The following is a 72,089-nucleotide window of genomic DNA, read 5'->3' on the forward strand; positions in this document are numbered from 1 at the left end:
AGACAGCCGAACAGTTTCTGCAGCAGGTGGACAGCGCCTGTGTATTCTGGAACTCTAGCTCTCGCTTTGCCGATGGCTACCGCTTTGGCCTAGGTATGTACAGTAGCAGTCATGGTTTTATTTCTTAATGCCTTCTGAGAATATACATCATTTTGTCAATGGATCTAACCTACCACTGGTTTGCAATCGGGCAGAAGAGTTAATTTTGCTTTACTTATTTTGCAGGAGCTGAGGTTGGTATCAGTACGGCACGGATACATGCCAGAGGTCCAGTGGGTTTGGAGGGGCTTCTGACCACCAAGTGGGTCCTTCGAGGGGCAGGGCACACTGTGGCTGACTTCTCTGAGCAAGGGAGTATGAAATACCTTCACGAAAACATCCCTGTCCCCCAGAAGGGCTTTAGTTAGGTCGCCTAACCAACGAGCCATCAACAGGAAGCCAGATAACTGATGTCTACCCAGAGTTTATTAAGAGGTTTTGGTCTTCAACTGTTCAGCTGCTGCTTCTTCACCTGTATACATCCACTATTTCGGTGCAGAAAACCTGCTTGCAGAACAGAGGCTACTTTTACTTGACAGCCTGTGCATAAACCTGTGAACCAGTTTTTTAGATAAACACAACTTTCCAGAGACGATGACTTATTGTTACATGACTGGTGACAGGGAAAGGAATTCTGGTAAGAAAATAAAAAATGATCTGTGTCAGGTCAAACATAAAGTAAATACAGACAAAGCTCTCCTCCGTACGGTCATTTTTATAGTAGAAAGAAAAGAGATAATTGACTTTCTAACTTATTTTTCTACGTGCAAACCCCTCTGTGTTTTTGCTGTCAAACTTAATACTGAAAAATATGCATCATAATGTCCCTGGTTTACAAATGCATTTAGTGTAAAGACATTTTTTTTTTTTATATCATGTTTTTAAATAATTCGTAAGGTTTTTTGCACCCGTCACATATTACTCATTTTGGCCTCATTTTTCAGTACAGTATAAAAGTCTTGCACCTCTGGAAATGGCACAATCATAGCTATAAGAAGGCTACGTTTGTTTTGCAGTATAAAAATGGAAAAACAACGGAATCTATACATGAAACATTTCCGCAAGTATTGTACAGAATCTCTAGAAATGAAGATATGCTGTTTCCTTTTAATGCAAAAACAATTACTTTAGACTTTCTCTCCATACATATCTATTAAAACTTTAGGTTCATGTGCATCCCCAATGTAGTGTCTTATTGTTCTGGACAGCCACATTCTAAGCAAATCATATCTACCGCCTGACTGCATCCTTAATGTCTCCCAGATCTGGGAATAAAAGCGTATCTCTTTGGGACAACCTCTGCTCAAAGGCACTTTTAAAGAACTTGAAAGGGGGACACAAACCCACCACTGCATGGGGGCCTCCTGGTGGTTAGGGGAACCATTGCTGTCGCTTGATCCTACAGGGAGAAGCTGATCTTTAGCTTATACGACAGGCCCCCCAGGAACAGAGCCATTCAAAGGAGGAAATACATGTACGCCAAAACACATTCATAAAACCTTGTGTACGCTGCCAGGACAAAGAGTCGCTTATGAACCTTGAGATGCAGAGAAGAAGAAGCTGCGACGCCACCAGCTCCCAAACTGGAACTAAAGTGAAACAGGAAGGGAGGGGCCGTCACAGAGAAACCGGAACCAGTGCGTCATCTTGCTTTGTATTGCAGTTTATATCCAACAATATATTCAACTCAATGAAACAGTTACAGTCGGGGTCGGGTGCTATGCAGACCGGGCGGCGGGCCAGGCGGGAGACCTGGGCGGGCCGATCGCCGGCGGCATAGACTAGCTCTAGGGACGTGGAACGTCACCTCACTAGCGGGGAAAGAGCCGGAGCTGGTGCAGGAGGTGGAGCGGTACCAGCTAGATATAGTTGGGCTCACCTCCACGCACAGCATGGGCTCTGGAACCAAGCTCCTGGAGAAGGGTTGGACTTTGTCCTTTTCTGGAGTTGCCCAGGGTGAGAGGCGCCGGGCGGGAGTGGGGATACTCACGAGCCCCCGGCTGAGCGCCGCTGTGTTGGAGTTTTCCCCGGGGAACGAGAGGGTCGCCTCCCTGCGCCTACGGGTTGCGGGGAGTAAGGCTCTGACTGTTGTTTGTGCTTATGCACCGAACAGCATTTCGGAGTATCCGGCCTTCTTGGAGTCGGTGGGAGGGGTCCTGGAAAGGGCGCCGCCTGCCGACTCCATAGTTCTCCTGGGAGACTTCAACGCTCACGTGGGCAATGACAGAGAAACCTGGCGGGGCGTGATTGGGAGGAACGGCTTGCCCGATCTGAACCCGAATGGTGTTTTGTTGTTGGACTTCTGTGCTAGCCACAGTTTGTCCATAACGAACACCATGTTCGAACATAAGGTGGCTCATAAGTGTACCTGGTACCAGAACACCTTAGGCCGGAGATCAATGATCGACTTTGTAATCGTATCATCTGATCTGCGGCCGTATGTCTTGGACACTCGGGTGAAGAGAGGAGCAGAGCTGTCAACTGATCACCACCTGGTGGTGAGTTGGATCAGATGGCGGGGGACTCGGCTAGAGAGACCTGGCAAGCCCAAACGTGTAGTGAGGGTGAACTGGGAACGTCTGGCAGAGGATCCTGTCCGGGAGGTCTTCAACTCCCACCTCCGGAAGAACTTCTCACAAATCCCGAGGGAGGCTGGGGACATGGAATCCGAGTGGACCTTGTTCAAAGCCTCTATTGTGGACGCGGCTGCTCGGGGCTGTGGCCGGAAGTTCATCGGTGCCTGTCGTGGCGGCAACCCTAGAACCCGGTGGTGGACACCGGGGGTGAGGGAAGCCGTCAAACTGAAGAAGGAGGCCTTTCGGGCCTGGCTGGCCCAGGGGTCTCCTGAAGCAGCTGACGGGTACCGGCGGGCCAAAAGGGCTGCAGCGACGATGGTCGCGGAGGCTAAAACTCGGGCATGGGAGGAGTTCGGGGAGGCCATGGAGAAGGACTTTCGGTTGGCCTCAAGGAAGTTCTGGCAAACCATCCGACGGCTCAGGAAGGGAAAGCAGGGTCTACCCCAGGCTGTTCTCAGCAGGGGGGGGGAACTGCTGACCCGGACTGGGGACATCGTCGGGCGGTGGAAAGAGCACTTTGAGGAACTCCTAAACCCGGCCAACATGTCCCCCGGAGAGGGGGCAGCGCCGGAAGACTTTGGGGTGGATTCACCCATATCCCTGGCAGAGGTCGCTAAGGTAGTCAAAAAGCTCCTTGGTGGCAAGGCGCCAGGGGTGGATGAGATCCGCCCTGAGATGCTGAAAGCGCTGGACATTGTTGGGCTGTCTTGGTTGACACGCCTTTTCAGTGTCGCATGGGGGTCGGGAACAGTGCCCATGGACTGGCAGACCGGGGTGGTGGTTCCCATCTTCAAGAAGGGGGACCGGAGAGTGTGCTCGAACTATCGTGGTATCACACTGCTCAGCCTCCCGGGAAAAGCTTATGCCAGGGTGCTGGAGAGGAGGCTCCGACCGCTTGTCGAACCTCAGATTCAGGACGAACAGTGCGGATTCCGTCCCGGTCGTGGAACAGTGGACCAGCTCTTTACCCTCGCAAGATTACTGGAGGGGTCCTGGGAGTTTGCCCAACCAGTTTACATGTGCTTTGTGGACCTGGAGAAGGCTTTCGACCGGGTCCCTCGGGGGTTTTTGTGGGGGGTGCTGCGGGAGTATGGGGTGCCGGACCCGTTGGCACGGGCCATCCGGTCTCTGTATGCCTGCAGTAGGAGCTGTGTTCGTCTCCTCGGTAGTAAGTCAGACACGTTCCCGGTGGGTGTTGGCCTCCGCCAGGGCTGCCCTTTATCACCGGTCCTGTTCGTGACCTTCATGGACAGGATATCTAGGCGCAGCCAGGGGGCGGAGAGGATCCGGTTCGGGAGTCTCGGGATCGCCTCTCTGCTGTTTGCGGATGATGTGGTCCTGTTTGCCTCCTCGGACCGTGACCTCCAGCATTCACTGGGGCGTTTTGCAGCCGAGTGCGAAGCGGCAGGGATGAGAGTTAGCACCTCCAAATCTGAGGCCATGGTGCTCTGTCGGAAACCGGCGGATTGCTCCCTCCAGGTGGGGGCAAACTGCCTACCCCAAGCGAAGGAGTTCAAGTATCTCGGGGTCTTGTTCACGAGTGAGGGTAAGGTGGAGCGGGAGATCGATAGGCGGATCGGTGCGGCTGCAGCAGTAAAACAGGCGCTGTACCGGTCCGTCTTAGTGAAGAGGGAGCTGAGCCGGAAGGCAAAGCTCTCCATTTACTGGTCGGTCTACGTTCCAACCCTCACCTATGGTCACGAACTCTGGGTCGTGACCGAAAGAACGAGATCTCGGATACAAGCGGCCGAAATGAGCTTCCTCCGTAGGGTGGCCGGGCTCAGCCTTAGAGATAGGGTAAGGAGCTCGGACATCAGGGGGGAGCTTGGAGTCGAGTCGCTGCTCCTTCGTGTCGAAAGGAGTCAGCTGAGGTGGTTCGGGCATCTAGTTAGGATGCCTCCTGGACGCCTCCCATTAGAGGTTTTCCGGGCACGTCCAACTGGTAGGAGGCCCCGGGGAAGACCGAGGACACGCTGGAGGGATTATATCTCCCGGCTGGCCTTGGAACGCCTCGGGATCCCCCAGAATGAGCTGGAAAGTGCTGCGGGTGAGAGGGAAGCCTGGGTCGGCCTGCTGAACCTGCTGCCACCGCGACCCGACCCCGGATAAGCGGGTGATAATGGATGGATGGATGAAACAGTTACAGTGGCTAATGCAAGCAGTCCTAAATTCTCAGGACTATGTGACAGCAGGAACCTGTTACAGTAACATTAGCTGGTTGAGTATACTTTTATGCTTTCATATTTTTCTATGATCTTCTAACAGTGTGAATGATGACAAGTGGTGTTAAAGTGCTGTGAGTGGTTGGAAGACTATGAAAGCATTATACAAGTACAGTCCATGTACTGCATTTACAACCACAGAGATCAGGTTGGTACTAGCTAACATCAGCTGTGTGATTCTTTACAGACTGAACTATCTGGTCAGCAGAGATAAAGTTTATCTACCAGGAGGAGACTCTCCCTCCTCCAGAGAACACAGACATTGGGGAACCGGTCAAGGACCTGAACCAGAAGCCAAACGCAGGATAAAGAGGTTCAGTGAATGTGGTGTTGAAGGTGGGGAGGTGGATCAGTGTGTCAGAGGAGACTCTGTAGAAGGACAGAAAGCCAGCAGGACAGTCTACAACACTGCTACTCTACCAGAGGAGGATGAGGGAATGGATGTTGCTGTCTTATAATGCCAAACACATCATCAGAGCAGAACAGACTCCATGACCGATCATTTCTGCCAAACAGACAGTCTTTACTGTTTCTGTTTCTTCTGATTCTTCTGTAACTCACTGATATAGAAACTCTTCCTCTCCACTTGACCTCCCAGTAACAGCGACCAGTCAGACCAGTTCTACATAGCAGCTGAGGCCAGAAGTTAAATCTGTCTGGATAATGAGGATATGACTGATCCTCCTCCACACATATCACCTTCCTGTTGTCAGACAGTTTTGAGGTTTACTGTTTTTGGGTCAAGTGAGTTCACAGGAATCTGATAGAGAGAACATGACACAATACAGCTACAGTTATTAATCTGTCATCTGCTCATCTATTCACACGTTGATGTTGACAGAGATGTGAATGAGTGATGTCATAGTCTGAAGATGGTGAAATGTGTGCTGCTTTGTTTTCATAAATCAAATTCAAACCACACTTACACTTCCTCAGACCTGGTCTGAACCATCGGACTTCAGCAGGCTCCACCCTGATAGGAGGATGGGGGGGTCAGAGCAGCATGGAAACATGGACATGACATCGCTCTCATACACAGAGCTTTGTTATTCATGTTCAAATGGAGCACCTCTTATCAGCTCATATTATTTTACTTCATGTTTACTGTTCAGTGAAAGTGGCTTAATTCCTTGCTGTTTAAAACAAGATACAAAATTCAGTGCTGTAGTATTAAAATCAGGCATTGACGTTGACGCATGTCAACCCCCCATGATGCCCACCAACGTGTCAGGATACACCACTGTCCTATTTGCATACAGCAGGTCATTGTTACTCAGGTCCAGCTCTCAGACTAGAGGTCTGGGAGCTGAGGACACAGATTCACAGCTTCTCTCTGAGAGGTTACAGCCACTCAGTCTAAAGAGATAACAATCAACAAGAAGAAAAATAACATCTTGTTAAAATTAAATTGTCTTTGATAATGAGTCTAAACTCAAGTAGAAGGAACAAAGATAATTTTTTCAGTGAAAGTGGCTTAATTTCTTGCTGTTTAATTCTAAACAAGATACAAAATTCAGTTCAGTGTTCTCTAATGTTTACAGGAAGTGCTGTAGTATTAAAATCAGGATGAGGGATGGATAATTAAGGTGGTTTATTAATGTTAAAACACAGCTAGGGTTTTCTGTCCATATCCCAACGAGAGAGAACGAAGTGAGAGAAAAATTCAACTTCATATTCTGATTTTTGTTATGTTCTAAATCAGAAATAAACCATCATCTGGTTCAGAAGTTGGGTGTCCTGCTTTAGCGATCCCCTCAAACACACACCGTGGACCGTCTCAGGGTCAGACTGGTTGTACTGGGTAGCTCCCAGTGTGAATGTGTTACAATGGAGAAGAGTGTTTGTGCTCAGAGAATGTCAGTAAAGGTTTAAAAAATGGAGATCTCACAACAGAGTCTGATAAATCCTCACCTTTTATCAACAGAGGGGTGTTCATGTTTAAGGTTTATAGGACGATACATAGAACAGTCACTCTTCGCGGACAAACAGCTGGGTTCAGGTCCAGGTCCAGGTCCAGGTCCAGGTTGTTCCAGCTTAGAAACACGATAAATTCTGGGATTAAATAAACCTGCTGTATTCAGTGTATTCGTATCCTGGTAGTTTTAGACATATTGTATGAAATCAATGTTTAGACTAGAAATGTTTCAATGTTGATGTTGAATCTGTATTCAGTGCAGCAAAGCCAGTAAATGATGCAGAGAGGTGATCATTATGGTTGAAAAGTAATGCTGTCCAATCAGGAGGAAGATAGGAACCATGTGGTGTCAAAGCAGAAGACAAGATGAAGAGAGTTTTACCCGAGTGTCTTTCAGATCTCATCATCATCATCATAATTATCTTCTTCATCATCATCTCTTTGTTTTCATCATCAGTTGGAAATCCTCACCTTTTATCAACAGAGGGGCGTTCATGTTTAAAGTTTATAGGTCACTGCAGGCGGACACACAGCTGGTTCCAGGTCCAGGTCCAGATCCAGGTCCAGGACAGTCATGTCTCTGATGGATCCTGGTCACATGTAGAAACAGAGTCAGTGAATCAAAGACTTTGTGAAACAGAGAAGAGTCATGGACAGTTCGAGACGGTGAGCTTTGGTCTGGCCGTCATGTTCCTCACACAGAGTGGTTTTAGAGGAGGGACTCCCTCCTTTCTGTCCTCACACTGATTCAAATCAGAGTCCACACCTTCACACAAACACAACAACTTGCTGGGAGAGCTCACACATTGTGTATCTTCATTGTGACAAACACAGTGCTCATTCATTTGTCTTCTCAGTCTGATTAATTCCCTCGGGGGAGTTTGTTAAAGTTAAAAGCAATGTACAAAAAAATTACTTGAAAATGGACGACTTCCGGTTGGGTAGAGTACACAATGAGCTCCCCAAAGAGCAGGACCGCAGAAAGTCTACATATTCCGCTGCAAACTAAAAACACATATCTTCTGTCTATACCTTGAATTAAAAAATAAATACAAAATAGCACTTTATAGTACTTTGTAGTTTGACTTTCTTAATTCTTGATGTTCTGAGTTTGTGCTCTCTGGTTAAATGCACTTATTGTAATTCGCCTCAGATAAATTAAAGGTAATGTAAAGTTTGTACAGTATTGCGTGATCATCTGCTGTATCACTCACGCACGTTCTTCATAGAAAGACTTTGCCTGTTAAAGGGTTTTTTCTAATATTTGGGAGTTTATCCTGATCTGATGTGAGGTCCTGGGACAGGGATGTCGTATGTGTACAGATTGTAAAGCCCTCTGAGGCCAATTTGTAATTTGTGATTTTGGGCTATACAAAATAAACTGAATTGAATTGAATTGAATTGAATTGGAGAAGAAGCTGAGACATCACAAGCTCCCAAAGTGAAACCAAAGTGGAAAAGGAAAAGAAGGGCCAGGGATCAGAGGGCAAAATTCCGTTTGACAAATAAACCGTATCCGATCTGACCTGGTTCTAAAATATAGAACACATTGTTAAGATGGACATTTATCACAAAATGTGTTTCAGTGCAACATTTTCAGATTTAAATTACAGACTGGAATTCTAAAGCTTCAAATATCTGTAAATATATATAATGTATATGTAATATAATCAAAATTAAATGTTTGAAATATAAAAATATTGTTGTTTTCATTTATTTGGAGCCATTGATATACAGTATTTATTTTTATCATGTCAGAATCTGGGTGAAGCTCAGATACACTCTGTATTTCCAACCCCCACCACCAATGAGGGAATACATCTTCTTAATACAAAATCTGCTTTATAAAACCACATAATCATATCACATCATAACCACACATATTCTAGGTTGGTAAAGAGTCAATTAGTAAGGTTTCACAGAATCTATACCCAGAAGAAGCTTTGCAGACGGGCCACTAAACAATATTCTCAGCTTTGATCACCTGAGGGCAGCAGAGGTATTTCCTTAGAAAATTCTTCAGAATATTTCAACAAACTCTGTCCTCATTAGTCAGCCATTGTGCTATTCATCACTACATATTCTCCATCAGCTGTGAAATCAGTCAGAGTGAACAAAACAAACCTTGAACATAATAAAAAGGAGTTTTCTCATTGTGAACCTGGCCTATATTATGATTAGGACTCATCGTAAGGATATGAGGCTGATGGCTTTATGTCCAGATTGTGTTAAGTAACAGAAGTGATAGTTGCATTAGATAGCTGTATTTTGTCTTTATCTGTCCCTATGGAATAAACTATGAATTAATTAAGGATATCTGACCTAGATAATAATTGTATCAGCTGTTCCACAGAGGACCACGAGTGTTGGTAGTTCGGTCTCTCTGAGCAGAGCAGAGAGCGCTGATGAAAGATTGAGTTTGAGATGCTTTGTATATTTTACTATTGAAATGTGATTATTGTTATGGCTGACTAGTGCAAAGAACACTATTTGCTGCATCCAACCATAGTTTGGAAAGTTACTTTTAATAACTTCACTTTCAAACTCGTACCGAGATTGTGACGATTTTAAAGATAATTCATACTTCATATTTTGTCCATAACTAAATGAACCAACGTGAGCTCAGGTAGCCAGGTTGTGAACCTGAAATCTCACTTATTACTCCAGTAACGGTAAAAACGAGGAGGTTAACTACACTGCTAAACTGAACTTGGTTATTTTGATGCTTCGGTTTTGTGGTGAGAAGAAAGAAAGTTTCTCTTTTCATCAATTCCTCAATGTGATTAGGACAATTTGAGAAAATGTGCCTTATTGGAAAAAATGCAAAGTATGTGAATTTGTGTTACAAGTTAATAAATACATTTGTTTTGCTGCTGTTGTTTTTGTCTTGATTTGTCTCTGCCTTAGGGTCGCAAGAAGACCAGGCGTGTTGAGTGTGGTACCTTTTCATGTTGGTGATAACCTGATGAAGAGAGACAGATAGGTTCATCATTAGTCTTCAGTCTCATTTCATTTGTGTCTCATCAGGAAATGGGATCTGTTTCTGCATATACTTTAAAGACATGCAGCTGTAGTTTCAAGTATCTGTTGTCAGATAAACGTTGTGCTGTGGACTCATTCTCAAAGACACAAGGTCAACACATGCACCAACAAAGAGCAGCTTGTTTGTCATGAAACACACTGGAAGAAATTCAAGTTCCACTGACTCACATGTTTTGAACTCTCATGAACTTCAACACTGTCTGGTTCAGCTCTGTGTGGAAAAATAGTTTTCTGTTGATTTAAGTGGGACGATGAGCTCCACGAGGATTACATCCTCTTCTTCTTCATCAGTCCTCAGTGTCTTCAGGCTGCTGTCACACTCCAACACAATAATAAACCAGTGTGAACCTGCAGCACACAGTTCAAAGATCAGCTTCTTCTACAAAGCCCCTTGAGTTGAGAACTTCATAATCAATTAGTTTAAGCTCAGTTTGGTGCCAGACCCATTACACCCGGACAGTGTTATTACCAGGGTGTCTTGACAATCAGATACAATTGAGGTTTCTGTGTAATTGTCTTATTGAACTATAGATTGTTGGCTGTTAGTCTCATGTCGTGCAATGAAGATTCAATCTGTTCAATAATATATGTTTATTTATATGTCGTTTATTAAAAGGAGCAGCAACGCGTTTATTGTTTATTACAGCGGTTCATGTCGCTCTCGAAGATTCATAAATTTCAATTAAACTAACATCTCTTTAACACAAGTGTCCCAGAAACACAATGACAGTTTAGGTTTAAACGGTTTCTCCCATTTCCCCTCAACGCAGCTCTGTGACGTATTTGGTATGGGCGGGGTTTGATGGCCACAGCGCCACAGTGTTGCCTGCTGCTGGCAAATTTAGCTGTCATCTGAGCCGATGTTAAAGATGGCTGGAAACAAGTCTTATACTATAGTTGAATATTTCGGTGGGGATTGCGGTTACCGGTGTGGTTACTGCAAAAATGATGAAGGCAACTTTTCTCACGGTAAGCCTCTTACCAGGTTGCGTTGGCGAAGAGACACAGCTCACTGGTAGTTGTTATAGCTGAACTGGTTTGTGCTAACGACCTAGCCCCCCCCCCCATATACTTGCTGGGTTTGAGAGAGACCGTTAAACTGTAATCCTATTGTCAGTTAATTTGAGGAAGTTATGTTATATCTGCTGTAGTTAACCTACACTGCGAGGCCATTTAACTGAACGCACACATATGTTCACCTGACGGTACTTGGTCAGTCGTGTCAGAATCAACTCAGTTTTGAGCTTTTAGCATACAGCCCAACTCAACTAGACTGTCGGTGAGTAAAATGAGTTAAGATAATTAAGTACGGTTGGGCTGGCGTTTGTTGAAGTCTTATTTAGTCGGACAACAACGTTTATTCAAAGTTTAACCCTGTATTAGTAGCAGCTTAGCTCAGCAGCTTGCTAACATCTAAACCAGCATCAAGCTAGCTGACCAGCAGAGCTGGAGACCATCGGAGTCTCTCACTAGCCAAAGTGCAGCTCTCTCGCCCTCATTTGCTCTGTCGCATCCGAGACACCGGAACAAGAGGCATTCAGGCGACTTGCGGAAATGCTATCTTTCATTTAACGTACAGTTCTTTTTGGTGTGGAGAGCTCATATTTGATGGTCGGTTGAGAGCACAGGGGTTCAACTTAAAGTTACACAGATGGTTAACATGAGACTGGTGAACTTCACAACAAGCCCAAACAGATGGCAGCGTGTTTACTGTGTGTACTGTATGCCATCTCAACAGGCTGGGCTGCTTTGTTCCTGTTATTGTTCCTGTGGCTGTACCATCTGAGATAAAAGCACAGTCAATTACTCATTCATTTATTTTGAAGGTTAAGTGCTGGAGTGTTTTTTATTCTATGTTCAGTTTCAGGAGATGTCTTCTCTGGTGCCACCACCTTTCACTTGGCGTTGCATTTCAACTGCACAATCACAAATGAAGAGACTAGACAACAAAAGTGTTTGTTTACTCATTTAATCATCGGACAGCCACAAACCAGTTGTTTCTAAACATTCAACTGAAAGGGTGCTAAAAAAAGCCATGTTGTGTTGTTGAGATGCTTACATTTTGAAGGCAACAAAGATCTATGTAACTCTGCATTGTTAGAAGTTCTGAGTTATACTAAAGTCATACTAAATTGTAAAATAAAAATACAAAGTCTATAAAACGATAGGAAGGGCCTTTCTGTGTGAGACTGAATGGTGCCGTTCAGAGTAGGTGAACGGGGGCGAGACAGGTTGACTATAATTAGGGTTCAAGCAGTTCCTAATGCAGTCAATGAGCGATTGGGCTCAGAGCCTGCAGACAAGACTTGTTGTCTAATCTAAGATAAGAGTGGTAATCTGGATATGTTGCATCATGTGTCAATGGCAGGATGTCGGGAGGAAGGGAGACTGTAGTTCCTGTGTGTTTCTTGGCAGTGGTCAGTAACGCCGTTAAAAGACTGTAGGTTTCTTATGACGACTGAACTGAGCCCATTATTTCAAGCCACTAAGGTCCAGTTAAATATTTTCAGGCTGCAGCAAAAACAAAACAAGATTGCTCTTCCACTATAATTTGTCATGTTATATTCTCACTGTAGTGCTTACATTTTCCTAAGAAGACATGCAAAATTAGACCAACATAAAGACTATCAGTCACATGATCAGTGTTTCTGTTGGACTGTCAACCTTTTCCAAGCAGGTGCTCGTTGCGATAATGTTTTCCAAAGCAAATGGGACGCCACACTGAAGAGACGCCCCTCTGTGATACTGTGTCTGTCATGCCTCAGGGGAGGCTGAACAATGGATCAGGTGTGAACAATGGAAAGGCACTCCTGTGCTGTGATAACAGCTGTTGCACATGCATGCAGCTCTCATGGCAGGATTAATTTGTACTTTGGCAACTTTCTTAACGTCTGACTTCCTGCCTGACTAGTTATCAGGCCTTTTTCTTGGACAAGTTTGTGGGCATCTGTTTGGCCGTGCCCTGTCCTTCCCTCCCTATTTGCTAACTCTTAAGATGATGATCACTTGATATACACAGTTTTACATGTAGCAGCATACTTACTTTATACTCCATTTGGAGCATACTCAATGCTTCCTGCAACGGAATACAAAAAAACGCGTTAATTAATCAAATTCATATGACAAATTGACTGTCTGTAACTTGCTGACATTATGAAAACATGGAGCACTGTGAGTAGCATCAGCACTGACGATTTTTTTGAAAAACACACTGTCTGGAAGATTGACACACTCTGATTATCGTATATGTTCTTTATTATGGTGAGTGTGTCCGATCTTTAACATACATTATTTTTAAAACGAGTGCAATTCAAGAAAAAAAAAAAAAAAAAAGTAATCTTGCTGCTATATCTGCAGGCCTTATAAGAACCAGCTCATTGACGGCTTCATTGTTGTTGTGTCACACTGTGTCATCTGTGGCTGAACACCATTCTCCTGGGACATTATTCTCAGTTGCAAACGTGTGTGTGTGTGTGTGTGTGTGTGTGTGTGTGTGTGTGTGTGTGTGTGTGTGTGTGTGTGTGTGTGTGTGTGTGTGTGTGTGTGTGTGTGTGTGTGTGTGTGTGTGTGTGTGTGTGTGTGTGTGTGTGTGTGTGTGTGTGTGTGTGTGTGTGTGTGTGTGTGTGTGTGTGTGTGTGTGTGTGTGTGTGTGTGTGTGTGTGTGTGTGTGTGTGTGTGTGTGTGTGTGCTGTGTATATGGTTGCGGAGCAGGAGGTCATGAGTTAAAACGAAGAGCTAAGACCTCAGTTCTGGGAAGCAAAATCCAAGCTGCTGTGGACATAAATAATATTTTTTTGAATGTTACCATTGGGGACTGTGGGAATCTTTGGAGATCACTGTGATTTAAGCTGCAACACAAATGTGGTCACCAACAGACTGTAAGCAGCTTATTGACAAACCACTCCCTACTTGCTTCCTATTTCAGGCTAAGAAAAATGTGTATTTATAACCATCTCTTTTATCCATTAATGAGATTCATTTCATTAGCCTAGCAAATTTAAGGTCCTTTTCTGCCTGTTTTGAAATGTATAGTGTAAAATCAATTAAATGTTTTAAGTTCCTTTTTGTTTTCCGCAGGGATGTGGTCTCACACCATGACTGTGCAAGACTACCAAGACCTCATAGATAGAGGGTGGAGAAGGTGAGTAGTTGTCTCTTGTCATTGAATGGCTCTTGAGTTGTCATTGAACCTTGCTCGCTGTTGTCGTGGACCTTTTTGAATTTTGGATATTTCAAATAATCACTAAATTTGTATTTAGTGAAGGCAATCCGTTCTTTCCTTTTTCAGAAGTGGGAAATACGTCTATAAGCCTAAATTGGACAAGACATGCTGTCCACAGTATACCATCAGGTAATTTCACCCATCAGACTTGTTTGATTCAGTTAACTTCAATGCGGACAAGGCAATAATAACATGGAACCCATGAGGGTGACCCATGAAAGTTTGATAGATATATTTAATCACCTACTGGATATTTGTATAACAACATAAATATATACAAATATATGTCCCTAATACACTTGTTATGCTCTTTGTCAAGATGTCATGCACTGAAATTCCAGCCTTCCAAGTCCCACAAGAAAGTCCTGAAAAAGATTAGCAAATTCATTTCCAAAGGGGAATTACCAAAAGGACAGGATGATGGTGAGAGTGTATTTATTTCTGTCCAGTTTGCATGTGTATTGTCTGATACATTTCTCTGTATTGGTTTCCAGAACATGCATGAAAAAGACAGCAGTCAGCAGCCAACACTATTGGACTGCATGTGCCTCAGAGTGCAATGCTCGGCAAAAACTCCAAACAGTTTTGGCAACTGTGGCGAAGTAGTACACGTTTTCTGGTGTAAGCAGTTTTGTGCCTTGCAGGGGAGCCAATGGACTCGGTGTGTGACGAAGCAGGTCCACGGGAACCAAGTACTGTCTGCCACTCTGAATTGAAGTGTGCTGCAATCGCAGACATTCAGAAGGAGCTACCGGAGTGTCCCGCTATCACGGAAGTTCAGAAAGAAGTAGTGGACGGCGCTCCAGTCGACTCAGAGAAGTCAAGGAAGGATCCAGAGTCTGTCGCGGATGAGAGAACAACAGCCGCAGCTCCTAAACCAGGTAAGAAAAATCTGTCTCAATCTCAAATAGCTGGTAATACTCATCAACTATCAGTATTGTTCTTGATGCGACTGGAATTAGGAATTAGGAACACACTAGTTAATTAATGGTAACAAAGTTACAGCTACTATGATTTCCCTTCTTCGGGATAGTTCTTCAGGTGTTTTTACTTATTTACCACACTTTTCTTTCATAAAGGACATGTATCTTGATGTCATTGATTGCAAAAGTAAGAATCAGCAACTATTTAAAAAAATCGCTTATCAGCCATTTTGCAGCCAGAAATGCAAAATATTTTCTGGTTTCAGCTTCTGAAATGTCTGAATTTTGCTTTTGTTCCTCACATCTCATAGTAGGTGGAACTATTTGTGTTTTTTCGACAAATAAAACAAGCACACGTAACACATTTGTTCATACATTTTTCATAATTTTCTTAAACAGTTGATTGGAACAATAATCAGCAGATTATTAACTCATGATTATCGTTGCAGTAACACCATATGAATCTTGAACTTGGATAACTAATGCTAAATGTACGCTGGTTAAATGTACGCATGCAGCCTTCATGTGAAATTGATTGACATTCCAGCAGCTACATTTAACACAGAATGATGATTGGTTATCTGCTTTTACTGCTGCACACACCAGAAAGTTGTTTGCTGCTATTTACTGTTGTAAATATGATTTATTATATTTGCAGTAGGGGCAACTTTAAAGTGGTCACAGTGACAATGACAATTTACCACAATCATAAGCAAAACTGCCACTGAGGTATTCGACTGTAGCTGTAGCACCCTTGCTCGCCAGAGTGTGTCACTGTTCACCTTGTAATATAGTCCACTATATTCTTCTGTGTTTTGAGGAGTGTGTCTGGTTCTGGCTTATCCGTCACGCTCTCCTCCTTACTTTCCAGTACAGGATATCCTCATAGCCAACACACAGTAATGAATAAATAACACTCGTAGTGAGGAGAAAATAAACTCCTATTAGACACAGTAAGTAGAACTTCTAACAACTGCTCATGTGTCATGTGTCAACCCATCTAATGGGTCTAATGAGAACTTGCTCATTAATCAAAAGGCAGGAAAAGCTCAGTGTTGGCACAGGTAGATCCAGACGCAGACATAAACACACAGAGAAAACTTTCAGTGTCCTTCTGTTCTCACACCTGTCAGCACCACAGTCCTCTTCCTCAGACTGTCAGAAATAACGCGCCTTTTCAGAAGGCAAGCGAAGAGGAAGCAGGTAGGATTTACTATGTTGGATCAGTGGTCCTCCACTCCCCCCTTATTCACCTCCAACAGAAAACACCTGGACATATCTTTCCTCTAGTTTTATGACCGGAGCGCTTTACAGCTTTGGGCAGGTTCCAGTTCTAATTTGAGAAAACATGGCTCTCCATTTCCATAAAGTGTGCGTGAAGCCAGAGGTAAACAGACACAGAAGTACATATGGAATGCAAAGCTGTCCTAGGATCTGCTTTTAATGGATAGTAGTGAGACTCGCATATATACATTTGACATACAACGAGGGGCGTAAGGACCTGGGAATGGGAACGGGCTGCACACCCTGTGTGTAGCTATTGGCGTGGAGCCCTAAAGGCTCTTCGCTGACGCCCAGAAGCGCCCACAAAGCAGAAAAAGTAATAAGGGAGGATAAAAGAGAAAATTCAGGCAAAGGGCAGGGTCTGTGTAGATAAAGACACTTATAGTAGGTTATAGGGGGATTCTTTTTTTTAACTAGTCTTTACATTGTTAAAAAAAAAAAAAAAAGCCATCTTTTTAATCAGGCGAAATGTGTGTGTGCGTTTGAGGGAGAGTGTCACAGCTTTTATGAAGCGCTAACTGCTGTAGCGGGAGTACGCATCCTCCACAGGAACTGATCTGTCAGACTTTATCTTCAACACGGCTGCATACGCTGTCCTCAGGAGTACCTGTGTCTGTTTGTGCGAGACGGAGAGAAATTGGAGAAAGAAGAATAGGAGGAAGAGAGGCACAGTGCGATCGTGGATCTGATCTGATGTGTTTGTGGTTGAGACGATGTGTGTGTGGGTGACAAACACAGTCGTGTGTGTTCTGAGAGAGGGAAAACCCTCCGCCCACACCATAAGTCCCAGGGTTACAGTTTTATATCTCAGGGCTTGCTCAGAAATACTTACCTTTAGTTACCATTAAATACCAATACAGCAAACGGGGATGTTGAGATGATACCAGAACCAGGTCATCTTCCATTATGTGAAACACATTGTTCACACAAACACAGCAGTTAGGGATACAAAACTTCACAGTGGGATTGAAATATAATTTAGTTACGTTATACGAGAATATTTAGCTGTTGCTGTAGTGCTCACATTTTTAGTTCACCCTATGCATTCAAAATCATGATTTGAAGTCTGCGATATAATTCTTGTTTTACAGTAGAACAAAGTAGTGTAGTCAGCTGAAGCTGAACACTGCCAGTGATGCGTGGCCAGTGCCAGAGTTTCCCCTCTCCCCTTGTCAGGACCAGGCGTCTCTTCCTCGTTACGTCGACACAAGGGGAAAGTTAGTAAGCGAGCTGATGGCGGCGGCTGGCAATAGGACAAGCAGGAAATGGCTCTTGTTTCCTTATTGCTCCAAACAGGATGTGGGCGTGTAAACTGTTGACATGGGATGCCCGGAGAGCTGCAGGGCTTGGCAAGAGCCCAGAAGGTAGTTGGGGGAAAGACAGAGCGAGGGAAACCGGGAGAGATTCAGTTGCTTCAGAGAGTGTTCATGTTACTCTTGTTCTTGTTTGCCCGTAGGGGCAGGCCGAAAACCACACTCTTTTGAGAGCCCTCAATACCAGCCGCTTGAAGCGACCACCTCTCTTACTTCTGTGTTTAGTCTTTGTCCTAAAGATTAGTTTATACTCGTGCAAGGTTTCCACGCAAGGAACGTGCGTTATTATTATATTACTACGGCCTGTGCATCGTGCGCTCCGGCACCTCCAATATTTGTAAATATGCGTGCGTGGTGCGCGCAATCAGAGCTCTTCAGACACAACGGTCACAAATATTCACTGATAAAAGCTCTATTAAAATTCCTGAGGATTTCACAAAGACGGACAACTGGTTTTTGACTGCTTTCGAAACTGGAGGTCTTACAAATATTTTCATTTGAGTAAATATTTTGCCATTGTCTACAGGATATTCAGCCAAGATAGTGTTTCTTTATAATGTATTTAATACTTACTTGTCTTAACAGGATTAACTTAACTTAATGGACTATGCAATTACGTAGACCATTAATATTTGATATGAGTTTATGGTTAATTACAATTCCTCCTCTGCATTGTGAAGGTTGGTTTATGGTTTTTAAACCTGTAACACTCGTTCTTGCTTCTTCGCAGTACATTTTAAATTCACGCCCTCTTGTCATTTTGGAGAATAATGCATGAACACCTTAGTGTGTGCTTGGAGGGTGAACAAAGCTTCAGCCATATTCTCACCTGGCAATGCATTTGAAAATGTATTTTGCATGACAATAGTTAAAATATTAACCCCACCTAACGAATACCTTTTTTAACAACATTTGACAAATCTCCCCCTCTCCTCTCTTGTCTGTGATGCAGGAATGGGTGCTGATCCTGGCCGGCCGCAATGTCGGAAGGCCAAAGACTTGAGAAAGGAGCGCCGTCTTCAGAAGGAGCAGATTAGACAACATGCTGATGGTGACTCTTCTATTGTCTCTCCAATGCCACCCACTGCGGCACAGACCAAGCAACCCAAACCCCTGGAAGATTTCATCAATGAGTCACTGCCTGACAACTCTTCTCATTGCCTTGAGGTGAGCAGAAATATAGAGTAGGTACTTTCTTTTCTCCTTTTTTGTGTGACTTGGAATAGACATTAGCCTTTTTGGGATGACTCCAGCTATCATTAGGAAATTGTGCCTTTTGTTGAGCTCTCTGTCTCCATAATATTTGGATTCACTTAGCCTGAAAATATGATTTCATAGAGTCCTCTTCTCCAGCTCCAGTGACTTCATCATGTGTTTATGTGTGCAGTGAGGATAGCTGGCTGGAGCAGAGTGGAAAAACCACCTCTTCCCAGTTTAAAATTCAACCAAATGACAGGCACACCACACAAACTGGGTCGCGTTACACTGCTGATGACATTAAGACCACAGCTCCCAGCTCAGTCGATAGGAGAGGACCTGGAAATGAACTTTTGGCAGGGGACAGAACGATGCAGAAAGATCCCTGGCGAAAGGCCTCAAGCTGAGGTTTGAGCAACGTCATTCTTGGTCTTGACCAAGATTTGAGCCAGATGCAGTGAGGAACCAGGCAGTGTCTGTCTCTTGTCTTTGTACCCCCTGAGACTAGACCGGCAGGACCTCCTCCCAGTCAGGCTGTTTGTTTGCCTACAATTATGGTTCCATTTTACTAAGTGGGCATGAACACAAGGTCATCCCGTGCAAAGGAAGGTTAAGTATATGTCTTACAAGTGAAACGTTTGAGAGACTGTTTGACCCGTTTAGCTGTTTATTACATGAGGCTAGGCTGCATCAGATTTATTGCCGAAGGACAATTTGGATGATGAGCAGTTGAGTGAATCTACTGCAGAGTGTTGGGCTTCTTTACGGTTGACCGAGCTGCAGGCTTTACGAGTTTTTCACATTTGTCTTCACAAGAGCATTTAAATGTAGTGGCAGCTCAATTTCATCAAACACATCTGTTAAAGATATTGTGACTGATGAGAATACTTTACAGGGTAGATGGAACATTTCTACAGGAAATATTAAGGAGAAATTTGAGAAATCATCTTTGCTTACTGCTCAGTCGTCATATCTCTCTTCCCATTATTGGTGTAGAGTCTGGCATCTGTGACCTTGGAGGAGCATTATTACAATTGAAGTAATAGCAAAGAGACAAGTCACAGCCACAATAAAGACAAGTTTAGATGAACTGTATGTGCAGCCCAGTAGTTACCTCAGTCCTGGCCTTAAAGGGGAGTGCCACCTAAATATATAATCCTAAATATGTTATTTCCATGGCCTTGGAATATCAATATTTGTGAGCATGAGCTCTTTAAAAACTGTCCGTAGTTCCCCTTTAAACACATCTGTGGTTCCAGTGACCACCACCAGGGGTCAGTGTGACTACGTGATTTGGCACCTCAGGAAAGTGTGGAACTATTCCCCTTTTTAAAGAGTCTTTTCTACTGCTTTCTTCTAAAGCTCCTATTGCTAACAGGCATTGGTTCTCCAATCAATGGGCGCCTCTGTTGTATTACTTTATAAAGGTATTCTTCAAGTTCTTGAAGATCCATGTTCAGAGCAACATATCTTTCATTAAAGCTTTGATAAACCCTGATCTTTCATTTTAATTAAAGTTAAACAAAAGCCACTGATATGATGTTGCTTCAGCTGAACGTTCATAAAGCGGTGTCAGACTGCGAGTGTTAAATTTCAAGACTGTTATGAGAATTGCTCAAATTTAATTTCCATGCTGTCCACTATGGGCCACAGTGTTTTTTTCACCCCAAAATTATTTCGGCCTATCAAAATATATTTCCTAGTTTTAGAACGAAATTAAAAAGGTCAGATCTTCAGCAATGTCCTTTTATGTAGGGCCAACGTCTCTGTTTGACTAAAGCCCACTTGGGGCCAACTCAAACAAACCCCAGGTTAGATTCCTCTAGTTCCACAGCTTCCAAACGAAGAGACGGTTCATTAAATGGGGCCGGAGGATGTAGAAGTTGAATTTGTCTTTTATTTTTGGGTGACATTAGCAGCACAACAGTTTTCCTTTCCACACGTCGTCTTTATATCACTCAGGCTTCTCGTTATTCTCCTTGCTAACGTCGATTTATAGCACTGCAAACATTTCCTTATTTTGTCTGCAGATTTCACGTGTATGGATTAATTAAATGCATTTGCTAACTTTTTGCATGCGGTTTTACTTACTTGGTCAGCTGAATTTGGATTAATTTCCTTCTCGTCTAACTATTTAAAGAGTAAACTGTAGCTCAATACTCAATTTCTGAGGCCAATACTGATTTTTTTACTTTTTTTTAAAAACATTTTTTTTTTTACACAAAAACATTGTGACCAAGATACATAACTTGGATATTTTACAGTTGAAAAATCGACTTATTAATGCTCACGTGGTGAAACTGTCCAAATGACTTGAAACCTAGTTCTTTTGTTACTAATCGGCCCACATATACATCGATACAATATGTCTGCAATAAGCTGATACCTGCCGATGTATCGCCCATAATCTAAAACTGTCCTGTATGATCAGGATCAAGAATAAAGTCTCAGATGACATGGTGAAGCACTGGAAAGGGGCAAGTAAAGATGGAAAGTAATGAGGCTAATGATTATTTCTTCATTTTGAGGACCTCCATGGGTCTTTGAGTTTTCTATCACAGCAAATGCTTGTTACAATCTGTTGTTTTTGTGTGGGGATGGACATAACGCACCCTCTTTGTATTGTTCTTGTTATCCAACAAGCTACAGCTATGGTTACCAATGGCTGGGATTGGTGAAAACAAGGACATTTACTAAAGAAGAGTACCAACACTTTCAAAACTGGAAATGTGAACAACAAAAAATGCTTATTTGTAAAATGGCTTAAATATCTACATGGGCGTGTCACCTGGCCTGAAGAGGGTGTGTTTGTGTCTGTCTCTCTCTCCCTTCACGCTCTCCTCACACTATTTTTCTTTGATTTGTGACGATATCTTCCACTTATGTGATTCTCAGTACTTTTTCCATTTTGATGTTAACCTTTGTCTGCCCGTATTCTTTTTGAAGGTGAGGCTAGTGCGCTGCAATCCCCCTAGCCCGCAGTTCAAAGCCTCTTTCGACGCCTCTTACCAGGTGTACAAACTCTACCAGATGGCCATTCACAAGGACCCTCCTGACAAACCCTCCGAGAGCCAGGTCAGAGGGTGGGGGGCATAGGTCGACCTGCTCAAGGGTACCCAGGGAGGGAGGGAGCGGGTCAACAAGTTTGGATACCTACAGAGGCATCAAAAGCCTTTTTATCTTGCTCAAATTTATATTATTTTATATTGGTTCTTTTCTAGTTTTATATATAGCCTTATGGACTAAAATGTATCATTGCCTCAACAATTTATTTATTGTGAATGCTGGATTTCTTATGTTTTGAAGAAATGCTGCACAGGTAGTTTTTGTTGAAAAAATATTTAACAATTGAGTAATCTTTTTTTAATTAATTTATCCCTTGTGCATCCGTTTTTAATTTTTGCTCTTAAACTTTGCTACATCTAACTGTGTGTGTGTGTGTGTGTGTGTGTGTGTGTGTGTGTGTGTGTGTGTGTGTGTGTGTGTGTGTGTGTGTGTGTGTGTGTGTGTGTGTGTGTGTGTGTGTGTGTGTGTGTGTGTGTGTGTGTGTGTGTGTGTGTGTGTGTGTGTGTGTGTGTGTGTGTGTGTGTGTGTGTGTGTGTGTGTGTGTGTGTGTGTGTGTGTGTAGGGGAAAATGCTTCCATACGCCGTGGTTGAGAGCAGTGTTTCTCCAGGTGTCTTCAGTTGGCCCTCGGTCGACCAGCCGGGTCGTTAGTCTGTCTTGAGCGGTTTCAGTTTTTTACCACCGCGGTAATGACATGTTAATTGTCTTTGTGTGTGGTGTCTTCTTTACCTTCTTGAGGAGACTAGTGTCGGAAGAGTCTCTATGTGTCGAGCTGGGATGATTCACGGAGACACAATTTGGGATTTTCTGCTTCTCTGGATGTCACACACTCCGATGCTGTGTTGAATCTTGAATTATCTGCAGTAGAAGCTGGGCGGTGCACTAGCCTCATCCTCAAGTCATTTTATGATTTTTAAAAACACACTCTGTCTCCTAGAATCCCATTATTTTCTTTCATTCATGTGTCATTTTTGCACAGCAGTCTGATACAAATCACTGAATCAAGTCTCAAACTCAAATGAGGACTAGGAGACTGATGTCGTAAGATGCTAAAACACTTGTATAACACTGTTTAAACTCTGTTGAATCCTCCAAAAGCATCTATATATCCTCTTCTTGTTCTTCGTTTTTTATTTTGTATTAATTTTCTAACAACTCATCGTCCTTTTTATTTATTGTCAACCCTTATAAAACTTCCCTCCTTTTTTATTGCTCCTTTCCCTCTACACCTTGTGCTTGAAGGTGAGGCTAGTGCCGGTCAACTTTGAGGACCCTCAATTCACAGCGTCCTATCAGCGGTCGGTGGCGCTGTACGCCCGCTACCAGATGGCCATTCATGGTGATGACCCCAGCGAATGTAGTGAGAGCGAGGTACTGCATGATTATTATTCTACACCTACTGTAGGCCACTACTGCACATTGCTTGTTCCAGCAACTTGCTGCTTTTTCCAATTCCTGTCGTTTTAATCTCAAGTAGCAGTGTATAGTAGTTAGTGGCACCTAGTGGTGAGGCTGTGAATTGCAACCAACTGAATACCCCTTCACTCACTCCTCCCCCCTTTCCAAGCGTGTTAGAGAACCTACCGTGGTCTTCTCTCTATGTAGAGCCAGTGTTTGGTTTGTCTTCTCCGGGCTACTGTAGAAACATGGCGGTGCAACATGGCAGACATCGTGAAGAATTCCCTGCTCCGTATGAAGATACAAAAGGCTCATTCTAAGCATAACCAATTTTGTTTTCGGGTGCAGGAGTGAATACACTGATCGAAACAGAGTGATGAATACTATGTTCCAGTTTTGCCAATAAAATTATTGACATATAAATTGATCATGAAAGTAATCCCTAGTTGTGGCTCAATTTTATACTAATCTCTTTGTTAACTTGTTGTCGTCGCAGTATTTGCACCTGCATCAACAATAGTTTATCCCACTGTCCATCACACGAGTAGTGTGCATCCTATTGGGAGAATTGTAGCATTCATTGGGCCTTGATAAATACTTTATGAATAACGTTTTTCTGCACGCAATTCTTTGAATGTGTAAGCTATGACTTTATACTCTATAAAAGACAGAGAGAAGAAGTTCACGAGTTCATGCAGTGAATGAGACGTATTGTCTGGTAATGAATGGGAATGGGCATAACAAATTCTAGATTCATAAAGTTTGAACATTATTTTATAGTTCTCAGTAAATTGGACTATAACATTTTTTTTGAATATATATATATATATATATATATATATATATATATATATATATATATATATATATATATATATATATATATATATCTCTACACACACACACACACACACCTACAATTCTCCACCTTACATATGAATAAAAGAGGAGAAAAGTCTAGTCAGAATGCAGAACTGCTGGACATGCTCACTAACCTGAGAGGGCCTTTTGTCCCTCAGGGCTGGAAAAACAACCTCCTCCTCCTCCCTCCTGCTAGCAGGCCTCAGTAAATTACTTGAATTCTCCAGCTTGTAAAAGTAAGGTAATTAATAAATAATAAAAGCTGCCAGATTGGGCAGACTGTGGCAGATTCTTTCCTAGTGCCATAACACTAGCTCTATTAAAGGGAGTGTGTGTTTTTTTTGCGTGTGTTTGTGTGCACACTTTACCTTCAGGTTTATAACTGTACTGGGATGGGATAGGTTCAAGAACTATAAGAATAATTTTAAGAAGAAGAAAAAAGAAAAGAAAAAAGGTGTGGAGCAAACAACTCCGCTGTCTGTTTGGGTGCCAAACACTAAAGTTATTATTTTTATTGATGGACTTTCCAAGTTGTATACTGACTGCATGGTGTATAGTGTCAAAGCGCAGAGTGAATTAAGACTGGGTGTATTACTCCTGAAGAACATTCATCGTAATTCACCTTGTCATCTCCACAAGGAATGGTATACGCAGGACTCTAGATTGCAACCAGGGCTAAGCGATAATTGAATATGATAATTTATTGTCGTTCAATGGGATCACACCGTGAGGAAATGATGTATCAAGGTATATTCACGGCTTCCATCCTCCTGGAATCAGCCTCTGTAAAGGGCCTCTTCTGTTGTCTCCTTAATGCTAGAACTGAAGTTGCCATTCTGTCCCTTCTCCTTGGTTCATCTGCAGTTAACTTGCACAATCTAAAACAAACCTATCTTTACTATATTCCCCTTTGTTGGACTCACTGCTGTGGCAGCCAGTCCTGAGCCCACAGCAGTGAACACTGCTGATTATTTATTTTCTTGCCCGTCAAGCTCCAGGTTAACTCGCCTATTGTCTTCCCAGAAGCCCAGAGCCCCCCCATGGTCCTTAAAGACATTTGTAATTTATGAAGAGATGGAAAACACATTGTTGATGCGGTGATGGCAAATCTTGGTGCCATGCCGTTCTATGTCTGCTGCTGCTACCTAGGAAGTTGGGCCATTTAGTATTTGTTGAGGTATTTATTAATCCATTAAAGTATTATCTTGGGAAAGAATGTGGAATGCCGTCAGCCTGGCTCAGAACCGTGTGCGTGTGCGTGTGCGTGTGTGTGTGTGTGTCCGTGTCCTCTAGACGGTATGATGTCCTAGAGGGGACTGGCTTTGTTTGTTTAAGGATGTATGCATTTCCTGTCATACCATGACTGGAAGGGAGCCATGCAGACATTATTTCTTCCACAACCAATCAGGTTTCCTGACAGAGTTGAAGCACAAACGTGCAACTATTTAGACGCACAATACACACACTCGCACTCGCACTTAGTGGTCTTAACTGTTTTGCTGAGCCGTGACTGAGTTCCTGCACATGTGGCATTCATTTTGAAGAAAACAAATCCTGTTAAATCTGTATTTACTCTTCTTGATGGCCGGGACCTTAACCAAGACGCATGAAAAAAAAAAAACGAGAAGTATGGAATATGGAAAAAGCTGCGAAATGGCAATACAATTTGTCAGTAAAAATGGAAGAAATGATTGAGGAAAATAACTTTTGGCTTGGCTCAACGCTATTTGCAATATGGTTATGCACAGTGACGAGATATCCAATGAAACTTTATAAGCAACATACCTCTTATGGCTGAGTTTAAAGTATTTTGTTAGTATTTACTCATTGGTCTGTGTACTGCAGCTCCTCTGCAGCACACTGAAGTAAACAAAGAAAAGGGTTGTTTTTTTAAATTGTTTTTTTAATGTGATGGAGGTAATTCAGGCACATTGTCGCTGAAATAAGTACTGCTATTTGAGCGAAAGAGCGTAATGATGAGAGGTCTAAGTAGCAATTTGGTTTAAGCAGATGCATGTGTTTATATGTACTGTTTGTGTGTGAGTGAGTGAAGACACGACAGTGTGTGTGTGTGTGTGTACTTTTGGAAAGGGAGAGTTGGACAGGAAGTGATGGACTCCGTTCACAGGCATATGTGTCGAGAGAGAGAGGAAGATGAGGTTGTATTTACATGTGAGTTCCCCTGCCGTCTCAATGCCCCGGTGACAGTACCGACACGTGTGTGTGTGTTTGTTAATGAGTTATCTCTCTTTGATTGTTTGAGTGTCTGTGTCAGCCTGTTAGGGCTGTGTGGTCTGTTGCTTGTCTGTGGCTATAGAGGGGTCTGCCAGGCTCCAGGAGAGAGCGCGGCCCTGCCCAGCCAAGCAGTGGAAAGTTGCTCTGCTCTTTCCTCTTGGTATGATTACCCATTAACCCTCACAGTGAGTTCCTGGTAAAGGCGGAGGAGGAACAGAGGACTGCAACAAGCTATTTAGAACTTAACATGAGACACACATCCAAGTATTCATTTGCATACATTGACGGGCTGTGTAAACGCTCACACACACTTACTTGTCTAATGAAATAATGCGGTGTTTCACTACAAAGTAAATTGGAGATTTACCGTTCCACACACGCACAGCAGCCGGGGTCTTTCATTGCCTTTCAGAAATGATGTCATCTATTAACTGCAGCTGTTCTGTTGGTAAACCATTTTGTTTGCGAGGTTTAAACAAAAGTTTAATCTGTGCCCGACGGCAGTATTGCACATCGGGAGGTGCTGCTCTTGGTAATTTGTTAACTGGCAGAGTGCAGTAGTCACAAGTAGTTGAAGTTAGGAAAGGAAAATTATACTTTACTGGCATGGTTTACACAGGTGGGGAACTTGATAAGCATGTTTTTGCATGAGCAGAGATCATTATCAACTAAACAGATGGAGTCATGGCAAGCGTAAAATGTGCACATAATACTCCTGTTTATGTTTATACAATTTTAAATCCTTTTAAATGAAAGAATATGTATGTGTATAATTGCATTCAGTGAGTTACCAATATTTCACTGCATGTAAAGATTAGTACACATCTCCTCTGCTTCTCTGCATCCTGGGTTGAGGTTGAGGGTAAAGATGGCGTTCTGGCATCTTGTCAAAGTCTTCGGCACTGCGGGCTGCACCGTTTACGAGTCTTTTAACGCTCCCGACATCACCTTTACGCCAAAAAAGGTCATGCATTGTTTTTATTTGAGTTCTGTTGCTTTTAGGTTTGGCAAACTAGCTGCCTCTTCGCGTAATTCTGCGTAAGCCTGACATATTTTATAGAGTTGCTTATTTTCCTGACTGGAACTTCACTAATATGTTTGGATTTAGTCATTTTTATGACTGGAATCCAACTCAAGTGGGCGACTTTGAAAGGTAGTGAAAACTGTTTGCTTTGGGCCAAGGTGAAATAGAAATGACAGATGACAGTGCATCATTCTCGCACGCGCACACACACACACACACGCACACGCACACACAAAGACAAACGGAGGAACACACAGCCTTTTGGATGAGCTTGGGATTTTGAGTTGCACCTGAGCACGGAGCGAACCATGCCGTCAACAGGTTACTAGCTGCACTGCTGTAGAGCATGTTAGTTTTAATAAGGGAAAGACCGATATCCGTCCCAGTAAGGGGTTTTACAGAGCTGCAGCGTGTGCAGGATGAACTTGGATTCATCCATTTATTGACTGATGCTCCTTTTCCAAACACCAGCCGTCCTGATGGAAATGAAATCACGAGTAGCAGAGCCTAGAGTCTGGGTTTGAATGAGGAGAAACAAGACAAAAAACCCACAGTATTACCAGCAGCCAAACACAAGAGTGTGATTATTGTAATAACATAATTAATATGCCCTCCCTGCTTATTCATTCGCATCTCTAACACCTCTCTATCTTGTGTTTTATGATGCGTCGTTGCTATTTTAGACTGCTGTCCTGACAGTGGAGCCCAAGTTGAACATTTCTGCAAATGAAAAACGCAGCTGGAATTGTAGCATTTCTTCGTGAAATATGAACTTGAAGTTGTCGTGCGGCGCATGCGGGTGCGATAGATGGGGAAAACCAAAAAGCTGTCCATCACTGCTCCGCTGTGGCTGTGCTGGTTCTTGTTATAGATCGGATTTCGGGCCCGAGACATGGCAGCGTGCTCCGTTTGGTCTTCCAGTCCTGCAGGTCAGCTCGTCTGTAAACACACTGCTCTCAACCCCCGGCGCAAAAAAATAAATGAAAGAAGGAAGCGTAGGAAAAAAGTGTAGAGAATGGACAAAATATTTAATTGTTCCAAGGACATAAAGTCACCCAGGAATTAATGTCACGTGCATTTTTCAGCGTGTTTCGAGAGAGGCTGTTTTGACTGCAGCGCTGATAATTTAAGTTGTCACAATGTCTTCCCTGGATTGTGAGCCTCAATTCATGGGCTAAATGTTTTCATTTGTTTAAATACAGTGGAGTGAGGGGAAAAAAAGTGAAGGATAAACTATATAGGAAAGCAATGGCGATGTGTATGGTTTTCATTTAAGCTCTTTCAAAAGCGCTGGTGACCTAGAGTATTAACTGTTTTTCTCTCTGCCTCCTCCGCCCCCCCAAATCCCCCTTCTTCCTCCCTCCACAGTTCCGGAGGTTTCTCTGTGATTCACCACTAGAGGTATGTATTTCCTTTGGCCTGTTGACAGTTTAATAAAAAAAAACATTTACATTTTCTTTTTTAAATGGCTCTATTCATCCGTATGTGTTACCTATAATGATTTAACGGCAAAGAAGTTCGTCATCAAACACTCATAAGAAGGCTTACATGTACACTGGTCCCCCTCGTCCAGCACATACCTACCCAAACACCTTTGCGCTCTCTCTCTCTCTCTCTCTCTCTTTCTCTCTCTTTTTAATCTCCCTCCTTAAGGGATTCAGGAAGGTTTTTTTGTTTAATATCAGAGGGGTTTTAATTCAGGGGGTGCTGAGGGAGGAAAACGGTAAAATATGGTGTCCAGATTGTGTTGCAACAGTTTTGCACAAGGTCTTCGGATCAGTCCTTTCCTGTGGCCTCCACAGAAAGGGACTTCCCTCTGCTCTGCACTTCATGTGGTGTGGTACAGATTAAAGCATGCTTTGCAGTGTAGGCAGTTGTTGCCAATGCTGGAATAGCGGCTTGTCCTGCAGGATATTCCACCATTGAATTAGGCTATCACTGAAGTAATGTGCAAGGGCATCTGCATGTGTAAAGCCACTACTAGGATTTACTGGTGGCTTTACTAAGAATGAATAAAGAGCCAAGAGAAGGTGCAGAAGCCTAGTTTTCTCTGATGACCTCTTTAATTAAAATATTCTAAAGGCTTATTCTAGTTTTTTGCCTAATGATGGCAAAATGATACTGCCTATCCCAGCTTAAAATTAATACAACATTGCTTTAAGTCCATTGACTAATTCGATTTTTCAATGGTTATAATATGAAGGATATTGATGTCGTCTGGAAGAGGATTCACCGTTAAGCTGTGGTATTCTCTGTGGTCACTGAGGGAGATGTGCAGCCAGGCAGCACTGAGCACTTAGCAGGCCTGGTGAGCTGCAGCCTTCAGAAATACCAGTGGACCTGTTGGGTCACGACAATTACATTAGCAATTAGACCCAATATGGGCACTTATTACAGCCACTTTAATAGGATTGAGGTCCAGGAGCGCACACAAACCGACTGACACGCAGACACACAAACACAGTCACTTTGTGTTGCCCCGTGGGTTCTTCACTAATGAACATCATTAGTGTTTATAGGAAACAAGCGTTTATCACCTCGTCAAGGCTAGTGGCCAGTCACACTGAATTACACACACACACATGCACGCACGCACACACACATGCGCACCGTGGCATACTGTCTCACATAGGAGGCCGTCTCCGATCTTTTGGCCTGCTCTCGCCCAACATGTTATTTCTTTCTCTGACCCCTCCCCCCCTGTCTCTCTCCAAATGCTCTCCATTTCAGAGTGATTATGCGCTACCTCTGTGTGTCGGCCTACATCTGTCTCCAATCAGAGTGCTATTAAAATACACACACACACACACAGACACTCACCACATGGACCTGCATACTCTGTGGTTCATCAGCTCACATGTAAGCCGGTATTTATACAAATGTCTGCAAACGGAATACTTACATATCCAACTGCAGCTAACTAGGAGCCAGGTTGCCTTACTTGTGGCCGTCTGACTGAACGTCTGATTTGTGCGTTTTTGTTTCACTTAACCAAAATGTAAGCGGATTCGGGTTGAAACTCTGAGGTAATTAACATCAGCTGTCCCTGATTCCTTTGTTTAAAAAAATAAAATGAATTTACGCACACAAACAGACACGTAAACACATCTGTGCAGCCTGATAAACAGTTGCACATCATCAGTACCTGCAGACATGGTGAGCAGCAGGCCTGCAGGTTTCTATGTCTCTGCACTTGACCTTGGTGAGGTCTAAGTGGCATGTGTAGGAACTCTAGCTTTTATGGGCTGTGCGGAGTTCGTGCACTCATTCTGTTTCTATTTATTTTTCACAGCTTCCTAATGTGTCTAACCAAGGGGCAAACACTCATTAAAATGGGTGGTGACCAATTAGTCACCAAGTTTTCTTTTATGGCCACAGCTCTCAACCTCTGTCTCTCTCTCTCTTCTCTCTCTGTCTCTCTGTCTTTCTGCCTGTTTTGGTCTATTTCACTTTCCCTGAGAGATAAGTAAAGGAGAATTTTCATTATGTAAAGAAACAGATATACACATCAGCAGGGAATGCACCAGCTGACATACCATAGTAGTGAAGACACAGACCCCCCTCCCCCCTGTGCATGTTTCAGCTGTACAGTAAGCCAAAAGCAGAGGAGTCGACCAGCTGTATCTCCTGTAAAACAGAAGAACGGTTCTGCAAGTGACTTAAAGTAAATTTCCCTTTTCAATTAAATTATGTTTATTTTGTATAGCCCAATATCACAAATTACAAATTGGCCTCAGAGGGCTTTACAATCTGTACACATACGACATCCCTGTCCCAGGACCTCACATCGGATCAGGACAAACTCCCCAGAAATAACCTTTCACAAGGAAAAAAGGGAAGAAATCTTCAGGAGAGCAACAGAGGAGGATCCCTCTCCCCGGACAATGTATGAATGGAACTCCAATCCATGAAACAGAAGGAGGTAGAGAGGAGGAGGGGGGGGCGCATCAGCAGGGGCCATGGCAGGAGGTCGGCTCACCAGGCATCAGACACAGCCAGGTCCAATGGACCCTATGAGATGTGAAGTCACAAAAACTCCGGGGAGGAAGCAGAGTTAATAAGGTGCGATGGAGAGATGTAAATTCATCCATAAGTAGAGAGAGAAGATGAGATAGGTGCTCAGTGTATCCTAAAACATCCCCCAGCACCCTATAAGCCTATAGCAGCATATCTAGGGGCTGCTTTTGTCCTTTACAGCATGGAAGAAATGCATATGTTTGCACAAAATAGTTGACATGGTAAACCCTCATCCCCCACTGATTAGAGTCCAACCTAAACTGAATAGACACAATGTGTTATATATCCACAGCAATGACCCTCGCCACTTGAATTAAGAAACTACACTTGTTTTAGTGCGTCTTCAAAATAATACGTTTATTAACCACATTATATGATGAATGAATGCTAAATATAATAAACCAAGAAAAAAAAGAAAACTACAAATTAATAGGCAAGAAACTAAAGGAAACCATGCTCATACCAAATAGATTTGGTAATTCGCTATAGTTGTGAGGAAATGGAATAAACACAAAGCTATTTCCAAAATCTGTTCTTCGACTAATATATGTCACATTATCTTAGCAGAAGCCAAATCTTTGTTTGTTCTGTTAATGGGAAAACAATTATCCCAAAAAACTGCTTTGATCAGATGCTTTGTGGAGTTTCATCACATTGACTGAAACTCTGCATTCTCTGTCCAAATTGTGGGTTTCCATCAATGTGTTGCTCATAAAACACATACATGAATGTTTAAATGGCATCGGTGCACTGCAGAATCTAGCGAGGCCACACATTGTTCCACTGACTTTCAACCACATACAATAAATAATGTCCTTTTGAAGTGTAAAAAACATCATCAGTAGCAAGGAAGGGCATTTTCATTTCACCCACGAGACAATTAAAACCGGCATAGTCATTTAAAAAAATGGGATTGAAATTTGCCCTGTTTAATGTTTGGAGATGTTATCAATATTATGACATAATGTGGAAATGTTGCACTCAATTTGATTAAATAATCATACAAACGCGATACAATGTTTTTGTCAGCATTCAGTCAGTCAGTTATTATTTATACTACACATTATCCACAGTACAAATTGTCCACCATGTCGGACCGTCATTAGAGCCAGATCAGGGTTATATTTGGCTGGGATTTGCTAGAATAAGCAACTATACAGAAAGTGTCTGAAAGTCGGCGTCGTATACACTTGGTTCCCGTTTCTGACATTTCTCCACGGTTGAAAGAAACATGCTGCACACGGCTCACCGGGCTCTGCATTTAGGCCATGTGAGAGCGATTTGGGGCTGCAGGGGAAACTGGGTGGTTTGAAGTGTTCCAGAGCATGTTTAGATTGTTGTCACAGTGGCAAGGACACGACCATTAAGCTGTCGTCTGAGGTGACGCGCAGGTTAGTCAGACAAGATCGGCCTTGACCACGGTATGAACTCACAAACCAACATGCAAACTCAGATGGACATTGCTTCTTTTTGCACGCACATTCACAGCTATAATTGTGCTTAAGCATTTATACCTGAGGTGGAGTAAGAAGAACAAAACCTACCCTTGCTTACACATGCTGATCACCTCTCGCTCTTTCCCTTTTACTTACAACTTCTCAACTGACACAGAAGGGCCTCTGACAAAGCCTCCAGTGTTTCTGGTGGAACTGGTGCCAAGAAATAACAGGCGGCCTGCTTTCACAGACGGACAGTTCCCCCAACCTTCGGCACACACTCACAGCCACATAGAGTGCTTGCTCCAGATGTGGTGCCTGTCACCCTTCAATACCCCCACCTACCCCCCAAGTAACTGTTTAACTTAATTCTTCCCTCCTTTTTTATCTCATATATTGCCTCTGATGTGGAGAAGCATTTAGACAATTTAATCATCCCTTCCCACCCAACTACCCCCACAGAAACGCAAAGATAAATAGACTCTGGTCTATACTGTGTCAGACAGGCAATCAGACCTGAGTGTTCAAGAGGTCTGAGCTAGAGGGATATCATTTATTTTTTATTTTTACTACGAGCTCTACTGAAGAAAACCTTTTATGGTGGTGAGGAGGAATGTGGCACAGTCACCTCATTGGTGATGTTCAGCCCTGTGGTGTCACATAGCTGCAGTGTGTGTTTTTGTTTGGTCAAGTTTAATTTGATCAGAGTGTGGGCCCGGTGGCACGATGGATTAGCGAGCTAGCTCTCTGTGTTGTGATAACTAGCAGCGTCTGCGCTATTTAACTGAGTCCAGATGAATGTTGGTGAAGGAGAAGGATCCAGTTACTAGCACATTGAAGAAAGACACACACACACACACACCAATACCCCAGCTTGCTATGACTTTTAACCCTAACCCCGAGCCTCTAGTCTTAAGCCTCCGTGATAAAAGCTGTGAAGTGACTTGATTAAAAAAAACAGCATGTGGATCCCTGAGAAACACACTTAACTGTTTTATTAATGGGGTGAACTCAGGCACACGGGTGGACACCTCCACCCACATTCTTTCATGCCCATGGAGAGAGAGCAGACACAAACGTAGAGGAGAAAGCTTGGCAACACTCCACCACCGCCCGGTGAAATGGATTTTGCTCATGCAGGGTCTTTTATTAAAAAGGCCTCTCCTGGAGTGTTTCTGTGGCCAGCTCCACTCCCCAACTCCACCCAGCTCTCGCTCCACATTTGGGAGCCATTAGCGGGCTGAATGTGAGGCTACTGTACACCTCCACACATTATGTGTGAGGCCTGGTGGGGGAAAGCCTGGATTATGATACACCATCATACAGGTGTGTGTGTGTGTGTATAAGACAGTATACAAACAGACCTATTAAATCCCATATTCTCACTCCCCTGTGATTTATATATGTGATCATACAAACTATGAGACACCCAATATGACAGTTCTGACCCATGAGCGCCTTCTCTCAACGTTGTTTTGCTCCCCGTAGCTGTGTCTATGGTGTATGGTTGTAAGTCGCTTTGGATAAAACCGTCCACTAAATTAAATATAATGTGATGATGTTCTCTCTGTGCCCCTCTGCAGGCGGAACATTCTCCTGATGGGCCCGAGGTGGGCTATGGCTCCTTCCACCAGCAGTACTGGCTGGACGGACGCATCGTGGCGGTGGGGGTGATCGATATCCTGCCGACATGCGTGTCCTCTGTCTACTTTTACTACCACCCGGACTTCGCCTCGCTGTCTCTGGGCTCCTACTCTGCTCTCAGGTTGGTTGCCAGGTCTAAGCCCATCCGCATCATCCCCCTTTCTGTTATTTTGAAAGACCCTCTCATTGTTGTCGGAAAACATATTAGATGGTGGAGAGTATTGGTAGCGCCCATGGCATGTCAAGGATGCGTCCTCATGCTTCATAATATCCATATTTGTGTTGCTTCATGTCGCAGAGAGGATGCTGCAGTTTTTTTTCCTGATGGATATTAAACAAGAATTTGCTGCAGATTTCCTGTCAAATGTAACCCAGTTGTGCTCAATGCAGATTATGATGTAGAGGGCATTAAAGCTTTAGGAGTATCAGGATTATTTAAAGTCACTAAACTGTGTCTTAAAACGAATAGTGTAGTGATTCGATGTTGCTTTGCCTCTCGTTGGTGATCATTCTTTTGTTCTCGCTTTTATTCTCCCTCCCTTTTCAGCCCTCATTATTTGCCCTCCTTGCGACCTGCTCTCTCCCCGACTCTTGATCTTTTCGTCTCCTCCCAAATTTTTGTCTTCCCTTAGAACTGTATACTATAAGTGCCATAATACTGTAGGTTGGGAAATGTACCGCTTTCTTCACACTTGATTGGCCGGGGCAGTGCACCGTTTGTGGTTCAGCTGACGACAGCTCTCTCTGCCAAGATGAAACAAGAGATCACACACATACGCTACAGGCGCACATATCTGGCGTTTCCTGTAAAATGTAACCCAATAATGTGAGAATGGCTTTTTAAAATATTTCCGCACAGATGTGGGGGAACTGCGGGATCTCGTCTTCAAAAGTTGCCGCGTGCAGGTGTTCGTATGTGAGTTGCGAGCGGTCATTGGTGTGCGTGTAAACGCACACTAAGTCAAGCCTAGCAGTTCGGACAGACAGGCTCTGCTCGTATGGAGGGAACACCCTGGTCATCACTTACTAAGAGTAACACAGAGTGCTTGGTGTGTGTGGAGGAGGCCTCAGAGGAGGGAGCCAGCGGGACTAAAATCCCCCCGTTTGTTTACAGACACCAGAGCCCAAGCCTTTGATCAGGTCTGGACACTCCCTAGTCTGCTCGGCCTGGCTGACTCTGTCCAAAACGTACTGTTCAGAATGCATGTGCGCACACCCCACATACAACGAGTGCAAACATTTATAACATCGGACTATGTCTCTTCTCCACTGGATTGGAGCCTGGGCTGTTCTGCCATGTACAAGTGCACAATAGCAGTGGACCAGAATGTTCCTTTCAAATATGTTGGGCATATTAGAAATATATATGAGAAAACAGTCAAAGAGTTTGGATTATGTTACAGTTGTGGTTCAAGATAAGATGTTTGTTTCAAAAGTCCAAAAACAAGTACAGCACTGTGTATTTCGGTTGTCTGCACATTGGTATTTGTGTGATTCGGCAGTAGAGACAGAAGAGGGGGGTGTTGAGAAATTTCTTGCAGGAGTGTAGCTCCCTCTGCCACGGATCCGGAGGAGGAGGAGGAGGAGGAGGAGGAAAGAGGCATATAATGAGGTGCCTAAGGCGCTGTGTGTAGGCAACACAGCTGGTGTCCAACCTAGATCACTTTCTTATGGGGATGTACCGATTTTTTGGTGTTGCACCTGATCCTCATCCAAGTTCTTAAATATTCAGTAATTGCTGATACTGCACTCACTAAAGAAAAAAAATTACATATTAAAGTGGCAAAAGGCACATATAGGCTGCAGTGGGCCTACTTTAGAATAAGTAAAACTGCTTTGATTTTACAACTTTCCATTAAATGATTTATTTTTAAGTAATATGTTGTGTAGTGTTGAAAAGTTGTGCCTAGTTTGCATTTTAAGTTCAATCTTGATGGCAAACCACGCCAACATGTTGTGTCTTACACCTGCAATATGTAGCGGGTGCAAAGCAACATTTAGTTTCAACACAAAGGGGTTTTACATAAACAATAAAGGGCTGGATTTTGCAGATCGACTCGGGACATCCCTAGTTTATGTCCTAGTTAAATATATATATTTGTATATTTTTATATATATATATATATATATATATATATATATATATATATATATACACACACACACACACACACACACACACACACACACACACGTACATCCATACACCATCCATATGTGATTTCAGGTTAATTTCCACAGTTACATGAGCTTCCCATCACGTGTGTGTGTGTGCGCGCATCAGTATGAGGGAAGCTGTGCAGGAGCAGAGGGCTTGATAATTGGCTTGTGCTAGAGTGTCAGATGGCTGAAGAGGGGATAATGGCGGACTCAAGCTGCTGCCATGGGGGTGGGGGTGTGAAGGCCTCAAGTGAAGGGGGGTATGGGGTCCAGGGCTTTTTTGTGAATGGGCCCCTCATCTCTCTTGACCCCCCTCCCCCAATTCAGCCCTGCCGGGTGCTTTTGTGGAAAGGGGCTGGGAACCCAGGAACCTGGCAGCAAGCGGGTGACCTTCTAGCACCTCGCTCTAGCTGACTCTCCTCTCCCTCCCTTTCTCTTTCTTGACCCTCCTCTTTTATATTCTCCTCCTGCTCCCTCGCTCTCTCTGACGCTCCCCCTCCCTGGCTTGGCCTGCTTTGTCCCACATCTTATTTTTCAGTGCATCTATTTTATTTTAAGGCCTCTTTCGCTCTCTCTCTCTGTTAAGTAAGAAAGGGAGTTCTCCCCCTTTTTATTTAAGCGGGTGAAGCACAGAGGGTGGAAGGAAGAGTGAGACAAAAAGAGAGAAGAAAGCGGAGCTGGAATTTAGTTATGGAATACTGAAGGAAACAACAGAGGGAAAGGGGAAAATGGGCTTTTAGAAAAAGGATGCAATTAAGGAAGAAACTATTGGGGGAAAAAATAAAGCAGGCAAGACATTTACTGTATTTGAAGAAGCCATATAAATCTTCCAAGTTCTAAATCTTTATTTTACACGCTTTCTCCCTCCTTTTTCACCACCTTCTTTTCTGCTGGGGTGCTCAATAGCAATAAAGAGAAGGCAGTTGTTTTTGTGTAATGAAATGAGACCAAAAGCTGCCTTTTTTGAGTGTGGGTGTTTACTTCCTTCAGCTTCGGCACTGCTCTCGTCAGCGCTGCTCGCACCGGTTTTATTTCTTAATGGCCTCATTGATATGCTGCTGATATATAAACCAGATGATATACTTTTTAAGTTAGTGCACACTTCCTTTTAGATTGCAATATGAACCAATGTATTCTAAATTAATCTTCACATTGTCTGGCTTATTGTTCTCCTAACTGCTGATCATCTCTGTTTGCTTAGCGTACAAAGTCCTACTGCATGTGCATATGTTTGTTGCTCAAACAGTCTTTGGGAAGCAACAGCACTGAGCTGCGTGCCGTTTCTGAAAGCCTAAGCCTTTCCTCTCCGTAAAGGTGTGTCTGTGTGTTTCCTGCCACAGGGAGATCGCTTTCACCAGGCAGCTGCAGAAACAGTCCCCCAAGCTGTCCTACTACTACCTGGGCTTTTACATCCACTCCTGTCCCAAGATGCGCTATAAGGTATGCATCGTCTCACGTCGACGTATCCAATAACTTTCTCATGTTTTTCATCTTTTTATTTCAACAGCATCTCCATTTGCTGAAAAAGACTTTAAGATATTGCGATCAAAATATAGTGGTGGAAACCACATTCCCACATAATTTAGGGCATTTTTTCACATGGTATTATCCTAGTATTAGGGCAAAACTATATGGGGAAAAAATGTATTGTTTTTATTTGAGACCAATATTGCAATTGATGAGGAAGAAGTTCCTTATCTTCTAAATTATTCACTACACACAAGGAATACGTCATTCTATGGTATGGCCAACACAACATTAGACACAACAAATATCCTTCATCTACTCCCACTTGCACGTGTCACACAATGCGCAGCTTAGTGCCTTTGCACTTGTGGGCTCTTTCTGACCCTCTGATCAGTTAGATTGAGTAGCATTAATAAAACAAAACATTTCTTTGTAATTATTGCAGCTTTTATGATTTGAAAATTGCATTCTGATCATTGTAAAGGCTTTTATATTTTTTTTTATTAATCGTTCAGTCCCAACTGGTATTGTGTTTAATATTTCAGCCTTTTGGCAACACCGAGAGGATTGCTGCAACACTAGATGGTCCTTGTGCGAGTTACACTCCTGGCGGCGTGTATGTAATATCACATACATCATGCAAATTTTGGGTTTGATATAATATACTTCTGCCCCTAAAACATGATGGCAACCCTGCACCTTTTCTCTTATCTGTTAATGATAACCAGTTGCTCTATGTCTCACATTGTGATTTGCAAGCTTGTTTTGCGAGAGACAGATGTTTCTTTTGGTGATTCAAATGTTTCACACTGAGCCTCGCTTTCACAACGTGTCTCTGTATCTGCCCTTTACTGTAGGGGTGTCATGTGTAGAGGACAGACAATGAAGTGTAGTTGTTTCATGGGCCCATCAGATTGATGAGTCTGTGTCAGTCTCCAATGTTGATGATCCCTGTCCCATACTATTTACTTAACTAACTTATCTCTTTCTGTCCATCTCCTCCCTGAACTGGTCCTCGCCTCTCAGACCAGTGACAACGCGGTTTCTTCTGCTGATTACTTTTGCCTAATGTAGGTTTTCAGGCCATCTCTTTTTCTTCTTCTACTTTTGTTATAATAGCTGCCAAGGGACAGCAGGGAGCTTCTCTCTCTCATTTCCACACCTGCTCTTAATTTCTCTTAATGTATTGCAGTTTGAAATTCTGCTATCTTTCAAGTTTAGTGACACATATCAAGTGTACTTTTAAGGAGGAAAGAGTCCATTTAGGTGTGGCTTTACCTCAAAGAAAAACTTTAACAATGCGTTTGTAATCCAAACAGAAGATTCATGTGCAGTAAACCTCAAGACGGGAGGGATAAAAAGGAGACATTTAAGGGAGAGTGTGAGAGAGAAATAATAAAAGAAAACGGACAGATAGAGGGGAGGTACAAGCAGGAAAGAGAGGCTGCTGAAGACATTAAAGGTTGAGTGGAAAGCAACTGTAACTCAGTAGCAGGAGTATATATACATACATATACTCCTGAGTGTATATATATACATACATATATACAGTATATATGCATAGTTTTACACAAGTGCAGTTGATGTACTTTTACACAAAATTGCATAATGTACACGCATGCACATGCACACAGGAGCCACTAGTCATAGAATTTCACACAAAACACCCCTTAAAGATCTATAGCTTCAGAAAGATAGGGAAAGCAAGCAGCCTTTCCAAGTCCAGTGCTTTGGCCAAGGTTTCCCATTCATCCCATCTTTCTCTCATCCATCTACTAATTCATCACTTTCTCTGTCAATTCATTCAGATGTTCCCAGAGATTGTTCTTGTTCATGGGAGACTGATGGATTATGGCCAAGTGCCACATCTTCTTGTCCATTTACAACTTGTTTTGTTTTGTCCATTTTCTCAGTTTGCGATTCTGTGTATGGACTCTGTTTACGTGTCTGTGTGAAGAATCCTGATCACGCTGTTTGTCTGAGAAGGCTGTAACCACAGCGTCCAACCCCCCCCCCCCTCCGCTGGTATTTACTCCCCCAAACCCCCCATATCTGTTCTTGTGTGTTTGCCATTGCAGTGTCTGGTTCACAAACCTCCCCACTTCTTCCTATTTTACCCTTGTGGCGGAACACAGAACAAGGGTGAGAAGGTTGCCCAGTTCCCACCTTTGGGGCTCTCACACTCCCACAGAAACACACCCGCGCTCCAACACACCCTCGCCACATGCACAGTGTGTCTCGCTCCATTGTCTGATTTGCATATGAGCCCAAGTAGTTCATTAATGCACAGACCTACTGTGGAATTGTTCAAGCCGCTGAGATGGGGAGCCCCTAAACTCTGCTGTTATTGTGTTGGAGGTTCTCTGGTTTCTGGGTCTCAGTCCTGCTGCTTGCCTCCTTAAAGACCAAAACACCACCACTTGAACCCTACTGGACACCACTCAGACTCCTTAAACACCACTCCCTCTCTCCATTTTACCGACATACACCCTCCTTTTACCCGCTGCTGTCTATCAGGAAACTCACTCTACCCAACTTTTCACACCAATGTGGAAACATTTAATATACATTTCTGCCCTTTTAGCCTCCAATGCACGCTGCTGGTGCTTTTTACACCCACATTCTGAGCTTTTGGGAAATATTTAATAATATAAAGGAAATATTAAAAGTGCTGATATATAATTGTCAGCTTGTAAATGCTGCTAACATAATTCATTTAGAGGCTTACTCTCTGTCACCTCCATTTTATTACTATTTTTGTGTTTTAATGTGACCAGTTACCTAATGCAAGGCTTAACATGTATGTGTTTTGGTTGCAAAATAATAATTTGGTTGGATGGCTTAGTATTGCAGCCGTAGCATTCGTGTGAAGGTTATCAGGCATAGCTTTTATGACAAATCAGTGCTATAGTTTTGTGTGGAGTATGTAGCCAAGCTTTTCAAATTGGTCTACCCATTATCGGTATGGGACAGCATCAAGTAAGGATTACAAATAGCAGAAAGCAATATATTTGGATATTTATTGTCTTTTAAAAACAAAGCTTAAGATCACAATCTGATTATTTGAGTCATTAATCTGCATTAATGTGGTAGATATGCTGTGCATTTCAGTGGAAGCTTAGATTGGATCACTCAACTCAACATGCTGAGAGGAATACTAGAAACATCTTATCTATCTAAAACCATCTTTCTCCCAGTGGAATTTCACATTCAATTCAATTCAGTTTATTTTGTATAGCCCAATATCACAAATTACAAATTTGCCTCAGAGGGCTTTACAATCTGTACACATACGACATCCCTGTCCCAGGACCTCCCCAAAAATAACCTTTGACAGGGAAAAAAGGGAAGAAACCTTCAGGAGAGCAACAGAGGAGGATCCCTCTCCCCGGATGGACAGAAGCAATAGATGTCATGTGTACAGAATTAACAGCATTTACAAAGTTACATAAACATGAATATGACAATGTATGAGAGGCATGGTATTTCATACAGAACTCTCATTCCCTGGGGAGTAATAGAAGTGCATTGTTTATGTAACTGACACCACCAGCATAATAAGAAGGCTTTTTCATGGTGACTTTCAAAATTCAATTCAATTTATTTTGTATAGCCCAATATCACAAATTACAAATTTGCCTCAGAGGGCTTTACAATCTGTACAGTAAGCCACAAGCAGAGGAGTCGACCAGCTGTATCTCCTGTAAAACAGAAGAACGGTTCTGCAAGTGACTTAAAGTAAATTTCCCTATTCAATTCAGTTTATTTTGTATAGCCCAATATCACAAATTTGCCTCAGAGGGCTTTACAATCTGTACACATACGACATCCCTGTCCCAGGACCTCACATCGGATCAGGAAAAACTCCCCAAAAATAACCTTTCACAGGGAAAAAAGGGAAGAAACCTTCAGGAGAACAACATCCCTCTCCCCGGATGGACAGATGCAATAGATGTCATGTGTACAGAATGAACAGCATTACAGAGTTAAAGTGTTCAAAGACTTACTAGAGCATTTATAAAACTAGTAGTGAGGTAACTCTTGTTCTTAAGCCTCCACCTGAGCAGTTCTTTTGTCAGTGTTGTCCCCTTTTATGCTCCTGCTTCATGTGTGTCAGGGATTTTGGCTGCGTCAGGCTTCAGTCTCTGAATGGACTGACTCGTTTCTGTGTTTCTTTTTTAGAGTCTTCTTGAGTTTGGGGGGAACAAAATATTTTCCGCCAAGTCACATCTCTGCATGCCATGGGGAACAGCTCCATGTGTGATGGTTTAAAAGGTCTCAGTAGTGCCAAAGCCTGGACATGGTCCTGTAGAGCAGCCTTAAAGGGTCAGAGAAGACTTGGAGTCCAGCCAGGAGCAGAGGGCTGCCTGGCCAGTGTCAGACCCCCACCTTTGTTCTCAAAGCTAGGACGGAGCGTCCCACAGAGCCTTGCTGGTTTGGCTGCTGGGTTAAGGGGTAAACGTGACATCCTGCCCCTGGCTCCTGTCCCTGGTCCCTTGGCCCTCTGATGTTGAGCTGTAGAGAGCAGAAGGTGAAGCAGTTGGAGGCTAAATGAGACCAAAGGTCTTGGCCGTTCTGCCACTCTTTCTTTCCACTTCACTCTCATCTAAAGCTAGAAGTCATCTGAACGAACCGCTCTTGTGACTTCAGACAGTAACTGAGACTTTGTGTTGATAATAACCTAAAATGTCATGCAGCATACTTGTTTGGATGGATTGTGGTCAAATAGGAATAAACACTGAAAGGGTACTGCAGCATGGTGACGAGAGTGCTGTCACATTTCTTGAGGCTTCCTTAACAAAAAAAGCTAACAAAAAACTGTCACTTCACGCTCAGTAAAAATCTAGATGCAGCTATAGTTTATACATTTTCTTTCATCACCTGGGGTTCATGTTCTTGACATGGTCTGCCTGACCCATCACTTCAACTCGCACGGTTTTTCTCACCATGTTTTATTCCCTTGTCCTCCAATTACTTCAGCAGCTCGCAAAACGTACTCTGAGTCTCATTAGCTTTCATTTGATACATTTCCACTTTTCATTTTTGAACAGAGTTAAAGATCCATGTCACGCTGTAGTGATTTTCCATTTCTTTGCAGAGGTGTGTGTGTGTGTGTGTGTATATGTGCGCACTTGTTCGTGTCGGTTGTTTTTAAGGACTGAATAAGCAGACTTTGATGATAACAAACGAGGCGGTCACCTACTTGGCTTTACCGAGGTGCAGTACCTGGTTTTAACAGATCAAGCACTTTCAAGTGCGGCATACACGCACACACTCGCACACACTGGGACAGAATACCCAGTTTGTGAGGGAGTGAGAGCGTTGTATGAAGTGGCTCTTACTCTTGTTATTATTGTCCACAGAGAAAGAATGTCTCGTTCTGAGCCCAGGAAACCATTACATTTTCCACAGAGGGGAAGAAAGAAGGAGTGAGAAAAATAAGTGAAAGGAGGAGGACAGATGGAGGGAGAAAAAGAAAAAAGGAGTGACAAACTGTGTGCCAAATGAGAGAAGGAGGCCAGATGAAAAGGATTATTCGTTTCCCGGCGGTACTTCACTGACTTTTAAAGAGTCCTTTTTGCTGCAGCTGCACCTCCGTTCCCTTTCAAACCAGCTCCTCCTCGCTCACAAACAACAAACACCGTCAGAGAGGCGGTCAGTTCTCTAGCAACAGCCAGCCATTTACCACATGGCTTAAGAGTTCAGTGGACCTGAAACGAATCCATCCAGGTGTCAGCCACTGTGTGGAAGAGTATGTTGGGAACACGGCCGATGAAAGAATCCAACGCTGGTTTTAGTCAGTTGCTGCTTTGCTAATGTTTTCCTTAATCGGCGTGTGGCTGCAGGCTTTTCTGTCACCTGCTGCATGAGTTTAGTTCTCATCACACCAATTAAACAAATGGCTCCCGGCTCAGGCATGTACACAGGACCTAATTTTCTCAGGACGCACATGAATAGTGACACATACATCTCACTGATTTTAATTTCAGATCAATCAAATCCTAAAACAAAAGTCATCTTTGTGAATGATTGCAGTGTCACTGATGACCTGCAGCGTTTCTATTAATGTAATGAATCTCTCCCTCAAACAGTCCCTGCCTCCTCTCCAGGTACGCAGTTGCAGGTTGTGACACGCTGCAAGGCTCCGAGCCACAGTTCTCAGGACCCTGCATGCCTGTTATTTACACTCAGGGGCCTCATTCAGACAGTATGTTATGTGTACGTGTGTGACCTTGCATTCTGCGTGTCACTTACATGTGGGCAGATTGACAGTGACAGTGAGTGACTTCGAGGCATCCAGAGGTGGGTGTTTCCCACGGAGCCCCTTATCGCTGCGTACCATCCTTTACAGTACGCAACTATTTTTTAACTCGTTTTTTATATGTTTGGTTTGTTCACGAGCGCATTCCTTCCTTCCAGTCCCTTCTTTTCTCGGCATGAACTTTTCGCACCCTTTTGATAGATTCTGATAAATTGTATGGAAAAGGTTCCCGGTGAGCAGCAGTGTTGGTGTGGAACTGTGAGTTTACGCTTCACAGGCCCTGCAGGTCCAGGCACAGTACAGCCACCCTTTCTCCTCTTTTTGTCCCTCTTTTTATTTTTTTGTTTCCGTTCGCCTTTCAGCAACTGTTTAAGAAACCAGCCACCATGCTGGTTTAGGATGAAAGATTGATAGAGAGAGAGTGAGTGTGAGAGAGAGAGAAGGGTTCAGACGGAACAAACTCAACTGATTTCATTCAAAGATAAAAACATGGCATCCAATTTTGTTCATTTTCAGACAATTCTCACATCTGCATGATACAATGCACGATGGCTCTCTTAGAGGTGGTTTGTTACTGTGCTGAGTGCAATGTTTCATGTCGAATCTGATGGGCTCAACTGTTTACTGTAATATATTTTTTTCTTTTTCTGCTTTCTTTTCCTCAGATGAAACAATATTCAGTTGGTTTAAATACATAACTTTTTTCCAGTCACAATAGCTTCCAATAATCCTCAAGTTAGAAAACATGTGCCCATCAAAATAAGATCAAACCCAACAAGGCCCATTTTCACCCTCTCTGTGAAATGAATAAGCTGAAGCATTCCTCTTCCACCTCCCCTCCCCTTGTCTTAAATTGGAGCCTTTCTGACAGAAACGGTTCTGTTTGATTTAGCTCGACAGGAGACCACCAACAGTGCACCTCTCAGCAGAAACATTTGTTAAAGTTTTGATCCTTTCTCTTCTCTTTTAAGCATCATCATCTCTTTTTTTTTTTCTCCCTTATTTTCCAACCATGTGTCCTGCCACAAATGTGTTTTTAACAAATCATTGACAGGCAACAGCAGAGTCTCGAGGCACCCTCTGCTTTGCACCCCCTAGGAGGAGTGCTGACAGGGTGATGGTCTGAGGGGGCAGAGCTCAAGAGGTCAGGTCAGACGATTCAGTCTTACTGTGTGTGTGGAAAGACAAACTTAGGGTGGAGGAGGAGCAGCAAGGGGAAGGTGTGAAGGTTACAAGGGTGAAAATAAGAGTTTGGAGGTGGTGTCATGCTGAGGTGATCCAGAGCCCACTAGCTGCCAGCCTGAGGTGTTTGCTTTGCCATTAACTTCGCCACTATTTATTTTCAAACCTGCTGCAGCTGCGCCGCTTTGTCTGAAACGCCTGGTTTCTTTTTGGCAAGGGAATGCAGGCAGATCTTTTGATAAGCACTACTGCACAGAATGAGCCGGGTCTCATAAATGCAGTCAGACACTTATTCAGAGTGTGGGTGGAGGGTCTCGGAGTTAGAAGTTTGAGGTGGGGTTTTAAGACCGAGATTAGGGGCTGCGGCTCCGACTGCAAGTCAGTAAGCTGTGGTCTGTGTCAGACAGGCGTAACAGCTCGCCTGCCCATAAAGACCAGAGAAGATAAAGAGATAAAAGTCCCCCAGTCTGTGAGCTGATGCCCATAAAAGCGCTGCCATTGGTTCTCAGGGCTCCGTGGAAATGTGATCCTGTAAAAATATTTTCTCCTCATTAACCTGTCATCCGTAGAGCCATGACGCATAGCCAGGCCAGGGCAGTGCTGGGACAGAATGGGGCGGGTGCAGGGGATTGTGCGGGTTGTCTAGGGGCCCGAGGGTGCTTTATTTGAAGGTCGCCCTGTGGTAATGTGTTGAGCAGGGTGAAAAGGCCTTGGTGGGCCCGGAGTGTTTGAACGGCAACAGTTAGCGTAAATCTCCCCAAACTGAGACACACACACACACACACACACAAATGTATGTGTACACTTTGTCATGGACTGTGGTGAAAGTGGGTCCCTGTGGTCTATTCTCAGACACGGGTTGTTTGGACATGTCTTTCACTGGTGCTGTCCCTCTGTCCAGCCTGCTTCGGTGTTATTTGTCTAGCTGCATGTGTGTTTGTGTGAGCTGCGCTGTTTACGCGTGTCCATCAGCAGCAAGAGGCCCCCCTGCCATGCCCCCCTCGTCTGGGCAGCTCGTGTGCGTTTTCTTATTGCGACAGAAGAGGTGTATTGTGAGAGCTGTATGTTTGAGAGAGTGTATGGACCTCGGTATCGGGGCTCTGCTGCTTGTTTCTGCTGAGTGCTTGACAAATGTTTAATCCTGAACCTAATATCCCACTCACTATTGTGTACAACCTCCTATAATATAAATCAGGCAGATCTTTGTATTGTGTTATTTTGGGATATCTTTTGCCCGGAGCAAACAGAGCAAGGTCTACCATTGGTGACTCATCTATTTTGCGACCAGCCTGACATCACACTCTTGGAGCCACTCTGTCTCGTATACTGAAGTAGGTGTTCAGTTGACCAGCAGATTACTGTATAACGTAATGCTCTTTTCTGTGGAGATTTGAGCCGTTCTGATACTGTTGACGTGTGTGTGTGTGTGTGTGTGTGTGTGTGTGTGTGTGTGCGCCACACAAGGGACACCTCAGCTCGGGTAGGGTGGGTGGAAACCAAACTGGAGATGTGAGCAGGAAATCAGCAGCAGATGTAAGGCAGATGGAGGCAGGGGAACCCTCTTGCTAGGACACCAAGTCCTACCCCCTCTGGTCTTTCTTCCACCGAGCCTGATAGAGGATCACTTTGAACCATGCCACTGCTGTGCAACTGCAAAGCAATGAATGATCTCACCCCCGACAAGTCTCCCTCCAATGCACGAGGTGTCAACACATTGATGCACTTTATGATATCGGGACTGATGAGTTAACAAGGCAATCAAGATTGTCTTAGTTAGGTGTAAGCGAAAAAACTTGTTTATTTTGAAAGAATTTAGATGAGAATTTGTGTTTTTACCCGTCCACCAACCTGGAGATGTGAAAGAGACTTGTGGCTGATGGTCTCTCACTTGATGAAAGCTGCCTCAACTCTACACATTACAAACTCATAGTCAGGCAAGGTGGACGAAAAGAAGCAGAAGGCAAAAAGCGGTGTCGGATTTCACAAGGATTCCTTGCTGCAGCAAGGCCCTCCATTCATGTGTCTGATTAATTGCTTTTCATATAAATCATAGGTACGGGCCTGGGGGCATCCCTCCCTATCTTGAGGTGTGTGAGAAAACAAGACAGGAATTGTGGGGAGAGGGGGGGGGGGGGGGTAGAGGAGAAGGGTGCACAATGAACAAGAGGAACAAGGTGACAGCTATGCGTTTGAGCGGTTGAGTTGGTAATAAAGTTCTCTGACAGCAGGGCCTCTGCTATCTGTACGCATGTGTGTAAAGTCTGTGTGGCCTGAAAAGAATGAGTGATGCCGTATCTCACAGAGGGAGCTCGGCGTGACAATGGATCCGCAAAGTATTGTGTAAGTGCATGTCGAGCCCTGGTGAAGATATGTGTTTATTTACTTTTGATGAATGAGGTTGTGCAATTGTTTACTCTGGGGGCGGCTTGTTATTCAAATGAAGTTGAGTAATTTCCCCCGCCCGTCTCGTTAAAGTTCAGTTCAATGGGAGACCTGCACTGTAGGAGATTGCCTCCCCGGTGAACATTAATTACCAAACACGCTGCAAAACAATAGATCTGAATGACTGAGTGCGTTTTCGGACTTGTAAGTGTTCGGCGTCCGTATTTATTTATTTTTCTTACGTGGCGGCGCTTGAATGCAGCTCTTTATTTTTCTAAACCGTCTGTTTTCTCTCTCCTCACCATCTGTCTACGTAGCTCTCACCCCACATCAGTCTCTTTCCAAGCCCTCCCTCTACATCCCAGTTCTCCCAGCATCCTCTCTAAGACTGCTCAGTCCTGGTCTCAGTGACGTTAAATACCCATCTGCACCTAATTCTTCTCTCGTCCCCTTCCAATCTTCCTCTCGTTTCTCAGCAGCCAAGTCCATCCCGCTGCAGTTTATACATGTTTCCTTCTCTCTCCAATTTCTTTCATCTCCCCTCCCCATCTCCTTTTCCATCTCTCTAAACGAGCATGTCAGGGGTTGTCCGTCATCGGCATCACCTCTATATCCGTCTGAACATGCGAGCACGGAAAGGAGGAAAAGGATGGAGGGATGGTGACTGATGGTTCGTGAGGGAGGGGTTTGAGCATTTAGAAAGGGAGGAACTTCACTGGAGAGAGGAGGACCAAACCAAAGAGATATTCTTCGTCTGGGAAACCCTCAAACTGTTGATCTGCCGTGTAGCTAACTCAATTGAGTAAACACATATGTACACACACACACACACCATCACTTCCTGTGGCCTTTTCACAACACTCACTGAGCTAACAGCCACTCAGGAACACATATTTGTCGGGATAGGCCATTTCACATCAGTCTTTTCTCTCAGGGATTTAAGTTTCAGGAAACCATTACTGCATCTTCTGAGTTCTAAGTTGTAAGTTATTGTTAGATGAAGTGATGGACGTTGTGAGCGAGCCGACGCTGAAGCAGAAAACACTGGGCTGAAGAGGAGCCGAGGGAAGCTGCAGGGGTAGCTGTGAATTACGGGGCCTTCAAGCCCGCCTGGGAAAGGAAGGAAATAAGAGGGGAAAATAAAGAAAGTCAGTGGTAAGCTCAGTCTTCACTTTCGGTCCAATAAAGAAGAGAAGCTGACCGACGGGTTGTGGCAAACCAAGCTTTGTATTTTCTCTCCCTCCTCTGTCCAGACCACTAATAGCTGTGTCCTCTCTCTGGCCTTCTCTGCGGCCTTTCTTCTGATCAGGGGGAATATTGACTTTCGTGTTTCTCTCTTTCTTGTTTGTCAGAGAGTGGATATATAGATAGACTGGTAATATCATTTTCGACTTTCTTAAGAGAGGCCTTAAGAAACCAGGAATCCACTTTTATATCTGTGTGCATATGCACCGAAATAAAGTGCAACACCAAAACGCACCCGCTTTTCTTCATGGAACAATGGCATTCCCAAAGGTTTGTCCTCTCTTGTTTTCATTCTTCCCCTATCGCTCTTTCTCCCGAAAGGCTAGCTACTCCGTTCGCACCTCTGTTCCTGCTCTCCGTTTCTCTCTGTGTGTGTGTGTGTGTGTGTGTGTGTGTGTGTGTGTGTGTGTGTGTGTGTGTGTGTGTGTCCCACTGTGGCGTTGAAGGAGCCTATAGAGGTGTGGCAAAGTGTGCGAGTGTCAAGCTGACTGCGCTGACAGTTGTAGAAGGCTGTAGGTTGTTGGGACATGGAGAGCATCCGATCAATGTGTGTGTCCAGCGCGCCTACAGATGCATAGCATTCCACCGGCATCCATCTGTTAGCAGAGGCACTTAAAGCGCGTTAGTGACTTTTGCTTCTGTCTGAATTGCCATCCCCCCCCATCTCACATCAGTTTTTGGCCTGTATGGTTTTATAAATTCCTGAATAGATTTGAGCGGTTCTCCCGCACCCCCATCACTTAATTAATGCACGTAGCAAAAAGATGGCGGAAGATGAGGAGGGAAAAGGTCTGACTGAGTGAATCCTTCAAACTCTACTGTTTTCCCATTTCTCAGTGCTGTAAAGTGCTGCAGTTCATTCTCATGGCATCCTATCCTGCGTGTGAAAACAGGCAGCATATTTTCCATAAAGGCCCACTGACGGATGGGTCGTGGTCAGAGCGCCAGGGATGGTATTTCCTTTGTCTTGCTTCTTTTTTTTCTTCTTTTTTTTTTGACCTGCACTTTTTGACCCCAGTTGTGTATAAAACAGTAACATTCACAGTTCATGACATTTTGGAGTCTTCACCCTCGAGTTTAATGTCTCTAGAACAAATAAATATTATTGTGGCCACTGAGATGGTGCAGAGGGGCTTGTTGCAGGCGCCTGCCTGTATACAGAGCTATCTCAGACGTTTGTGTTTGTTTGGTGGCATGTGATAGAACACAGGTCTGATAATGGAGTCTCAACCTCTCCACTCTTTTTTTTCTTTCTTTTTTCTCTCTGTACCCTGCAGCTGTTTTTGTTCAGCTTGGTTTACTTTCCTTCCAAAGCGTTAGGTCAAATACAGACTTGTACCCGTTTCACAAGCACACACGCTGGTGTGTTTACATTTCCTGCTCCGCCTCACAGACAACATAACACTCCTGACACAGAGACTCAAACAGAGCAGAGCTTGATCCAGGTCTCACCCTGATTCTGACCCTGAGGTCAGTTTACAACTTGTCAAACCTTTAACCCTCAAAGGTTACAAGCGTAGTGTGGAATGGCTGTCCTCGACCAAAGAAATTCATTCAGTCATTCAGCATGAATAAAGCCATAAAAATCGACTAATTGTTGTTTTCAATATTGATTTTTATCTATTTTGTGTCTTAATTAATTAGCTATAACATGTCTATGAAAATAGTGAACAATGCTCAAAAAAGTTTATATTTTCTCCCGTACAAAACCATTAAATAACTAATCTATTTTCACATTGTAGACATTTTGCGTTGATTGACTAAACAATAATACATCTTCTTTGCAGGAAGCCTAACCCTCTTTCACCCTCTCCCTGTCCCTTGTTGTACCCCCAGGGGCAGTACCGGCCTTCAGACCTGCTGTGCCCAGAAACCTATGCCTGGGTACAGATAGAGCAATGCCTACTGCAGTTGGAGAACTCCCGATATGCTCGATTCAACCAGGATCCTGATGCAGGTACGACCATCATCCATTTAATGTCTGAAACTTACTGACCTGACACCTTAGAATCCTCCAGTTGTGTTGACGTCTGATCCCGTTTCACTGCGATGCTTTATTTAAACCTGCGGGCTTGCTCCGAGGATGCGTGCAGTCACTGAGAAATAGTAAACGGAGGGCCGGCAGAGTCCTCTCTCACTGTGACCCTTCAGCATGGTCAGAGCAAAGCCAGCGCTTTGTTTATGGAAGGACCATGTTGCCATTAGAGGAATGGGGATATTTTCAAAAATAAACCACATGCAGAAGGTAGACTGGCAGACGGCCATCAAAGGACTGGCGAGCTGTGAGATGGGGGCCAGGGAGTGCTTTGAATGGAGTGAGTTTTAGTGGAGAGTTTTGAATGATTTTTTGTTTGCATGCATAGCTATAGAGACTGGTGCATTGTCTATCTCCTTATTTCTTTAATCGGTCTCTGCGGTATTGATTCTGCATTTGTGTTGCTCTTGGTGGTTTTCAGTCAATGAATTCCTGCAGCTCACAGAAAAACTGAATGGAAATTGTTTGCGTCTGAAGACTCTGCTTGCGGAGCAGAAGGACTCCCTCCTCGTGTAGGCTGACATGGTTCAGCCTCAGAATTAATACGTTAAATAAGGTGCGCTGTGATAAGAGATGACTGGAGGTTGTTGAATAAGGGGATTTAAACATATGCACATGCATAACATGGATATTGCAAGTGTTTGTAACCTGAGTGGTTGAATGTGCAGGGGCCAGCCACCTCCTGTTTACTCTTTACCATGAATCTGCATCATCAAAACAGGCACCGATCAGGAAAGAGCCACTGATGGACAGTAAGAGGAGATGTCAAGTAGACTAGGATTGATGGATGAAGGATAAGAGATGGAGTAATAGAATAATAGATGGAAAGAGAGAGTGGGGAGGCGTGATGAAAAGGATTTTATTGAGATTCGAAGTGAAAGGGAGGGAGGCCGGTGGTTGTGTGCTGGCACTAGAAGAGAGAGAAGTACAATAAAATGAGAGACAGATTGACAGGAGGGTGGAGGAGGAAAGAAGGATAAGGGATTCTGGGGGAAGGCGGCTCAAGGGTTTGTTGTTGTGAGGTCATACCTGGACTCATGCCATGCAGACATACAAAGACAACACAAATGATGAACTTCAAAGAAAAAAAGCACTCTGTGGCACTGATTAGGAGGCAACCTCCGGTTCTGAAAAGTGAAGCCAATGCTGAAGTGCCTTTTTAACTTGCATTCTCTCTACTAGCCAGCAGGGGCAACTCCTCTGGTTTCTAAAATAATTTTAATTGTATGGAAGTCTATGAGAAAATAACATTGTAAACATGAGTTTATGGTCTCAATCGCTAGTTTCAAGTCTTCTTCAAAACAACACAATGCTCATTTTGTAAGTTAGGGTCCCATCTATTGTAAAATAGATGATAAACCACCTTTATGCTTTAGGGTGGGCTACCCCGGAGATGTCCGGTCTTGGAGTTGTCCGTGTTGTAGTCTCACATCTTTAAGCCTTTCACAGTGTGTTTTCAGTTCGTGAAAGGTAATTGCAATGGGTTTGGTCATTTAAAAATTAAGAACTCAAGCAAAATGGCATTCCACAAACCAATGGGTGATGTTACTGTGACTACATCCGCTTTTCACATACAGTCTGTAGCAGAAATAAAATGTTAACACCTGTCTCAAGGAAATAAGGATTCTACATTTGATTTCATGGCTAGCTTTTCTTGTTGACTCAAGTGGTGGTGAAAGCACCACACCCAGGAAAGAAAATGTAAAAGACCATTAGGAGGCTGGTTATTTACCACGTTGCCATGAACAGTTTAGCCAGTGGTAGGTCTGACATGTTCTTGTCAGTCATACCACTAATCCCTGAGGGGGCACAAATGACTGAGGTCCAGGTGGTGGTTTCAGTTAGCCCTTTTCACTGCGTGGACTGATGATCTTGGACGAGTCTGGACATTAGTTAAGGCCCGGCTTTACCGAAAGCAGTCTCATTAAATTTCCGTGCTGGCTGTCTTGATGTTTAGCTCTCAGGTTTGTTGCCAAGCTGCGTGGTGCCGGACTGTATAGTGCTTGTTGTGGAGGGTTCTGTCTCTTCCAGAAAGACGCCCAGTGGTCAGTGTCATCGTCAGGTTGGCAGCACGGCACACAGTCCTAACTGGCAGTATATCAATGTGTGGCTTCACACACAATCTGTTTTTAAGTCCTGGGAAAGTCCTGACTACGTGTCATTTCGGAATCTCCTTTAACTTTTATTGACCTTTTTCAAGAGGCAGAAAAACGTGTCCATGCATTTATCTTCAGCAGGATAGACTATTGTAACGTGTCTTCACAGGTCTTAGTAAAATAATGAATCAGACAGCTGCACCTAGTCAAAAAGGCTGCTGCCAGAGACCTCACGGACACAAAGCAAGAGGAGCACATTTCTTTGAATCACTGTGCTGACTTTCTGTGTGTCAAAAGATAGATGCAAAATCCTCTTCCCCCTTCATTAAGCACTAAATGGAAGCACCCGGGCCCCTCAGGTCATGTGGGACAGGTTTACTGATGGGAACTTGGGTCAAAACTAAGGGAGGTGAAGCAGCTTCTCGTTTCTATGCTCCCCAGCTGTGGAACAAGCCAACAGCGTACCTGAGGTCTGCTGAAACTGCCAGCTACTTCTAAATCAGGACTCAAAACCCAATTGTTTACTGCGACTTTCCAATAAATTAGGTAAATAACTTGTAATTTATCTTCAAATATGTATTAGCTTGCTTTTATTGCTTTAAAAAAAAAATTCTCTCTAATCTGTAGCTATTTATTTGCAATGTTTTGCTTTGCTCATCTTTATTGTTTTTTTAAATGCAATTTTACTTAAAGTCTCATGATTAGTATATTTAATTTATTTCTAAGCCCACTTAAAGCACTTTGAATTGCTTTGGATCTGAATAAATATATAGAGATACATTTTTTTTTGAGCTCCGTGCTCAACTCAACTTTTTTTTTTTTATACTCAAACATCTCCGCGTCTTATTGGGTGGCGTAATAATCGCGCGACACAACGAATCGATAATGCCATTCGTTGCCAACTATTTTAATAATCGATTTTTATCGATGTTATCGATTCGTTGTTGCAGCCCTAGTTGTGATAATGATATTTTGTACCTTTTTTGCTCACTGTGTTTTCATGAAATTCGAGTGTTACATTTATTTAATGTTTCTTTCTGTTGACTTACAATAAACGTTCAACAGATGAATTTTTGTGTAATTTATCTCAACCACATTCAGACTCCTGAAATGTGTATCCATAACCCTATTGACAGAGTTAAGCTAAGTTTCTTATGCATAAAATAAATGTGCTACTGTGAGATACAGTATGTTACAAAGCTCGCTAGAGATTAGGGGTAGGATTGTAGGAATACACATATTTTCAAACAATTCCTACAAGTCAGAGCGTGTTTGACGCCGATCAAAAGACACTCTTTGAGATGCTCAGAAGTAACTCCTCCTCCTTGAAGTCTACGAGTAGTTGGTTGAATGCATGTTACTTGTCTTTTTGTTGAGCCCAAAATAACAATTACACTTACAGTACATTCTCCAGTCATGTCTGTACACAGACTGATAATACAACTTGGAGAACACTTGAAAGTGAGAACCGGAGATTGTGAACCCGGGTGACCAGGTCATAGAGCTGCAGTCTTAATTAGGTGTGTAAAGACGGCTTATCCAAAGTTTACACTACTCTGTCCAGAGCAGGCTCACATTGATTACATGCCTGTTGCGGACACACCGAGGGCCCCGAGGGCTCCAGCAAATGTACATACAGTATTTACACACACACACATTCTACATAGCACATTTGTGTTATCTCTCGCACACTCATAATCTAGTGTTTGCTTGAGGGAGAAAGAAGTTGGGGCATTGCCCGCTCGGCAGGATAAACACTTGAAAAAATGTGTGACAAGTCGTCACCCCCTTGAGTGCGTCCAGCAGGCGCCAAGCCAGACACACACAATTACATACTGCAATACACAAACTCGAAACAAACTTGAAAAATATCTTACCTGTTCAAATGGAATATTGGTCTCTCATACAAACTCACACACACATTCACTTCTCATCAAGCTGATGGCATTCGAGGTCTATAGCCTTCAGCCATGCAAAGTGAGGCCAAAACAATACGTACCACCCACTTATCCCCTGCACCTTCTTCACCATGTTTCTAGCTTTTACAGTTTACACTTTCATATCTGGTCTCCCTGTCAGAGCCACTTTGCTCTGCTCTTCAGAAGGCTTTCTGCTACTTTGCCCGACTTGTGCTAATGTTCCCGCTCAGAGTGGAGGGGAGACGGATACCACTCCTCCCTCAGTTTCTTGGCCATGCGGAAGGTAGTTTATTTAATTTTTTAAATGTCCAGATCTGCTACACTTTTACTGCTGCGGAAGAACATGTCCCTCATTTTAACAATAATGATAATAATATCCTTTAAAATCCAGGGGAATTCTCTGGCTGCTTTCTTCTTGAGGTCAAAATTCCTGGTCGGCTCCAGAGATTCAGGGTCAGCTGGACGGATGCGCGCTAACACAGGGGCTTGAACCCCGGTCTTATGGTCAAAGTGCATTCGTTTTAGTCACTCTACGACACCACCATTTTGGCCTTTTTCTTTTCAAAAGTCAGCCCTGTTTTTGATTTGCTACATTGGGTCATAGGAAGTGGTCATAACCCGGTGGCCTGCCTTTGACCGGAGTCCGGTGTTAAGCGAGTGTTCTGAGCGTTGGAGATGGATGGGAAGAGAGAGGGGAGCGTGGCGAGGTGTCAAGGCCCCGAGCCGCCACTCTGACCCTCTCGCTCCCTCACCGACCCTCACCACTCCTCTTCCCCCCGACCCTTGAACCCCCAACCCCGAAGAGCCGTGACCTCAGAGAGACGTGTCACTGAACGTCCGGTGGGCCTGGCGGGAACGGGGTCTGGAGCGACTCAAAATGAGATGATGGGGGTAGTAGGTACTGGTGGAGGACGGAGTGAGTGAAGAAGCAGTGAAAGATGTTTATGTGACTAGCGGATGTTTGGATTGCCTTGAGTAAGACAGAAAGAGAGAGAGGCCATGCTCTGTATTTCTGTTGAGGTTAACAGACCGTCTTAAAGCTGCTCTCTGTTTCGTAATCTGTAATAAGTCTTCTGCTTTATATCTTCACAAGGGGACAGTGGAGCTTTAGAGCAGTGTCGCATTTAAGCAAACAAAAAGGTCGTTACTGTTGTGCAAGTTGGCACTGATGAAGAAAATGAGGAGGCACATCACATCTTCCATTCATACATTGTCATATTCATGTAATGTGTTTATGTAACTTTGTAAATGCTGTTCATTCTGTACACATGACATCTATTGCTTCTGTCCATCCGGGGAGAGGGATCCTCCTCTGTTGCTCTCCTGAAGGTTTCTTCCCTTTTTTCCCTGTGAAAGGTTATTTTTGGGGAGTTTTTCCTGATCCGATGTGAGGTCCTGGGACAGGGATGTCGTATGTGTACAGATTGTAAAGCCCTCTGAGGCAAATTTGTAATTTGTGATATTGGGCTATACAAAATAAACTGAATTGAAAATCTTAGAGGGTTATTTAGGAAGCATCAAACATTTAAATACTCTGACTTTCATCCCATCAGGAACTCATAAATTCTTCATGGGCCATAATTACGGTCATGTGGAAGTTACACAACATGTCCCGTCCCGTCCCACCCCCAGACTTATCATAATGCTGATTTTCTGAGTTTAAAACTTTATATCAAGCATTCCTCAATTATTTGACTCAGCAGTTTTTCAAGAAGGGGAAAGACACCGTGGTTAGGGCATTACTGAGCAGGGAAATGAGGCTAATAAATAAAATATGAATCCACAGGGAACTTTGAGTAAAAAAGATAGTTGGAATATGAACGTGTCTTTGGAGATTGGGGGGGGAGCTAAGGAGCCTCTGGGCTTTGTGTTTATACTGAGCTCTCTTCTTCCCTTCCTGCTTTTCAGGTAGCGTCTGTGCTGCAGTTCACTTACTGTCTACCTACCTACACACTTGGCTATTTGAATTCTCTCATTTGTGAGATTGCAAGTGCATTTTGTCTGCAGCGAAGTCGGTTGACTCTTTTTCTTTTAAACAAGTTTCCGATCACACCGAGGCCACGAATAGTCACGCTTCAGCCCACATGCTTCCGAGTGCTTTGTACTCTGGGGATCCCTTTCAACATCTTGCACAAGAGAAAATACTTGTTGGCATTACATCACAGTTTAGCAGCACTTCTCTCTGTTGTCCTGTTTTCCCAGTTTATTGGGTGATTAGGTTGGCTTTAGCAAACCTGTGGCGAATATCTTCGGAATTAGGCAGAACTATGTGCACTCGGCTCACTTGCAACACCTGGGTGCTCAGCTGTGAGCCACATGGGCGTCGTCATGGGGAGCGGCAGTGGCGGGTGGGAGGTCCTGAGCTCTATTAATACCAAATCTAACTCGCTCCTGTTCACTGATGTGTCACCATGGGCCTGGCAAACTAGTCCACTCCACTCCATAGCCTTTATTTTCATCTGCTTCCTCTTAGCTAGGCCAGACCCAGGATTGCTCCAGACAGGACAGACTAGTTGAATGAAGCACTGTCGAGTTTGTAAAGGGGGGGGAACCCGTCAGAAGGCACGGTATGAAATAAAAATTGGTGAATTGATGAATGGGGGAGATGGAAGCATTTTAAGAGCCAATTAGAGGGACTAGAGCAGGGATGTCCGACTGGGATGAGATACTTATTGCACGTCCAGTGAATGCAAACTAAGGACTCCTCAATTCCGAATGGAGCGGAAGACGATTAGAGCTCGCGGTGGGTTTGAGACCCACTTGCATTGACACATTATTTCCGGGTTCGCTTGGCTCAGTTGAAACGGCCTGCTGTGCTGACCCCTGCATGTCCACTTGGCACCGGCCGTGGGCAGCTTGGCTCAACCTCGCACTCTTGGAGGCAGCTGTTTTAGTGTCAGAGGGTCATCTGGTTTTTACCCCTTTTTGTTCATTTTCTTTTTTCTTCCGACTTTCCAGAGGACCATTTGTAGCTGCTGAACATGCACACTGGAGAGATTAGCAGTGTTTTCACTGGTCTGATGGGAGCTGGCAGTGTACGACACGGGACCTAATGAAATGCCGAGCAGGCTAGTCAGTCGGCCTTGTAAACAAGGCCGACTGACTAGCCTGCTCACGCACCACCGTGACTCCAGGTTTAGGGCAAATGGGGAATTAGAGCTATAGGGGGCGAGGGGATGCTCTGCTCCTCCAACGGCTTCTCGGAACAATGGCTTATCCTTGCCAAGACACTCAGAGGTTAACTCATGAGAAGGAGGGGAAATAAGGCCAGTGTTAATCATGCCTAATGTGTCTACACTGCTCCTCATTATGTCCTCTCGTTTGTGTCCAGGAGACCCTCGGGTGCTGAAGGATGTGGGCAGAGCCTTGGTGCTATACAGACGGGCCGTGATGCCGTACGCAGCTTACTCCCGCAAACGCAAAGGCTCCAGCGACGAGACGGAGGTGCAGCAGTACGCTGACCTGGTGGGCCAGGACAGTGCCGAGAGGATATTGCTCTACCGCGCCTAAAAACACAGACGGCGTCACACCACTGCACCTTTTTATTATGTAACGTCTGTCTGTCTCCGTTCCTGTACGTTTGTGCGTCTCTTCGCTGTCTGTGAAAGTGCTCTCTGCTGCCGCTCCCAGTAGTCCCTGCAAAGGCTGGATTAACGCAGTAGCCAACCACTATGTATGTATCCATTCACCCATTGGCCTCGTTCATCAGTTATGTCTCCTTCAACATTTATTTTCATTTTATTCATCAATTAATCCTGCAGCATCTATTCTCAGTTTAGTTTGTCTGCATCCTTTTTGTTTTGATTTGTCTCCCTTCAGAGACCGGCCCCTTGAATGTAATTAATTGCTTTTATTTTATTTTCAACCTCAATTCTTAAGTAGCTGGGGTTCCTTGTGATGATCCACACAGGTGACAGCTCTCCTCTGAACTGACACAGGTGCACGTTGTCCTTTGAATGTTAGTTATTTTGGTTGTCAATTGCTTCCATTAAATCTCCAACCTTAATTACGCCACAACATTAATTTTCTTTTTTTCCTTTTCTTATCACTGGGTTTATTAATAGCAACACACTTACTGTTGTTAATGTTATATTTATATCTTTATTTGATTTTCTTTTAATATTGACACTGTTCTGTTTATGTAAGCCAAATAAATGGGTTGTATATTCCTTGCTTGGATTTTGTGGCTTTCCTTTGCATGCTAATTATTCAACACAACCCTGAATCCACCGGCAGTGGGAATTTGGGAACAATAATGCATTAAGAGTCCTATAGCTGGCACAATCTGCGTACATACTATCGTACGTGTACACGTAGAGATACATGCTCAACTTGAGACTTGTTGAATTGGGCCAACAGGTGTTCGATATTTGAGCCGGCAGAACGCAGAACACAAGCGCCTACTGCCTCCCGCCCTCAAGCCGAGTGTCAACAGCAGCTCATCTCTCAGCCAGAAGGGCTCGGCTTTTTATTGAACATATTTCTTCATATTCATCAGATACCCTGCTGAGTGTGTTGGCTCCAAACAAAAACCTCTATATGTGTAAATGCTGTTTCCACAACCCTTTGTGGGGTTTACACTATAATAGTATTTTCTTCTTTCCTTGTTTGTGCCACATTTCTTCAAATTTGGCACAAACATCCTCCTGGACTCACGGGTTAACTTGTGGTCAAAGGTCGTTGTGAGCAATAACTCACACCCATGTCTGATAAGATAAATTGAGTGATTATTTGTTTTGGACAGACATGGACATAAATTGCAACTTGACTGGTTGGTGGAGGCATAAAACCATGAGTGATAATTGTAGTTTTTTTTCCTTCTCAGTCAGAATTCAAATGTGAACATTGTACACACTCTTTCTGACTTTCCAGGTTCTCTCAAAAAAAAAAAGCAACTTCAAAATTGTGCAAAAGGCAGTCTCCTATAACTCAAAACCTTGCCTTGATAGTTATAAAAGTCAGATTTTTTTTCTTTGGATTATAAAAAATCAAGTTGACTTACATGCATAGTTACAGTGCAAATAGCAATTATTTGACTCCACAGAATATACTATCGCATTATCTGTAACTTATGACGATAGATATTATGAACGGGCAAATATTGTCCTCAATAAAGCAGAACGTTGTGCACGTCCTGCTTTATTGAGGCTTAAATAGATTCAAGCCCATGAACAGTGGAGGAAGCATATCAAGTTGTGGAGTAAAGCCAGCAGCAGACTGTAAACAAACAAGTATAGAGGAGAAACTAAACATGCATGATAATATATTTTCCCCACAATGATATCTACATTAACAGTGTCCAATAAATATACTTTTTAAATTGTCCTGCACACATGAATGCATGTCTGAGGGGGTTAGCCAAGTTGACTCATTCTTCTGGATGCTCACCTAGAAACACACCTTCACGCAGCACATTGAGTGAAGAGTGTAACCACACACTAAAATGTAGACTTGTATTTGAGCAGCAGCTCTGCTCTCCAATGTGGCCCTGACCCGCCCCCCATTCCACCATTCTGCCTGTCTACACCCAATCACGAGAATACAGTCTTGAGAGTCTGTATCTCAGTTTAAACTCAACCTGGGTTTAAAGAGCAGCCTGTGTCCTTGAGAATTAGGATTGCTTGACAGGCTAATTCTCTGAGAAGGGAACACTGATGCTGGCTAGTGGCCCTCTTGGATTGACTGTTTCTTTCCCACATTAGGCATGCTTCCCCTTGGACTTAATGTGCACACACACACACACACACACACACACAAACACACACTCCTGGCACTGTCACAAGTAGTTAGTCTTGGTGAACGCCACACATAAAGGACATGAGCCAGTGCTGTGGTGGACCTCTTTCTGTCAAAACAAGTGGCCTGGACCGGTCGTCTATTTTATAATGAGTCCATAATGCTGCAACACGCAGCATGGCAGAGTTTGGACATTACCCTGAAATATAATAGTGTCACTGCTCATAATTCTTATTAGGTATGAGGTCTGGACTGAAATACCGTTCAGCCAAAGGTCAGTATTCACAGAATAAAGGGGAAAGAAGGCTTTATTTTCATGTCAGACACAGAGATGGTTTCAATATCCCTGTGGTTTATTTTAGGCTGTGTTGGTGTCAAATGGGTGGAGGATTTGCATGAGGAATTGGAATTTCAGTTGTATTGCACAAATTAGTTGTGCAATACACAATAATAATAATAAAAAAATAATTTTAAAAAGTGTCACTTGTTGTGAGGGTAGTTTAAATGTCAGTATAAGCTCAAGTAAATAATTAAGCTTTGGGTTTGAAGTATTTGTATCTCTGTTCCTCCTCCTCCTCTCCCCTATCTGCTGTGGCAGTCTCCACACATGTATTGGGGCCAAGGAAAGAGGACGTGTCAGCGTGAAACAGTTCGGGAAGGAAAAGCATGTCCACCGCCGAAGGAAATGAGACGCCGCTTCTTGACATATTTCTCTTTTTCCAAACGTCTCATCCAAACTGTGAAAAGTGAAATCATTTCAAATAAATATGGAATTGTATCCCTTAGCTGTTGACATAAATGTCTCTCAATGCAATGTGCTGCCTCGGTGACTAATATTGGCTTTTGTGGTACATAAGAGGGAAAAGTGGGCTTAGGAAAAGAACTGTTATGCAGATATACTAATGTTCTCCTTCCAGTGGGAAAGCAATGCTGACGGAGTTGAAGCGTATATGCTATCTACTGTATGTTGGCTCCATGCAGCATCTAAAGGGAGCGTTACATTACGCTGTCTTCCTGTTTGTAAATATGAAACTATCTGTAGGCACTGAGCGGTTTGAGCGCTCTCTTTTACACACAAGCTTTGTTTCGTCATACCCGGGGGCCGAATGTAAACACTGCCTCTGCCCACAGTATGTAGTGTGTGTGTGTGTGTGTTTGCTCTTGCTGAGCGTGGGCTGCTTTGTTTGTATTGGCTCCCCATTAGGACAGTGTGAATTTACTAGTCTATTTTGTTATTTTTTGTATTACACTCCCATGTCTGCGTACAAGAGTCTATGTGTTGTGTGTTGTTTGTGCCGTTGCAAACGTGGAAATGTATTATTGGCGCATGTTTGTACTGGCAAACCCCCCCCCCCGACCAGCGGAAGCTCCCAGGCCAGAGGAAATGCCGGCCTCCTTTGTGAACCCAGACCCCCTGGATTAAGCGTATCACACCCTAAATGCAGGCCCTTTCTCCTCAGGGATTAGCTAGAGGACCGGGGGCACTGGGGCCCTGTCACCCAAATTCAACCCACCATCACTCGGCCGCTCCCTAGCCCCCTTGCTAGGATACAGGACATGAGGGGATGCATTGTGCCCCTAGAGACAATGCTAAAGTGATTAGCCTGAGTTATTAGGGGAGCATGGAAAATGCATTTTGACACGGGGCTTCAAGTTGATCCAAATCGCTGAAAAATATTCACGAGCATCAGCTTGTCATATAGTTTGAATTCATTGCATGTGTGATCAGGCAGAGTGATGTACAGATTTGAAGGCAATTGAAGGGACTTTAAAGAGAAATGAAGCACAATTATCTTGTAGATAGATTTTACAATGATCAATGACTGAAGGCTAAGAACTTCAGCTGCTTTCTGTGCAATTTTAAAATGTAATTTGCAATATTTCCCATTCGGAATACCAGTTGTGGACTGTAACTAAGTACGTAAGTGACCACTGTAGTACATGTACTCGACTTTATGAGTACTAGACATGATTACACTTTTGTACTGGTTCTTTACTTATATATAGTATATCCAGCCAGTTATAATAACTTTTTAGATTAATAATTTGCATAAAAACATTAATACAGCGATTTCCAAGCTTTCTGACTTACGCTTTACACTTACGCTTTGCAAAAAAGACTTGACTTGAAAATGTGTTTGTTAACACAAACTTATTAATATTTCACAAAAAAGCAAACAATCCAATAAATGAGTACAAACTTATGTGAGGAACTTTGTAATTTCTTCTTTTCAACCCCATTAATTATCTCATGACCCTCCACTTTATGTTTATGCCTGAGCCCTAAATCAGGACCCACTGGACTAAACTAACTGTGTACAAAGCAAATAAAACTACTTCATACTACTTTCATTTTTCATGTCAAAGTACATTTTGCTAGTAATATTTCTGCACTTTTACTCAAGTAGGATTCAAAACAAAAGCTGCAGGGTAATTCATCAGTATCAATGCATTGTGTATCCTTTAAAGGTGAACCAGGGTGCACAGGCATGAGAGGAGAGCCCCTCTGGCCTTAAAGTGCTGCTGCGTCGGCACGGATACACAGACAATTGCTGCGGGGAGATAAATGTTGTCTTCATATAAAACCCCTCTGTGGTGTTAATGCCTCCCTCCCCACAGGTCTTTACCACATTAATGTCTCTCTTCTGTTTACCCCTTCATTGTCCTCTCTCCTGCTCCTCTGGCACAGGCTTGTGCACCTCTTTCTCTCAGAGGCAGTCATACATATTCCGACTGGCATTAGAATACTAATGTGTCAGGGTGAATTGAGCGGAGCTTTCGGCGGCTGTGGGAGTCGACCCACCTCTCAATATGTGCGCTGTCTCTACTGGGTAATCTAAATCTTCTTTTGATTGCTCTCTCTCTCTCTCCCTCTCTCTCATTATCTCTCTCTCTCTCTCTCTCTCTCTCTCTCTCTCTCTCTCTCGCCCTCTCTCTCTCTCTCTCTCCATGTCGCCTGTCCCCTCCCGCTTCTCCTGGATATGGGAAATATCATTTCCAGGAGTTTTGGAACAGGTACGTGAAGTTCACCACCAACACTGACCACCTCCTAAATCTCTCTATCACACATGAAAGCAAGCGCAGGCAATAGCAGAGCTCTAAATCTTCGCTTGCTGAATGCGGCTCTTGTTGCCTTGAGGGGAGTGCTTGGCATCGTCCCGGCAACCTGCTGGGTCTGAGGAGGAGCCGGCCCGCGGAGGAGAACAGAAAAATGCCTGTATGATTAAAGATTATAATGATGATATTATGCTGATATTTATGGCCTACGCCTGGAGAGTGAAGTCGTAGCAGAGAAAGTAATCTCTTTTGAGATCTTTTTTCCTGATGGAGGTGTTGTAGCAAATAGTATACCGTGCATTTGCTGTGCATTTCTGTGAAATCTCTATGAAAAGAGAAAAGACTAAATGTCCTCCTTCACTCCCACTTCGCTTCATGTTCTAAATGCACTTGGCCCGAAAATCCAACCAATAAAGAAAACAGTCTTCACCCAAAATAGTTTATAATATCTTATTAAGTCGTTTTTAGGATTAGATTTCACCCAAGTACTTACAGGGAGGTTCCTAGTTATCAAAGTGTCTAAAGGGGCTTAGTTTCACTATAGCACTACAAATAGTACACAAGAGTTAATGGATTTGTATCACAGCATGGGGGAATACTTTCATAAAGTTATTTTGAATGTGAACAGCCTATAAACCTAAAATACAGACTCTCAAGACTAAACCCCCCCCCCCCCCCCCCCCCCTAGTCTCCCCTTGTTCCCCAGTTAGAGAATCCTCTACACATGAGCAGCCATTCCTGATTAGCCACACATTTGAGAAATGCCAGAAATGTTTCATGCGCCTTGTCCCAGGAACAGTCAGATGTCCATGCAGGACGGATAAAGGCCTCGGGGTCGGGGTGAGGCCCTTGTGTGCCATGGGGCCACTATTTGGTTTTGAGGATGAACCCTCAACCAGCTTCTGCTCCTCTATGATGTTGCTAGGAGTAACCAGAGAAACTGATGTCTTTCTCCGAGTAATAAAGATGACGGAACTGAAATGAGGACCATCATTAAGGACCAGACCACCTGAGCTCTGACAGCCCATGAGACCGTCAAGCCATTTGCCGAAACTGAACAAATATTTTTATTTCTGGCAATAAAGTGGGCACATGCCGTCAAACTGCCTGGCCTGGGACGACAAGTGGAGCTGCCTTTATGATATTATTCATCATTAATATGACCGTGCGTCGTCAGTCAGTGTACTCTCAAAAACACTGCTAGAATAATGTGCTATGTAAATCTATTTAAATTGCCAAGTACTGAAAGTTCAGGTAACAGCCAATACATCAATATTACAATTGTATTAAATACTTTGGTTGATATGGTTTGCTTGGACAGTGTGGCAGAGAGAGAATTCTTGTCTGGGTTTTGGCTTTGCGGTTTCTGCATGGCGCCCGTCATATCAAACCAAATAAGGGCCGTGGTCAGATATCATGCTCAAAACTAAAGCAGGAGCCTCTAAGCCATAAGGAGATAGAAGGAGAGGTCCACTAATCCCAGAAATCCCCCCGTGGCATGCAGCATGGACCCTGGATCGGGGCCTACTGGTGGCTCGCAGATCCTCACAGAACTACAAATTGCAGACTTTTATGACGCATGAATGTGGATGCACTGACTATTTCTACCTAACAGCACTCAACTAAACAGCTACATTAAGTGGAAATATCTCACTACTCATTTCTTTGACATTGTTCTCCCAACTTAACCACGTTCAACTCTGGGTCACTGCTTTTGAGACACAGCTTGGGCCAAAGTCCCTTTCAGCAGTGATTCAAAGGACGCTTGCTCGGGTCAACATATGAGGCTGCAACAAGGAAAGTTGTTGGCAGAGGGTATTTCTCAGAAAACATCCCCTCTGGTTAGAAAGCCACAAATCCCTGCTTCAGCCAGAGGACTTGTGCTGAATGTGCAAGAAAGAAATGGGGGTAGCAGATGAGAAAAAGGGAAGAAAATAGTCGGCTGCCATACAAATTAAAGGCAGATTCTGTACGTATGATTTTTATGTCGAAAAATGAAAAAAGAAAGCAGAAGATGAAAAATGAAGAGAAATAAACATCATCGAGCTGGCGGGGGCCTCTTGTTTCATTTGGCGAATTGAGTCTCAGTACCATTACAGCCCAGTCATTACCCAGGAATCCAGAGTGAGGGAAAAGAAAACCAGGTCTTTCCTTCCTCTCTTTCTCTCAGTTTTGCTCAGCCTCTACATCCTCTACTTCTCTTTGCTCTTATTCTGTTTCTCATCGGCCCCTTTCCTCATCTTCTTACTCGTCTCTTTCTAGTTTGCTCCCACTATCTGTCTTCTGTCTGTTCTCTGCAGCCCCTACAAGACCCCTGTTTGGGGTTTTTAGAATAAGTCTACTGTTGGTGTGAGCTTGGACTAAGAACGATTCTCAAGTACGCCACTTTAAAAAAGCTCAAGATAATTTGGGGTTAGCGTTTGTGAGGCTCTCTGGCGGACAATAATGTAAAATTAAGAATAATATAATAAAAACCTGATCTGCAGAAAGGAAGTGTTTTAGTCTCTGGTCACGTTATTAGTATTATTCTTCATGAAACAGGCTCCTTTCTGATGGGAATGAGGAGCCCCAGTGTGAGCCCACGTCGGTCTGTGGCCTCTGGGTTTTACTGTTCAGTAAACAGAGCAGGGAAGAAGATGGTCTCCGCCACACATGTCGAAAACCCGAGAAACCTCAGCTCTTGAATCAAAAACGTCTGTGCAGGAAAGCTCTCGGAGCCCGGTGCCAGCTCCACCACACAGGATGAAGCAGCTTGAAGTCAGGGGGGAGGAGAGCATTGTCAAGGTTGGGAACCAAAATTGAGAAGCGGGGGTAAAGAAAAAAATTATCTTTTGTGCCCCTAAGACTTAAACAAATATATAATTGCAGTCATATGCATTTCACAGTTAAGATTTTGTGTCTCCCTATTTTACAATCCAAAAATGTATAATGCTAAAAGTAATTTGTGTTATTGGATATAAAGACAGATGGAGTGAGATACGCAGAGACAAAGATGGAAACAGTCATGCGTGACTTGCATTATGCCTGATCACCACACTGGAACCAGGTTGTCGTCTTTTGTCGCAAATTACCATAACAAACTAGTCACCGAAATGGGAAAGACATCTTTTCCTATTAAGATTAGATGCCATGTGTCTCTTTAAAAACACAAAGTTCTTGTAGTTAGTGTGTTAGTGTGTGTGTGTGTGTGTGTGTTTAAGGCCCTTTAGATGATCTCATCTTCTGACAGAAAGACTCCTCTCTCCCTTCCATTGGTTTCCTCTTAATGAGAGCAGCTGTCTTCAGACTGTTGGGTGTGCTGAGTGGCTGGCCTGCTGAGGCCTCTTTCCATCACGCTGATGTGTGTCTGGAGACAGGATACCCACCGCCGGCCCTCAATGAAGGGGTGAGGTATGGGGCTGCAGTCGTGTACCTGCACGGTGTTGGGTGCAGGTACATGACTGCACCATAGAAAACACTATATCCTTTTGGTAACAAGCAAAAGATTTTAAAAAATCAACAGTCACAAGGTTCTAAATAAAGCAGTAGGCTTGCCTAGACCTGAAGAATATATTAACATATCCTCACCAGAACATCAACAAAAAACTGTTGATTTCCAGAAAAAGGTTGGCATTGCACGGTGAAACAATTATTGCAGCTGTGACAAGGCTTTTTTTTATCTTCACTATCTAGTTTAGTTGTATAATTATTTTTAAAAGAAATGTCATTTTAAAAGTCATGAAAAAGTATCAAGAATGTACACAAAGTAATGTCATAAAAAAACGATTTTTTATAGTACACAAAAGCTATAGTGATATATAGTGTGACTGTGTACTGACACTTTTTATGTATAAATCCTATTTATCAGATCGATCTCAATTTGTATTTGTAAACGATGAAGCCTCAATGACCACCAACGTTAATCACGGATTTCCACAAGGTTCTGTGCTTGGACTAATTTTATTTACCATATATATGCTTCCTTTGGGCAATATTATCAGGAAACACTGCATAAACTTTCATTGCTATGCAGATGATACTCAATTATATCTATCGATCAAACCAGAGGAGACCAACCAGCTCGCTAAAATTCAAGAATGTCTTAAAGACATAAAAACATGGATGACCTGCAACTTCCGGATGTTAAACTCAGACAAAACTGAAGTTATTTTACTGGGCCCTGAACACCTCAGAGATCAATTATCTGGTGATGTGGTTTCTGTAGATGGCATTGCCCTTGCATCCAACACCACTGTAAAGAATCTCGGCGTTATCTTTGACCGAGACTTGTCCTTTAACTCCCACGTTAAGCAAATCTCAAGGATTGCATTTTTTCATCTACGTAACATTTAAAAAATCAGGCACATCTTGTCTCAAAAAGATGCAGAAAAGCTGGTTCACGCGTTTGTTACTTCCAGACTAGATTACTGCAACTCCTTATTATCAGGCTGCTCTAATAAGTCTCTTAAATCCCTCCAGTTGATCCAGAATGCTGCAGCTTGTGTACTCACAAAACCTAAGAAAAGAGATCACATTACTCCTGTATTAGCTGCTCTGCACTGGCTCCCTGTAAAATCAAGAATCACAATTAAAATTCTTCTCCTCACCTACAAAGCCTTGATTGGTGATGCACCATCATATCTTAATGAGCTTGTAGTACCATATTGCCCCACTAGAGAGCTGCGCTCACTAAATGCGGGGCTACTTGTGGTTCCTAGAGTCCTAAAAAGTAGGATGGGAGCAAGAGCCTTCAGTTATCAAGCTCCTCTTTTATGGAACCAGCTTCCACTTTCAGTCCGGGAGGCAGACACAGTCACCTCATTCAAGAATAGACTTAAGACTTTCCTGTTTGATAGTGCTTATAGTTAAGGCTGAATCAGGTTTGCCCTGGTCGAGCCCCTTGATATGCTGCTATAGGCTTATAGGCTGCTGGGGGATGTTTTAGGATACACTGAGCACCTATCTCCTCTTCTCTCTCTCCGTATGGATGAATTTACATCTCTCCATTGCACCTTATTAACTCTGCTTCCTCCCCGGAGTCGTTGTGACTTCACGTCTCATAGGGTCCATTGGACCTGGAGGTGTCTGATGCCTGGTGAGCTGGCCTCCCTTCATGTAATGTGTTTATGTAACTTTGTAAATGCTTTTCATTCTGTACACATGACATCTATTGCTTCTGTCCATCCGGGGAGTTTGTGATATTGGGCTATACAAAATAAACTGAATTGAATGGCATATATATTATGACATGTTTATGACTATACTATACTATACTATTACTTTACTATACTTACTATACTATTTATTTTGGCCATTTTGACACTATACAATGATATTTTTGAGATACAATAATATATAATATATTACAACATTTTAAGGCAATGATTTTACTATGACATTTTTCATCACCTTTTATGACTTTCTTAATTACTTAATTACTATACTTACTATATTAATACTTTATTCATAGCATACTATACTATGGCATCAAAACATTTTTTTAATAATTATTTTAGAAGGCATTCTAATTACCTTCTTTAAATAAGATATATAAAACCTTTTAATTACATCTTTTGGCATACTATACTACAATACTACTATTTTAGAAATATTATACTATAGCTTTTTATGATTTTTTAACATACCATAGTATGTTTTTTTGGCTGTTTATTAATCGTGCAAACCAGTTGTACTGCTGTAAAATGGTAAATCGACTGTACTTGTGCATCGCTTTTCTAGTCTTCTGACCACTCAAATCACTTTAACACTGTCATGTCCGGGCAGAACACAGGACACAAATGCAGGGTTTTCCAGATAAAGTTGTATTTATTAGTAAGACTGACTCTCCAATAAATAACAAGGAAAAATCATGGCTATAAAAGATTATCCAAAACAAAGATCACTCCACTCTTGGAGGAAAACAAAAACACTCCTTAAAAACTGGAGGCACTACGAAATATTATCTAAACCAAAATCACTCCTTACGGAGGAAACAAAAGACTATGAAAACTTTAACAAATAACCTAAATCTAGGACACAAAAACGTACAAAATCAAAATCACTCTCTTGGAGGAATCCAATGAAACGGAACGCGATGGCTTGGTACTATGGCAGGGCTAGAGGGACCGCACTGACGTAAGGACAGAAACAAACACACTGGGACAGGACAAGGGAAGACGCCGACTATATGTACACATGAGGGAAGTGGAGAAACAGGTGGACACAATCAGGAATCAGGGAAGACAATCAGGTGACACATGAGCAAGGGTAAGTGACCTGAAACGAGAGGAGAGTTACTATTTCAAAATAAAACAGGAAATGACAACACAAAAAGACCCAACAAAATAAAACAAACCCAACAACTTCACCGCGGTGCGACAAACACTACTTGTCATCATTCACCCATTCACACACACAAGGGTTACCATGCAAGGTGCTACTTGTCCATAACGACTATATAACCATTAATACAACATTCACACAACGGAGGCACAATTTGACATGGACTAGTGGAGCCGGGGATCGAACCGCCGATCCTCTAATTGAAGGGCGACCCTGCTCTACCACTGAACCCCAGTTGCCCCTGTCACTGTGAGAAGACATTTCCAATCAGCAGAGCTAACAGAGCACCACGTTGTTGAGTGTCTGTCTAAACTACTTTAACACTTAACTGGTTTCTTTTAGCTGCCGCTTGTTCTCCGTGGGAGTTCATGCTCTGACCGGAAGCAGACGCGTACAAATGGGACGAATCGCCCCGGATTTATCGTAACTGAATGATCACGCAGCAAGGGAAACAAGTGGCAGCCATTTGTAAAACACATTAGCCCTTTCACTGTTACCTGCTTTTTTATTTTTGTATTTAGTTTCTTACACTCTACATTCTTACACTAATTGTGAGCAATGTTCATTATCTATCAGCTGATGAGAAAAGAATAATAAGTGTGATGTAAAAAAGCATATTACTTCTCGCCATGTTCATGTTTCCTGACTGACCTCATAATGCAAAAGAAACTCCAGTTCTTCCAGTTGTTTTCCTGTAACTTCTCTCCTTTTACATCTTGTCCACCACATGTCTTCATGAAGCAGATTCATAAAAGAGAGGTGTTATGCCAAAAAGCAATTGTCCGGCAAAAACTAATTGAAGTCTGCGCGGTTTTATAGTCCATGGCTGCTTTTATTTTCGATCAAACAGCTATGACGTGCAAACAAGAATGCTCTGTAACAAAAACGACGCTTTACAAGCTCTGCCAATGGTTTGAAATGGTATTCACTTCCTGTCTCCTACATGGACATGCTGATGGCATGTTTGCCTCTCCCCCATACTACTTCGACTCTCCTGATTTACAGTATGTGCTCGAAAAATGTAATTTTAGTGTCAGAATGTTCAGGAAATTGTGAAAAATGTATCAAATATTTACTTTGGGGACCATGGAGGGAAATAATCTGTCCTAATGTCCACCTTCCCATAACAACCTGTTAGATCCAACCTGTAGGATACTTCTAGTTTGCAGACCTCGTTCAGATCGATTCAAATGTGTTTGTAAATATATATATGTATGTGGAAATATGCATGTATTGGAGTGTTATAGAACCATGGTATTATATTATCTAAATTCTGATAAGAAAAAAAAAAAATTAAAAAGTACTTCCTGTTTCCTACCTGTATTATTCAATTCAATTCAGTTTATTTTGTATAGCCCAATATCACAAATTACAAATTTCCCTCAGAGGGCTTTACAATCTGTACACATACGACATCCCTGTTCCAGGACCTCACATCGGATCAGGATAAACTCCACAAAAATAACCTTTGACAGGGAAAAAAGGGAAGAAACCTTCAGGAGAGCAACAGAGGAGGATCCCTCTCCCCAGATAGACAGATGCAATATATGTCATGTGTACAGAATGAACAGCATTACAGAGTTACATAAACACATTCAAATGAATATGAACATTTATGAATGGACCTTCACAATCCATAAAACAGAAGAAGGTAGAGAGGGGCTGGGCGCATCAGCAGGGTCCATGGCCATACCGCATCAGCCGGGCCGAGGCAGGAGGCCGGCTCACTATTATGTAACCTAGCAACCTCCATGTGATTTCCCTAAAGTCCTGTCATCTGCACAGTAATGACTTTACACTCCACTCCTGCCCCAT

At 43.3% G+C, this 72,089-nt stretch overlaps 2 protein-coding genes across 8 annotated transcripts in view; both read left to right on the plus strand.

The window, feature by feature from the left end:
- LOC117744181 (delta-1-pyrroline-5-carboxylate synthase-like) overlaps positions 1–702 on the plus strand; it is a 7,339-nt gene extending 6,637 nt beyond the window's left edge. For both annotated transcript variants that reach the window (XM_034552331.1, XM_034552333.1), the window contains exons 16-17: positions 1–93; positions 226–702. The exon at positions 1–93 is cut by the window's left edge and continues 190 nt beyond it. In XM_034552331.1, coding sequence (XP_034408222.1) covers positions 1–93; positions 226–407 — 275 coding nt within the window. In that variant the 3' untranslated portion in view covers positions 408–702. The remainder of the gene's footprint in view (positions 94–225) is intronic.
- Positions 703–10,573: 9,871 nt separating this feature from the next.
- On the plus strand, positions 10,574–59,332 carry LOC117743626 (arginyl-tRNA--protein transferase 1). Of its 6 annotated transcripts, XM_034551263.1 has the most exons (13): positions 10,587–10,763; positions 13,872–13,935; positions 14,083–14,145; positions 14,336–14,439; positions 14,661–14,897; positions 18,489–18,703; positions 21,680–21,808; positions 23,040–23,168; positions 28,684–28,716; positions 34,352–34,533; positions 37,913–38,012; positions 50,947–51,067; positions 58,492–59,332. In XM_034551263.1, exons 1-13 carry the CDS (start codon positions 10,655–10,657, stop codon positions 58,668–58,670), a joined length of 1,665 nt encoding a protein of 554 aa, XP_034407154.1. In that variant the 5' UTR covers positions 10,587–10,654; the 3' UTR covers positions 58,671–59,332. The 6 variants fall into 6 exon arrangements, with proteins under 6 accessions (XP_034407152.1, XP_034407154.1, XP_034407149.1 ...); XM_034551258.1 differs by lacking the exon at positions 23,040–23,168; XM_034551259.1 differs by lacking the exon at positions 21,680–21,808.
- The last annotated feature ends 12,757 nt before the right edge of the window (positions 59,333–72,089 follow it).

Source organism: Cyclopterus lumpus, chromosome 15 (assembly GCF_009769545.1).
Source record: "Cyclopterus lumpus isolate fCycLum1 chromosome 15, fCycLum1.pri, whole genome shotgun sequence".
NCBI classification, from domain to species: domain Eukaryota; kingdom Metazoa; phylum Chordata; class Actinopteri; order Perciformes; family Cyclopteridae; genus Cyclopterus; species Cyclopterus lumpus.

Excerpts from the sequence above, each read along its gene's own strand:
- LOC117743626 (XM_034551263.1), top strand. The coding sequence starts at position 10,655 with ATGTTAAAGATGGCTGGAAACAAGTCTTATACTATAGTTGAATATTTC. Across the intron at positions 13,936-14,082 it reads ATAGATAGAGGGTGGAGAAG|AAGTGGGAAATACGTCTATA; the intron begins GTGAGTAGTTGT and ends TTCCTTTTTCAG. Across the intron at positions 28,717-34,351 it reads TCTGTGATTCACCACTAGAG|GCGGAACATTCTCCTGATGG; the intron begins GTATGTATTTCC and ends GCCCCTCTGCAG.